The 69417-nt window shown below is 38.4% G+C and overlaps 4 protein-coding genes and 2 long non-coding RNA genes across 7 annotated transcripts; 5 read left to right on the top strand and 1 right to left on the bottom strand.

Annotated features, from left to right (window-relative positions):
- The first annotated feature begins 11568 nt into the window (after positions 1 to 11568).
- LOC133737597 (uncharacterized) lies at positions 11569 to 37270 on the top strand. Its single transcript, XM_062165125.1, has 5 exons — positions 11569 to 11739; positions 12930 to 13035; positions 36032 to 36413; positions 36822 to 36876; positions 36988 to 37270. The coding sequence occupies exons 1-5, from the start codon at positions 11569 to 11571 to the stop codon at positions 37045 to 37047; spliced, it is 774 nt and encodes a 257-aa protein (XP_062021109.1). The 3' UTR covers positions 37048 to 37270.
- A 4340-nt stretch (positions 37271 to 41610) lies between these two features.
- Positions 41611 to 44797, top strand: LOC133735127 (uncharacterized). Its single transcript, XR_009858758.1, has 3 exons — positions 41611 to 41664; positions 42338 to 42413; positions 43396 to 44797. It is a non-coding gene; the product is annotated as an uncharacterized LOC133735127 (long non-coding RNA).
- Positions 44798 to 49012: 4215 nt separating this feature from the next.
- LOC133736062 (uncharacterized) lies at positions 49013 to 51061 on the top strand. The gene is made up of 3 exons (XR_009859394.1): positions 49013 to 49066; positions 49740 to 49815; positions 50796 to 51061. It is a non-coding gene; the product is annotated as an uncharacterized LOC133736062 (long non-coding RNA).
- A 256-nt stretch (positions 51062 to 51317) lies between these two features.
- Positions 51318 to 54131, top strand: LOC133737595 (DNA topoisomerase 6 subunit A-like). Its single transcript, XM_062165124.1, has 4 exons — positions 51318 to 51427; positions 52625 to 52685; positions 52819 to 52885; positions 53083 to 54131. Exons 1-4 carry the CDS (start codon positions 51318 to 51320, stop codon positions 54129 to 54131), a joined length of 1287 nt encoding a protein of 428 aa, XP_062021108.1.
- A 2422-nt stretch (positions 54132 to 56553) lies between these two features.
- On the bottom strand, positions 56554 to 61286 carry LOC133740198 (nucleosome assembly protein 1;2-like). Its single transcript, XM_062168118.1, has 16 exons — positions 61141 to 61286; positions 60945 to 61037; positions 60724 to 60798; positions 60446 to 60636; positions 60157 to 60298; positions 60044 to 60087; positions 59785 to 59835; positions 59591 to 59699; positions 59397 to 59459; positions 58955 to 59047; positions 58014 to 58094; positions 57842 to 57902; positions 57688 to 57749; positions 57410 to 57597; positions 57116 to 57301; positions 56554 to 56964 (listed from the first exon to the last, which is right to left on the bottom strand). The coding sequence occupies exons 1-16, from the start codon at positions 61279 to 61281 to the stop codon at positions 56829 to 56831; spliced, it is 1716 nt and encodes a 571-aa protein (XP_062024102.1). The 5' UTR covers positions 61282 to 61286; the 3' UTR covers positions 56554 to 56828.
- Positions 61287 to 61642: 356 nt separating this feature from the next.
- LOC133740199 (uncharacterized) lies at positions 61643 to 63200 on the top strand. Of its 2 annotated transcripts, none has more exons than XM_062168119.1 (4): positions 61643 to 61768; positions 62412 to 62479; positions 62565 to 62745; positions 62910 to 63200. In XM_062168119.1, the coding sequence occupies exons 1-4, from the start codon at positions 61658 to 61660 to the stop codon at positions 62997 to 62999; spliced, it is 450 nt and encodes a 149-aa protein (XP_062024103.1). In that variant the 5' UTR covers positions 61643 to 61657; the 3' UTR covers positions 63000 to 63200. The 2 variants fall into 2 exon arrangements, with proteins under 2 accessions (XP_062024103.1, XP_062024104.1); XM_062168120.1 differs by having other exon boundaries at positions 61679 to 61755.
- The last annotated feature ends 6217 nt before the right edge of the window (positions 63201 to 69417 follow it).

The following is a 69417-nucleotide window of genomic DNA, read 5'->3' as shown; positions in this document are numbered from 1 at the left end:
AGCTGGTGTGCACAGAAAACTTCAATTGAACGAATTAGAGGAAATCCGCAATGATGCGTATGAAAGTTCTCGTGTTTACAAGGAAAAAACTAAGGCGTTCCATGATCGCATGATTTCCAGAAAGGATTTTTCTATTGGACAGAAAGTCCTTCTCTTTAATTCTCGCCTTAAACTTTTTCCTGGTAAGTTACGTTCTAGGTGGTTTGGACCCTTTCGTGTTACTAACGTATATTCTCATGGTGCAGTGGAAATTCAGAACTTCAAGACACATGAGAAATTCAAGGTGAATGGTCATCGACTCAAGCCATACTATGAGACGTTCGTGGAGCATGATGTGGAGGACGTACCCCTCCACGACCCGGCTCCTTCTGAGTGATCACCATTGGTACTGTCAGGCTGAGGACATTAAACCAAGCGCTATTTGGGAGGCAACCCAGTGATGGAAGACTTGGGGGCAGCTTTGAGCTTTGCTACAACCAGATTTGCTCTTTTCAATCCATCCTCTTTGTTTTCTTGTTCTATATTTGCTTTGTGTTTGTGTGTTTTGTGGATGTTTCTTTGTTCCATGCTTTATTCTCTTCATTGCATGCTTCGTATTTATCTAACCTTGAGGACAATGTTAAGAATAAGTGTGGGGGAAGGAAAACATTGTGTTTCTAGTGTGGTTGTTGTTTTAGAGTCATCTTAGAGTCATTGGGTGTTGAAAATATGTTTAAAATGTCAAATTTCGGATTTTTTCCAAGTTACAGGGCAAACGATCGATCGTTTTTGAGCATGAAAAGGGTCAGAAGCAAAAACCGAAACGATCGATCGTTTCAGTTTTAACGATCGATCGTCGACACCAAAAAAAAAAAAAAAAAAAAAAAAAAAAAAAAGAAAAAAAAGAGTCTAGTTTTTAGGGTTAATTTTCTTGTGAGTCTTAGGATGCCTTTCAACTGTCTAAGACGAGCTTATATCTTCTGAAATTTTGGCTAATAGAGGATCACAAGATTGAGATTATGTCAAAAGAATTCGTTGGTTAACTGAGATGTATAGAAAGCATATGTATGTGTAGTAGATGTGGTTCATTGTTAACATGGTACAGAAATTGAGCATGCTAGGACAAGTTGTGATTCATACATAACCTTTGTGAGCTTTTGTGCCTTATATGTGCTTTTCTTTCTGAGCGTTTAAATGAAAAATAAAATCTTATTTTCTTGGCGATGAACTTGCATGACTTCATTATTTATTCATCTTGATTGACTACTTGCCATAGCTCTTTGATGGACTATAGAGATTACTAGAACTCACTTCTATGCCTGTCGAGACTTTTATCACTACGCTTGAACCTCGGAAGGGATAAAGGCACTAGGAATCGCCACCAGAGCCAAATTAACCTGTGTCCCCTTTATGCACACAAGATGTGCAACCCCCTAGTTAACCCCTTTTGAGCCTACATTCAGCCTTTCCTTTCACCAACCACAAAATTCCTTACCTTTTAACCTAGTATAGTTATATCCTTACCCTATCTTAAGGAATTGGTGGAGCAATTACATTTGAGGTTTACTATGTTCAAGGTATTATTTGCAAGCAAATGTGGGGGAAAGTTCTATTGTAAATATCGGTCCAAGGAAGAAGGAAACAATGTTGGCTATCGAAAAAAAAAGAGACAAGAAAAAAAAAATAAATAGCCGAAAAGAAGAAAAAAAAAAAAAAGAAATCAGTAAAGAAGCATCTTCCTTGGATTTGATACATGGTTTTGTTGTATTATGGGAGTGAGTAGAATGAAGCAAAGGCCCAAAAAGATGACATTTGGCCTCGAAAAGAAAAATTACGGACTTGCTTCATGTGTTTCGAGTTTGATTGCCTTGAGGAAATTCATTGTAGTTCTTATATCTCTACATCAATATCTGGTGCTCCACCAAAGTTCCTTAGGACTTTTGTGATATCCTAATCTTTTCTTTCTTGAACTCTATACCCTTGGCCCCATTACAACCTTTAAGTAAGACCTCTTTGATCCTTGGGGACGGCGATTGATCTGTGGAGATTTGTGTGTGGGAGTGAGCATATGGTTTGGGTCCATCCGTGCAAGTAGTTGATGTCCTTCATGAAGTCATAATTGAAAAAAAATTCGTACAAGCCTTTCCTTTCTATTCTTTATGAGCCACAAGTTGGTCTCATACATTTGAGTGAATGAGCTTTTAAGCATTAACCTTGAAATCTGAGAGAAGAAAGAGTGCATACCCTTGTGAGGATGAATCATGATTTGTTCGAAACATGTTGAGCTCCACCACATCACCATTGTTACTCCCATGTCTTACATGTTTATATGTGGACTATATGTTTTGAGTAACTCGTGAATTGCTAATGATTAATTCTTGGTTAAGTGCTAATCTATGTGCCATGAAAGTAGGGGATTGCTGAGACAAAATGTTGGAAGGCTTAGTAGTATGTTATGGCGTCAGTTTTGAGTCTTATTAGTTTGTGGTCTTTAGTCTTTGAGTCTTTGTTTGTTTCGTTTTTGCTAAGGGACTAGCAAACAATAAGTGTGGGGGAATTTGATAGGAGCATATTTATGCTACGTTATTATTATTTATTCCTATGCTTTTCTTTGTTAGTTTACATTATTTTTGGATAATTTATTTATTTTTGTGTTTATTAGGTTTTCCGAAGCAAATAAGGAAAAGAAGGTGTAAAGAAGGAAATTGCGTGGAATTTTGATTCACTAAGGATTCTTGATGGAAGAAGACTTTCCCTTGAAGAAAGGAGTTGGAGATTTACAAGGAAACAAAGTGAAAGAGTCTCAAGGAGGAATAAAAGCCCTTAGAAGTCAGAATTTTAGGGTTACACACGCACACAAGGAGAAGGAACGATTGGAGCAAGGAAGGAGAAGAAGTAAATTCGGAGCCCCAGAAACGATCGATCGTTTCACCAGGAAGATCGATCGTTTCCCCTGTTTTTCCAGTTTTCGATTTTATTCCTTCTTTCCAAAACTCATGTATTTCTTTTGTGTGTTTTCCAAGATGATGAGTAGCTAATTTTCTTATAGTTAGGGGCTGCTTTCAGCCCTAGACATGGTGTAACTATGATGTTGGCGTTTATTTAATAAGTTCTAAGGATTTCGGATATTCATTGGTTTATTGTTTGTTCATTGATCAATTTTGTATGTTTATTGATGGTGCGCAACATTAGTATGCATGCTAGGTTGTAAGGCTATGAGTGTCTTGTATGATCATCATGTCTACTTGCATTCTAGAGTAGCGAATGAATGACTTGAGCCCATTCATATAAACCAACGTCTAGGTATACTAGGACAACACCAGTACCGAAATTGCCTAGCCTTATTCATAATCTTTTAGACCTTAATGACTACTAGGTGAGAGCTGTGCGAGAACATCACTCTAGGTTCCATTCTAGAAGCTAAGTTAAGTTGAAAACATCATTCTCTTAACATACCAAGTAAGAAAGATTGATAGGTTAAGTACAACACATCATTGTCTTAGCTTGAATAAGGATATTCGAATGAATTGAACTTGTTAGTAAACACATGATAGGTGTAATCATGGTCTAGTGGTGAGAAGTAGTTCCTAGCTAGTTTTCTCATATTTTATCAAAACCAAAAACCCTAAGTTGTTTTCTATTTTCGTTAGTTTTCTGTCTGTCGTTTTCTTTATTTTATTTAGTATATCAGTTCAACTCCGATTTACCCCAATTTTTGTATGCGTCTTCGTCTGTGTGTCTAGTTAGTTTTTATTTAATTTCATAATTTTTGGTTGAGTCTAGCTATAGTTTTTATTTTCGTTTTCATTTAGTGTCTGTTTCGTGTTTTCGAGTCAGTTTTGCAATTGTTGAGTCACAATCCTCTGCGGGAGACACCCTCTTTCCTATACTACCATCGATAACTACTGAGATTGCAGGGATTTATTTAGACACCTATTTTGGGTGTGTCATCGAACAGAATTAAAAATTGGAAATAAGATGAGATGGGCTTAAAGCGCGAAATGAAAAGGAATAGAGCGGCAGATTGAAAAAAATTGGCCATGGCTTTTAGGACGTTTTCGAACGTCATGGGCTCAAATATTTTTCATGGCGTTTTCAAAACGTCATTAAAAAACTATTGGTGACGTTTAGGAAAACGCTATAAATTTTAATGGCGTTTCAAAAACGCCGTTAAAGTTTATGAACTTCTATGGCGTTTGCTAAACCACAAGTATAACATTAAAATTTGGTATCAAATAAACAATGACGTTTTAGTAGAAAAACGTCATTGAATATACTTTTCATGACGTTTTTCATAAAATGCCATTAAAAAAATGTCATTAAAAGTACTCTTCCTAGTAGTGAAGCATGACAAGTACCTAGGGCTCCCACTTAGAGTTGGGAAATCCAAAACTGCTATTTTCGCCTATATTAAAGAGAAACTCTCCAAGAAATTAATCAGTTGGAAGTCAAAGATTTTGAACTCTGCTGGTAAAGAAACTCTCATCAAAGCAGTGGCCGGCACAAACTATGCCATTGTACGCAATGAACTGCTACTTGTTGCGTAAGGGATTGTGTGATGATATATACCAACTATGTGCATCTTTCTTTTGGGGTGACACAGAGGAAAAAAAGAAAATCCAGTAGAGAAGTTGGGAAAGGATGTGTTTGACTAAGAATGAAGGAGGTATGAGATTTAAGAATATTTATGCTTATAATTTAGCTATGCTTGCTAAACAATGTTGGAGGCTTGTCACAAATCCAGAGTCTCTAATAGCCAAAATCTTCAAGGCTCGTTACCATCCATATACTTCATTTTGGGCAGCAGAAGTGGGAGACAACCCGTCTTTCTCTTGGAGGAGTTTAATGCAGAGCAAACCTATATTACAAGCTGGAGTTGCTTGGCATGTAGGTAATGGTAGCAGCATCAATATGTGGAAAGACAAATGGATCCCACACTGTGCTCAATATCTCATCCACAAACCCGCTGTTTGCTCTTTGGAAAAGGTTTCTGAGCTAATTGACAGTGCTACCAGACGATGGAATGAATCTATTATCAGGCAAGTATTCCCTTCTACTATTGCTGAGAAAATACTATATATTCCCTTAGCTCGAAGACACAGTGAAGATCGGATGTTCTGGAGACCTGAAAAAAAGAGAGGCTTCTATACGGTTAAATCCGTGTATTGGATAGCAAGAGAACAAGTTCTTGTCTCTGTGCTATCATCCACATCTCATGGAGACCCCTACAAACCACTTTGGAAGCGGATTTGACACACAAAAGTTCCAGGGAAAGTTCAAATATGTGTGTGGAGGGCCTGTAATGATCTTCTCTCCACTAAAGCAGCTTTGACTAGGAAAGGCCTTCAGGGAGACACAAGTTGCCTATTATGCCCAGCACATTTTGAAAACAATGCTCATATATTCTGTATTTTCCCTTTGGCGCAGACTATACTTGCAGCTTCTCCTTTTAATATGCAGAGTACTATACTCCCTCACATGAATTTCAAGGACTGGTGCTTGGAGCAGGCCTTGAATATGCAGCAAGATACTTTCGAAAAGTTATTGATTATTCTTTGGCCCATTTGGAAAAACAGGAATAATATGTTATGGCATGGGACAAACCAACCACAGTCTGACATTGTCTTTGGGGCATCTAGCGTTTTTGGAAGAGTTTAGAACAGAGCTGTAAATTGTGCAGCAGGAAACCAAAGTTAAAAGACAATGGAAGCTGGCTGAAAATGATAAGTGGAAACTCAATGTTGATGGGAGTTTCCTTCCAGGTCAAACCAAAGGTGGACTGGGTGGAGTTTTACGTGATGCTCAAGGCAACTTCAAGGCAGCCTTTGCCCTTCCAATTTGCAATGTAGCTGCAGCCAAGCAAGTTGAATTGATGGCTATTGATCATGGACTGAAATTCTTGCAGTCCTTTCCCAACCAACACGTCGTGGTAGAGACAGATTGCCTTGAAGCCACCATGGACATTGATAACCCGAGGTATGACCCAAGGACTAAAATATCGAATATCGAAGAAATATCAATAGTCCAAAAAATGGAAATTTCGATGGAAATTTCGATCTAAGTAAATTTTTGAAAAAAAATTATGGAAATTTAGAAAGTAACATGGAAATCATTAATGAATTTTCATGAAATGTTTACATGATCAGTTATCTATAGTATTTCAAAAAAAGTGTTTGATAAACTTAATTGTATAATGACTGTAGTAATTTAGATTATAATCAGATACACTGATATGACAAAAAAATAAAATTCTACATGAGAAATCTCAAAATGACTTAAATAGGAGATTGGAGAGTTAATTATCAATTATAATAATATTTTACAATTAAATAGATATGTTAAAATGAATATCGGTCTTCAAACAAACAGGAAAAGAAGTAGAAAATGGTCCATAGAAATACATAGAAAAGCTTCTTTTTTTTTAATAGAGCCAAATGTTTACTAGTTAGCAAATTAGATAATCAGAAGATTTATAAGCATGGCGGGAAAAGACTCAAAGCCTGATACATGACCCTATAAATTTTTAAAGTTTTCCTCTTTAGATGTTATACAGTCTAGTCGAATTGTATAAGGACAAGGTCTAGTTTTCATGAGGTATCAGGTTCGAACCCCAACCTCGTCAAAATTTGGCTTCAATTTTAGTCAAAATACTTTCTGACCAACCCACATATCTCGAAAGATAACAATAATCTCAGAATTTCGGGAGAATATCAGGAATTTCGCTAAAATTTCCAATATTTCTGGAAATATCTTGAAAATTTCTAATATTTCTGGAAATATCGCGAAATTTCAAAAATTTTCTCACGATATTCTCTCAGTAAGTCAAAGATATATCGAGACCCTAAAAAACGGAAATATCGAGGAAATTTCGAGGATATTATCGATTTTTCAGTCAGTGGTATGACCTACTCGAATTTGCGGCCATTATTGATGATACACAGGCGGCCTTAAGGGCTAGAACAAATGTTCAAATCACCTTTGCACCAAGATCGTGCAACACCATGGCTCACAGACTGGCAAGCTTAGCTTTTGAAGACACTTATAGTGCTATTTGGTGTAATGTGCCTCCAGATTGCATTCTGGATGTTCTAAACTCTGATTGTAATCATCAAGGCTAATTTGCCATGAATACAGATAATTCCTCTATTCAAAAAAAAATAAAATAAGACCAATCATTTAGCATGATATGATGTGAATGATAACAAATAATAATTTAGAGTATAATTAATATTGTGGAAGTCGCAATTCATATCACAATTTTGTTGCTTGTGTTCATTTCCAAATAAGTTGCAAAACCATCTCAATCTCCAACATACATATGTGCCTCTTTTTTTTTTTCTGTTTTCCTTTTTATAAACAAAATATATAGCAAATTATCTGTAAGTGTCTTTTTGAAACTTATATTATCAATTAAGTCATCATATGTTTTTATCCATCATAAAGTCATCATATTAATGTTTTTTTTTATTTACGAAAATGCTACTGCATCCAAACAGCTATTGTTATTAATTGAAAAGCTACTACCAACGACTGATCGAAAAAGCTACTGTCAATGAACTAAAAATATATTGCCGTTCTTCAGAAAAGTTATCATTAGTTAGTTGACAATAGCTATTTGAAAGAAAGTAATGACTTTTCTGATGAATGACAGTACTTTTTTAAAAATTGACAATACCTTTAGGGTTTGTCAGAAGTATATTTTTTGTTCGTTGGAAGTAGTTTTTTGACTCGTTGACAATAGCTTTTCAATTAATGACAGTAGCTGTTTTGACTCGGTGGTATTTTTGTAAATAATGACAATTAAAAGTGCAGTGACATTTTTGTAAATATTGATATTTCTTATAGGCTGATTCTATTCAGACCTCCCAATTTGCTATTTAGACCTCTCATAATTTTTGTATAATTTTATTTCCTATTTTACCCTCTAACTAAATGAGAAAAAACAAAGAATCGACTGGTGCAACAAAGCCATAGTAGTTGTGTTCCCATCCCTGTTGTCTTCTCCTCCATTTCAATTCAACTTACCCTTATGTTTCTTGATGAAGAAACATGAAAGAACGATAGACGAAGATACATGAAAGAACAACAAGAAGAAGTTTTTGGGCAACATATCCAAATACCTGAACTTTACCTTCAAGCCTAGCGAGCCTTCCAATTGTGAAGATGTAGAAAAGTCTTCCATTTCTTTCAAGCCGAGGGATCTAATAGAGCACCATTCTTGATGCAATTGAAGTTATATCAATTAAATACAGGCACAATCTATTTATCAACTTAAATTCTAGAAACTGCATATATATATCCTACCAAGCCATGGATACAGATGAACCAGAACCCAATTATGAGAGAGACATCTAACCTATACACCAATTTAACTTTTCTTCTTCTAATTATATATTTGTAGAAGGAAGAAATAACCACCCAAAATGTCATGGTTTTCTTTTCAATTTATATGAATCTGGATTACTGAATCATCAAATTTGCCAAGCCTTTGGTTTGAACCTCAACTCAACCTCATACTTGATCTGCTGGGTCCCAATTCAATCATGAATAAGAATAACATGTATTAATGATCATGCAAGCGAATCCTAGTTACAGAGCATGGGCTGAACAAGAATGAAGATTGAAACTTGTTGATCGATCTTTATGGCTTTTTATTATATGGAAAGAAATTGAGTCATGCATATCTCTGCAATTAAAAAACTTGTTAGAAAAATTGAGTGGGTTGAACAAAAGAAAGGGTGAGAGAGAGAGAGAGAGAGAGAGAGAGAGGAGGAAAAGATTTACTCTGTTCTCCTTAGATTAAACACTGACTCTTTTTTTTTTTTTTTTGAGAAGAAACACGACTCTTTGAGCCGATCATTGTTTTTTTTTTTTGTTATACTGTAGAAAGGGTAAGATAGGAAATAAAATTGTACAAAAATTATGAGAGGTCTAAATAGCAAATTGGGAGGTATGAATAGAATTACCCTTTCTTATATTTTGGTAGCTTTATGAGAAAAAAAAATGGTGCCTTAGAGAGTAATAAGGTTTTTAAAAGTGACTTATTTGTCATTGTATAATTCGAACGTAGAGCTTTTTTTTAATTTTTTTATTTTTATCAAAAGAGGTCAGTAGATTCAGCAAGCAGTACAAAAACGAAACACCTCTAAGGGGTCGATAGAAAGAATCGTTCCTTAGAGAACCCTAATACCTTTTCTGAGAACTAGAATAAGACCCAGGATGCCCCCAGTACACCCACCTTTTAGAAAATCCACGCACCATTATTTCAAACAAAAACCTAGAAACTCCGAAGCAAAGTAAAAAACCCTCAGAGCTACTGGTCTTTGCGACCCAGATCAAAATCAAGCCATATTTGGAGTAGAGGATGATGTGTCACCATCTACTCCGTCTTCATTCATCAGAATAGCCCAACATAAGAGAGCCCAGTCAACCTCAGCCCAGCAAGAGACCCAAGGAGCCCAGAGTCCAACCCACAAAAAGCCTAACAGCCAAATCCGAGCCCAAAAGTCCCAACTATCAGCAAAAATCGAATCCAAGAAATCAAAAGCAACCCACAAGGTCCAAGCTCTACTAAGCCCAGAAGGAAGCTGATGAACCCAGTCAAACCAGGCCCAAATTAGAGAAGCCCTAGCAGACATGGCCCAAATCCAACTGAACCCAGATCCACCAAGAGTTCCTAGGGCAAGCCGTAAGAGCACCACCTCTAACACCGCCAATGACCTGCCGCCGCCAACATCTGCACAACCTCCATCGTCAAAAATGCCACCAGTAAACATGCCACCGTCACCGTCACCGCCTCCAGAGCCAGTGCTCACCGACACAGCCAACCTCAAGCATAGGCATGCTACTTGCATCACAGGCAAAACCAGTGACCCACTGCAACCAAATCCAACGATGCCAGACGAAAGGGAAATCGCTCGCATCCTCCCCACACGAGAAGCTCCTATTTGAGGCCAAATTACCAGCCCTAAGCCAATCTCTCGACCTCCATCACAAACATCGAAAAGTCTGATCCCAACCTGGTCGTTGTAGTCATCAGTCCAGCCACCGCTACCAGGCATACTAACCCTCGCCCTCGTTTCAATTGAACTCCGATCCAAATTCCGATCGGCCGCAAAATCTTGCGCCGGCAGCTTGGGTATTTCACCCCCCATTCTCCATTGTTACTGTTCTTGTTCTGGTTCTATGCTTTGGTTTTATGCTTTGGATCTCTAATCCTGTTCGGCAATCATGGCTTCTTCTTCGTGTTGATGGTGGAGGAAATGATGTTGTTGTGTGGGATTTTATCCCCTTGGTTGTTGTTTATCTTTTGATTAGTGTATTGGAAGTTGGATGGCATCGGTTCACCAATACTGTTTTTCTGGTTATTCAGCTTACGAGTTTACTTCGGCGAACGTTTGTGGCTGGCGGCGCTGTTTGGATGGCAGTAGTTAGGGTTTCAATAGTAGGTTGGGCCTCTTATTGGGCCTATGCTTTAGTTTTAATTGTTGTAAGGATTAGTTTTCTGATACTGGCTCTTTTGGAGCTCAGGAGGAAATTAATTTTCCCTTTTAATTTTCTGTCTGTTTGGGCATGTCCAATAGATTGGTTGTGTGTTTCTACTTTCAGCCCATTGGGCTAGCTGTGGGCCCCGGGGTAGCTTAATTGATCCCTTTGTCAAAAAAAAAAAAAAAAAACTAGTCTGTTATATCAGCACTCAGACAACGACATGTTGTATGAGCCACTAAGAGACCAACAATGGTAGCTAGCTACAACCCCAAACTTCTCCAAATCCCTACTATTACAAAGCCAGACCTCTAGCCTCTAAATTTTGAAATGCTTAATCGACCATTTCCTGAATAAAATTATATTAAAATGTAGCTTATAAGACAGGGTTAAAAATTACAAATGAAAGTTTTAACGATTATGTCTAATATGAGTATTAGAAGTAATCTTTTCTCTTATAAATATTTGTTCAGGGGAACACGAGTTCAAAGGCTAGTATGTAATATATTAAATTTATGATATTATTCACAAATATAAATATTTTCGGATGATAATTCTAACTCCACTTTCAATATTATATTGTGTGGGTCTCGATTCTATCTTTGACTACGTCTGATAGAAACACTGCATCCTTCCTCCCTGTCTGGCGGAGAGAGTTTTGCCTTCGTCAGACGGGTCTTTGTCGGCCCGTGTGGGTCTAGAATGAGCGCTGGGTTCCTCTATCGGCATCTAGTTCGAATCGGGGAGATTGCGATGGCGGTTTGTGAGGTGAGGAAGGGGGAGATCGAGGCGGCGGCCAGAGTGTGGTTTGTCCATTGCTGGCTTGGTTGGCGGATTGGCTTGGTGGTGCGAGGTTGGAGATTGCTGGGTGGTAACCTGCTCGTGGCGGCATGGTCTGGATCTGCTCAAATCATTCCGATCTGGATGGGGTCTATTTGATTTGATCTGGGGACAGAGTTGTGGTGCAGGGGCTGTGCATTTCCAGGGCGTGGTAGGGATGGTGACATGATGTTGGGTGGTGTTGTGGTAATGGCAGCATGACTCCGATCTGCTCGGATCAGTCAGATCTGGATTGGCTCTGTTCGATCTGTCCTGGTGATAAGCATGTTAGACAGGGACAGTGCATTTCCGTGGCGTGGTAGGGAAGACGGAATTGTGATGGTGGCGCTTGTTGGCCCAAAAAGGGAAGATGGAGGGCAGGAGAAATGGCCAGTGATCGGAGTAGGGGAGACGGAGATGCAGTTGGGCTGGGTTTTTGTTGTTGGGCCCTTGTTGGTGGGCCGTTGTTACTAGTACTGTTTAGATCTTGGTTTTTTGTTTTGTTTTGTTGGTAATAAGTCCCTACCAAGTTTTGGTTAGGACGCACTGCATGTTGTGATAGAGACAATCTTGCTTTTGGCCATCTAGCTGGTCGTTCCTGTTCTGGAGTTGGGTCAGCAACGATGGCGAAAATGTCTGGCTGTGGCATAGACAATCATCCTTGGCCTTCTAGTGTGTCGTTCCTGTTTGGTTTCGGGTCAGACGAGATGGCTATTGGGAGCAGTAGTGGATTGACGGTGTTGACATTACGGTGGTGACGGTGTTGGGTTTACTTTAGTCCCAGGTCTGACGGTCCAGCTATTCAATTTGGTCGGGTTCGAAGTCACAACAAGTGTAGGCTTGGTCAATCGAATGCAGGTTGTGTGGACTTTGGCTGGCGAGTTAGTGTTGACAAAGTTGAGTGTCAAAGAGTCACTGCTTCTGCGCTTATTGTCCTTGTCATTTAGTTGTTGTGCAAGTTTTCTTTTAGTCGGAGCCTCTTTGGCTCCTTCAGTCAGTCTTTATAAAGTTCCAATGTGAAGTCTAGTGGCCATTTCTATGTAAGACATGTTGCCCAAAATCATTGTAACCAGTTCATTATTAATGAAGTTTCTTCTTGATAAAATATATATATATATATATATATATATATATAAGAAATATTAACATACCATAGCCTTACCCCAAACTAATGATATTAACTAGAGTATTATCATCTAAGCAATATCCATATCACTTTGATTTGACACTTTTTTATGTTTTGTTAACAGGCTCGCCCACGGTTTCGATCGAATCAAACACATTCTTTTTGGAACTATTGGTTGAAGCAGATTTAAGACGTTGAAAGAGACAATTAGTTCGTGAAAGCAACCCCAATAATCAATCTTTACAATAATTAAATATATATTTCAAAGTGATGAAACTGTTTTTGTATTAGTTAACTTTAGCTAAAAAGAAAAAGGTGAAAGAGGAAATGTTTGTGGGCATTTGATGTTTGGATATGGTGATACACTGATTCGGAAAGAAGAGTTGGTGCCCTTTTCTCTCTGGTGATGAAAAGAGATACCTGATTAAAGCAAAAAAGAGTGAGAAATGCAAAGATAAACAGTTATTTAGATGGCAGAAGAATAATATGTGTTAACTGTAATTTGAGGAAGTTTGTGCAGGGAGCAGTACTGAGGCATATTGCTGAGTTTTCTGCAGGCGTTCTTAAAGTTGGAAGAGAAATGCTTTGGTCTTTAAGAACAAGATTGTTCATCACTTTAAATAGCAGTATAACTATCACTAAATTCATGGTGTAACTTGCATTGGTCTACTTATGGAAAACTGTTAGGTTGGAGGTTGGAGTACTGAATCAAGTATCCCGAAAAACAAAGGATGACTAACTAAAAATGCAAGTAATATTATCCTGAAAATGTGGCTATATATATGTAGTTATATTGCTAGTATAAACTAATGAGAGTTGCAAAATAATGTATTGTTACATAGGATTGGACTATGTTAGGCGATTCAGTCTTTTAGTTGTAATCGACCACCAAAATAAGGCCCACGGCCGTGTCTTAAGAGTTACAAATGCAAATCGTTATCGGCGGTTGAGAGCCTTATTGCAACGATAAATTTTGGTAACAGAAGTCAATGGATCTAAAATATGTAAATAAATTTTTTTAAGGGAGTTGGGTGTCAATCCATTAAAACTAGAAAAAGTTACATAGGAAAATTGCTCACCCAAAGAGGGCTATGACAATAACACAAGGCAACCTAACATGTAACCTGATCATGAAATTAGACCTAGGAAACCCAAAGGTAGTTTCCTGACACTACTTAGGGAAAGCACCGGAACAGAACCAAGTACAAGCCCTAATAATACTCATTGAACCCAGATACCACCCTACGGAATAGAGCACCCCTAGAGAGCAATGCAAAACAAAAACTAAACAAACTAGAGTAAAAAAAAATCCTAAATAGACTGAGCCCAGAACAGGCCCAGCCCCTATCCAGTCCAGCAAGAAGGAAGTCTAGACTGCCTAGCACCCACCATCGACCAGCACCTGGATCAAGCCGTCAGGACTGCCGCCTCCCACCACCATCTGCACCAGCCGGATTCCAGCCACCGTTGACACCCACTGCATGTGCACCCCGCGTTCGATCTAGAGCAAACGCCGCCGCCAGCCAACTGAAGCAAACCCCACCAGAAAACCGTGAGAGACTGCGACACCCCAAGCGGTAAAACCCCCTCCACCACCACGCAAATCCCAACGTGCTCAACCTTGCCTGCATCACCCTCTCACTAGCTGCAACAAAGGCAATCCAGATCGGATATCCAGTCGCCAAGCCATCGCACGTAGGCACTTATTCTCCCCCACGCTCACCTCCCACCCCGAAAAGGAAGCAGATCAACATGGAAATCAAGAAGACCAGTTCGATGACGACGTCGGAATGACGTGCCGTCGGACGGAGCAAAAGTGGTGGTGGCGGCAACCCTAGGGTACCAGTGCTTTCTCTTCAAAGGAAGAGAAAAAAAAAGAGTTAATTACATATAAGTGCAACTTTGAATGTTTTTTTAGCCATAAGGCCACCAACTAATTTTTTTCCCTCATAAGGCCACTAGATTAAAAATGGTGTTATATTTTGGATATAAAAACTAATATATTTACATAAATGCCACTAGAGTAAAAAGTCAACACCATTCTCTCTCTCCTCTCCGGCGAGGTCTCCGGTCAACTCCGGCCGACCTCCGGTCAACTCCAGTCGATCTCCGGCCAACTTCGGCGGGTCTCCGGTCGACTTCCGGCGAGTCTCCGGCCAACTTTCGGCGACCACAAAAGCTACTGTCACTAATACCAAAAGCTACTGTGGCTAGCAACAAAAGCTACTTTGATGAGATTTCCGGCGACCTCCGGCGAGGTCACAAAAGCTACTATCATTAGCAATTAAAGCTACTGTCACTAGCAACAAAAGCTACGCTGGTGAGATTTCCGGCGAGGTCACAAAAGCTACTATCACCAGCAACAAAAGCTATTGTCACAAACAAAAACTATGCTGGTGAGATTTCCAATGAGGTCAGAAAAGCTACTGTCACCAGCAATAAAAACTACTGTTACCACAAAAAAAGCTACTGTCACTAACCACAAAAGCTACTGATAGCAACAAGAACTAGTGTCACTAGCAACAAAAGCTACTCTTGTGAGATTTCCGGCAACCTCCGGCGAGGTCACAAAAAGCTACTGTTACCAGCAATAAAAGCTACTATCACTAACAAAAGCTACACTCCTCAAAACCAAAATCTACTATCCCCACCAACAAAAGCTACTGTTACAAATACCAAAAGCTACTGTCATCAACAATAAAAACTACTCTCACCATCACCAAAAGCTACTCTCATAAATGCCAAAAGCTATAACCAAGCAGAACAAAAACTACTTATAGAGATTGAGAAAGCTATCCAGTGACTAACAAAGCTATGAAAATGTAAAGGATACAACCAAAATAAAAATGCTACTACAATCGAGAAAATAAAACATATTCAATGGTATAAAAAGTACACAGGGTTCAATAATGATATAACTATGTAAAAAGCAACTTCCATAGTTGTCAAAAGCCACTACCATAGTTATGAAAATCTATTACAATAGTTGTATAATGCTACTGTCATTTTTCAATGGTGACGCTCTAAACCTATAGGCATAATTTTGCCACCTTCAGCACGAGACTTCATTTCAATATTTCTTGGTTGGCCAAATAATCTCTTGGTCAATGGAGGCTTCAATATCCAAATTCACATGATTTTTGAAATCTACTACTACAAATGCAAAGGGGAAGAACTCTGCAAAAATAAAGATACAACAAAATATTAATATTTGAAATGAAAACTAAAAGCAGCAATGTACCGCTGCGCCACAAATGTAGCACTCCTTATCAACTAGATAATTATAAATAAGCAATCTAAAAAGCTCATGTCATAGGTACTGAAAGCTACTACAACACACGTACAAAGCTACTGGACTAGTAATAAAAAGCTACTGACATAGGTACGGAAAACTAATGGACCAGTAATAAAAAGCTACTAACATAGGTATATAAATCTACTATAGCACATGTACAAAGCTGCTGGACCAGTAATAAAAAGATACTGACATAAATATTTATTATAGATATTCCATAACAAAACAACATGAGGACATATATATAAGGTTCACTGAGCAGGGGACAATTCTACACTCCTACTCTCACAAGCAAGTCAGATCACCAAAAGGCCATTTATGTTCAAGGACAAATGAGCACAAGGTCTGCAAACGCAAAAGAAAATGGCATGCCAAGGCTCTTGTAATGTTTTCGAGCATCCAAAACATAATATTGATTATAGATATTCCATAACAAAACAACATGAGGATAGGCAGACCATCTAGTTAAGGCTAAAGTACACAATTCATTCTTAAAAAACTGAATCAAATGTCATGAAAAGAGGGGCCAAGAATGTAGTTTTGATGGTCATAATGTCATTGCATATGATAATCTTCCCAAGCATGTAATCTAGCATAATTTACGTCAAAACTACACTTAAACTAATACTTCTTACTTCACTCCATTTCAGCATGTAAAAAGGATGTGGAAAACATTTGAAATATGCATTTTGGTCTATTCTTCAGTATTCAATAATCAATCATAGGAAGCACATATACATATCTGTAATTACCAAATGCAGTCAGACTGTATATTCCTTTGAAACATGCAGAAACTATATGGTCTCAACACACAAATCTACCAACAGAGAAAGCTAATCACTACATGTCCATAAATCAACCACAAAATCCAGTGACAAAAGCCAACAATGCATCAAATCAGGCCCAGGGAAATCGATTACAAGAACAAAATTGAAAGTAGAAACAGCGATTGAAAAGATGAAATGCAAATCGAAGAGAAGAGCTGGATATCTAGGATTAGAGGTGCCGTACAGTATACCTGGTGGTGGTTGAGATCGAATGTGAAGAGAAAGCCACCGGTTAGGGATTTCGATTCGAGATGAAGAGGTCGCGGGCCTTGTCGTCGTTGCCGGAGAAGAAGCCTCATTTAAGGTTCCAATGCAGGTCAGGTGGATGGCCTCGTCGAAGAGCCGGAGACCATAACAACTTTGTTGTGTAGATCGCGCCATGCCTCCAAGTCGTCACCGATGAGCTTGTGAGGTATGTAACGACATCGTTTCGATCCGTGCTGGTCACGCCATGCCTCTAGGTCGTCGCCGGCGAGCTCATGAGGTCTGCAACGACATCGATTTGGTTTGTGAGGGAGAGTTGCGCCATGCCTCCAGGTGTCGTCGCCGGCGAGCTCAGGAGTCTGCAACGGCATCTCGGTTAGAGAGAGAGAGAGAGGATTTTATTTATTTATTTTGAAACTAGAGAGATAATATTTGAGAGGTCAGAAATTGTGGAAGGGCACAATTGTCATAGACAAAATAATTTGAAGATAAAAGTGGCCTTATGTGTACAATAAAATTTAGGTGGCCTTATGACTAATTAAAGTTTCAAAGTGACACTTATGAGTAATTTTCTAAAAAAAAAACGTAAATCATAATAGCTCATGTTTTATTCTGAATATAATAATAATAATCTTATATAATTAAGCCAATCTTTGAGAGAATGGTTAAATTTTTGAACTACCATATATGCCCTCACATAATATAGATATTAATAAATAAATTATTTCTATATGAGGATAAGATAGTCAATTGACTATATCATATTTCAAAAGATTACAATACCTCCCATGAAAAAAAGGAGAAACTTCCTCAAAATCAGGAGAGAAACTGCTGCAACTTTTTTTAATTTAAAAAAATAAAAATAAAAGCCAATTGACATGTGCTCCGCACATGTTAAGGGGCTACTAATAATAATAAGGGGACGTGACCACTTACCCAATTTTAGGCTAAAAATTGCTCACTTGCTCCACTAAGAGTTTTTTAACCCCATTTACCCAATCTAACATCTATTGACAGTATTGCCCTCATACTCTCTCTCTCTCTCTCTCTCTCTCGACTCCCCTCAGCCTCTCTCTCATCCCAGACACTCTCTCTCAATGGACCGAGTGAATCACACCCAAGCCCTAGCCGGAATCCGAATCAGACTCACCGGCCACCGCCGTCGGCGATCTGGTTCGCGCCGAGTTCTTGTTCCTCCGAGTCTGCGACCTCCGCTCGCTCCTCAAGTTCCTTCGATCCGTCGCGGAGTCCAACTCCATCATCAACCTCTCTGTTCCAAACCCAATCGATTCTGGAGCTTCAAGGTCTGGCGATATCGCACCTGCAATTTCACAGTTCCAGTCGATCCGAGAGCAATTGCTGATGTCTTCGTCACCAGTCGAGCCGATCGCAATCGCCGGTGTCATCTGTCCCCCCAATAAAGAAAAAATATTATTGCCACCCTATTATATGTCTATTGGGGGGCAATAATCACTGCGCTGTTTATTAAAGCACACTAATCTGTCAATGATAGAAACTGGTGATTTTTGGGGTGGTCTATTGGGGGGCAATAGACATATTATTGCCCCCCAATAATTTCTTAACTGTGGTTAATTAATCACTGAAATTAGAGTTTTGATAAGTCTTATGTTGTCTTGAGTTTATTAAAGTACAATAATCTGTCAATGATAGAAACTGGTGATTTTTGGGGTGGTCTATTGGGAGGCAATAGACAGATTATTGCCCCCCCCCTATAATGTCTTAACTGTGGTTCATTTATTACAGGTCCTTTCAACAAATTGCTACTAGATTCATTAACCAAAATAATTAGGGTTATTGGGGGGTCATACAAAGTTTATTGCCCCCTAATAATTTTTTTTATAGATGGTCAGAAGTAACTCAGTTTGGTTTTAAATTAGTTTACAAAAGTACAGGTATTCAAATTCAATACTTGGTGAATTTAAGTCCCCAAATAATCAGGTTATGAGCGCCCATTTTGCCACAACGACCACAACGAATTGGCTTTTTTTTCACACTTTCCACTTGACTTGAACCGCTTCACCCTAGGCCTCCCGGGTGGCCTCTTCGCAAGATTGGGGGGTCATACAAAGTTTATTGCCCCCCAATAATTTTTTTATAGATGGTCAGAAGTAACTCAGTTTGGTTTTAAATTAGTTTACAAAAGTACAAGTATTCAAATTCAATACTTGGTGAATTTAAGTCCCCAAATAATCAGGTTATGAGCGCCCATTTTGCCACAACGACCACAACGAATTGGCTTTTTTTTCACACTCTCCACTTGACTTGAACCGCTTCACCCTAGGCCTCCCGGGTGGCCTCTTCGCAAGATTGGGGGGTCATACAAAGTTTATTGCCCCCCAATAATTTTTTTATAGATGGTCAGAAGTAACTCAGTTTGGTTTTAAATTAGTTTACAAAAGTACAGGTATTCAAATTCAATACTTGGTGAATTTAAGTCCCCAAATAATCAGGTTATGAGCGCCCATTTTGCCACAACGACCACAACGAATTGGCTTTTTTTTCACACTCTCCACTTGACTTGAACCGCTTCACCCTAGGCCCCCCAATAATATAGTTAGAACTACCAACAGATTATTCCTTCACACAAATTGCTCTGAACAAAAAGTAAAAGATCAGTAAACAACAATTATAGAGACTTTATAACAATTAAGACACATTATTGCCCCCCAATAGGCAGATTATTGCTCCCCAATAATATGGCCAGAACTACAAAAAAAAACACTTCAGAAATAGTAACAAATTGCTCTGAACACAACTAATATTTCGTTAGAACTAGAAAATATGAAATCTAACTGTTTCACAACAAACAGAATCAACAAATACGAAACGAAACGAAGATCAAAGTAAAAAAAACCAGTTCAAACTTAACACGAAGCTCAAATTCACCAAAATCAGTTCGAAGTTAACAAAGCAATTCAAAACTAACACAATGTACACAAAAAGACCTAGAAATTCGAATCAAACAAATTAAACCGAGCTAAAATAAAAAATTTAGAGATCGATGAAGAAAAGAATCAAACCGCGATGAAGGAGGAACACTGTGGGAGTGGTCAAATTCTGCTGGACCCGCAATTAAGGCAATTAACTCCGTAGTTAGTATGACGTTAAATTTCAGTCATGAATGCGGCGATTATTACGACAATAACTACGCACAATGATTACAATTATAAGTGCGCAATGAATGACTGGCGTAAGTACGCAATGATTAACCATTATTAGTGCATCAATAATTATCATCATAAGTACATAAATAAATGCATCCATAAAAGCAGAAATAATGGCGGCTTGTCCTCTAAGTAAGTCCCTGCATATATAAAGGCCGCCCGACGTCAAGGTAAATCATCGAATTCCAATTCACTCTACTCCACTACTAAGAAACATACTGACTTGGGCATCGGAGAGTTTTCTGCAGGTACCCCCCCTCCTCCTCGAGCCGTCGGTCAAACTTCGAGTCAACGCTTGAAGGAAGCTTCTAGATCATTCCCGGTCAGCTCCCGCTCCAGTCCGCATTCATTGGTGAGTCAAACTCCTCTACGGAATTTTCCTCACCAACAAGTGGCGCCGTCTGTGGGAACCAATTTTCCCTAAAAAGTGATGGTGGGAGCTGCACCATTAGAAATCTCATTTCTGTCACTAAGGACTCGGAGTGATGGAATACAAGCCCCGAAGTGACAAAAGTTTGGGTAACATAGACTAGTGTTCTTTCCTTTAGTAATCATATTCTGATTTTTTCCTTTTATATTTGAAATATATTTGTGGTCAATGTTGTTGAAATGTATGTGTAAGGCTGGTGGCCAGAGTAAATACCCAAGGCCGGTGGCCAAGGAGAATAAAATGTTGTTGATCAGATTCAAAGGGAAATGGGGGCAATTCCATGTCTCATGCTAAAAGTGAATCTTCGCCTTGAGGAAAGAATCGAGGCGGCTAGGGCCCGAGGAAAGAATCGAGGTGGCCAGGGCCCGAGGAAAGATTCAGGGCAGCCAGGGCCCGAGGAAAGATTCAGGGCAGCCAGGGCCCGAGGAAAGATTCGGGGCGGCCAGGGCCTAAGGAAAGAATCAGGGCGGCCAGGACTCGAGGAAAGAATCGGGACGGCCAGGGCTCGAGGAAATATTCAAGGCAAGATTCAAAACAGCCAGAGAATGGGCAAGATTCAAAACAGGCAGAGAATGGAAATTTCCTCTTAGGACGAGTGTCCAAAGAGAAAATTTGGGGGCATTGTGGGAGTGGTCAAATTCTGCTGGACCCGCAATTAAGGCAATTAACTCCGTAGTTAGTATGACGTTAAATTTCAGTCATGAATGCGGCGATTATTACGACAATAACTACGCACAATGATTACGATTATAAGTGCGCAATGAATGACTGGCGTAAGTACGCAATGATTAACCATTATTAGTGCATCAATAATTATCATCATAAGTACATAAATAAATGCATCCATAAAAGCAGAAATAATGGCGGCTTGTCCTCTAAGTAAGTCCCTGCATATATAAAGGCCGCCCGACGTCAAGGTAAATCATCGAATTCCAATTCACTCTACTCCACTACTAAGAAACATACTGACTTAGGCATCGGAGAGTTTTCTGCAGTACCCCCCCCCCCTCCTCCTCGAGCCGACGGTCAAACTTCGAGTCAACGCTCGAGGGAAGCTTCTCAATCGTTCCCGGTCAGCTCCCGCTCCAGTCCGCATTCATTGGTGAGTCAAACTCCTCTACGGAATTTTTCTGCACCAACAAACACAAACAAGAGCTCGATATCGGTCTATGGTGATAATCACAACATAGCTCCTCTCTCTATCTAGAAATCGCAGAGCTCCTCTCTTCGGAAATCACACAGTTTCTCTCTCTTCTCGAAATCGCAGAGCTCCTCTCTCTCTCTCTCTCTCGAATTTGCAGAGCTCCTCTCACTCTAGAAATTGCACAGCTCCTCTCTCTCTCTAAAATGGCAGAGCTTCTCTCTCTATAGTCGGGGAGTTTCTCTCTCTAAGTCTCTAAGTCTCTTTCTGTTTCAATTTTCAGCTTTGACAATTAAAAAAGGGCAAAACAGTCCAAAAATATGAAGAAAACAGGTCCAACTCTTAGAGTTTTGGGTAAGTGGGGTTTAAAAATAAAAACTGTTGTGTAAGTGGGCAATCTCTTAGAGTGTTTGGGTAAATGGGGTTAATTAACCCCAAAATTGGGTAAATGATCATTTCCCCTAATAATAAATCAAATGTTAGTTGGCTAAATAAGCACACGTTCTTATTAGACTTTTTCTTTTATTAAAATTAAATTTTGATAATTTGACGTAGTATATACGGTGAAAACCTTTCTCAAGAAGTAGTTGAAATGTTGTCAATCGAGTTCATATTTAGCGTTAGGAGATTAGTGTCCCGATTCTTTTGTTCTCATGTTTGGTGGAAGGAGGATACAAAATCACATGTATAGAGTGGAAGGGTACGTAAACAGACAAATTAGACTAATGCTAAATCTTTGCGAGTGTTTCGTTTTCATTACTCAAAATTTTGGGACAATTAGTTGCCTATTGGGCTACTGAGTTAATTAGGTGCTATTGACTTACTGAGTTAATTAGTTACCCATAAATTCCAGATTGATTAATTTGTGGATATGCTGCAATCACAGTCAGAGGAATACGGGAAGTTTCCTCTACTTTCCTCTATAATGCAACATTGCTCTAATTTAATTGATATTGGTGGAAGCATACATCCACGTTTACTAAATAGAAACAATAGGAATAATCCATCCAAGATATTCCTTTCCAAAACAGCTAGCTGCTTTCTGTTTGGTTAAAACATACAGGAAGATGGACTGTTTGTTTTCTCCAAAAAAAAAAGAAAAAAAGAAGATGGACTGTTTGTATCAACCTAGTACCATCTAATCGTCGATGCTTATAGAACATTTTCGATCTTCTGCACATTGTCAACATTCCTGTTTAGAACGAACACTGCTAGCTTCTGGGGTGGGATGGGAAAGTCAAAACAATAGCCTGCCTTGGTTGCAAGAGCAAGATAGTCTGCGTCGCTTTTGGATGTTTCAGTGCTTAAAACAGCAAAAATTGGAGTCGGATATGGTGATCTCGAGCAAGTGAGGAGAAATGGAGAATCATGAAGTAGATGTACCCATGAATGATATCGAATCAAGGACAATTATCCCTAAGCTTTTTATCGGTGCTTGAACTCACTTGTGCACAAAACGTGTTATATATGATCCAATTAATGAACCTGCATGCATGTCTTATACAAGAAAAGCGTCACAAGAAATCAATGGAGTAGTTGAAGGCAAGAAGCATTTATAGGTATGAATTCAAATGATTGATAAAATTAAACTCTTAGAGGCAAATTAATCACTAATTGGCATAATAGTGTCCAAAGATTTATTTAGGACTGCCTCCAAAGTAGTCCAGAAAGTTAGTACTAGCTAGTGCACATCAGAACGTACTACTTCAAATTCAATACAGGTACTGAGGGATGTTGGTTTTGCTAAAATTAAGAGCCAGGCTAGGTTAATATATAGTACTGCTGATTGACTTAAAGCCAAAAATAAAATAGATAATAAAACTGATGTCGATTATATGATACAAAATTGAAGGCATTACTACACTCTAGCTTGTGTTTGCTACCCTGATCGATTTCAGTTAAAATATCTTTGTATCATTTCACTTCAGCTGCCCCATAGGAACAGCAGCAAGGAAAAGTCATTATTTTCATGGTTTAGCAGGTTACTGCAAGTATGTTATATATACTCTGCTTGGATTTTGTAGGGACCTTAGAATTTATGGTTGCAAGAGCAAGGATGTTGACCAGGTCAAGTAGGGGAGCTCTTGGTTACTCCAGAGGACGTAGTTGCAAAACAAGCGTTTTGTGATGATCGATGAAATATCTTTTGGAGGCTGTTTATGTTCATCGTTATAATTGTTGTTGTCTTGTTAATGATATATTACAACAATTTATGTGGCTTAGTTAATACTAGTCGCCAAGCCCGCGTGATGCTGCGGGTTTGTTTTATTTCTAAAGCTCTATGCGTAATAAAGTAGTAAATATAATTCAAGAAATGTCGACATACTTTCATGCTGGATATGTAATGTAACTAAAGCTATTATTATTTTACAGATTGCAAAAACTGGTGTTCTAATCAAACTTGTGTATTTAAATATTCCAAAATAGACGAAGATTACTCGGCTAACTAATGTGAGTCCAACTGAAGCACAATAATTTAGAACAACATACAGATTATAAACCACGTACTGAATCAAGTGTCAAATAATATTTCCTATTATTAATTCTAGTATAACTTCCTTTTTCTTTTTTATTCTCTGGGTGCTGAATCAAGTACTTGCTTTTGTTATATAAACAGTAAAACAATTAGGTCTCCACAAAACTCAGACTGTTTCTTGGTCTTGAGTTTGCAAAGTTTTTCTTCTTGTCCAGCAGCGCCCATGGGCGGCGGTGGCTCGCCTCACTGGCTTGTGGCTGCTGCCGAACGGGAAACAGAATACTAGAGGCCTGGGTGCTTCTGGGAGAGAGGTTCTGGCTTGGATTTGAACTGTATGGTTGTGGCGACTTGCTCCAGACAAAGTCTTGGGCTCGGTGGGCAGCGGTACAACGCGGGTCGAGCGACGTCGAGGCACCTCCATGATGGGTGACGGTGATGGTGGAACTGAACGGTGGCGGCGGTGGCTGGTTTGGACTGCATCAGACTGGTTTTGGTTTCGGCGTGGCTTGCTCGGACTTCGCTGGAGTGAGGCAGCGGGATTTGGGTGGGGCATTGAGGCGGAGAGGTCTGGCTGTAGGTGGCAGCGGCGGGGGCTGGCGTTTGGTTTTTTGCGGCGGCGGAAATCGGCTTCGGGTTGAGGCAGTTGACCATTTTGACGCTGAGGATGGTCTGGGCTGGGGTCAAGCCATCCTTTGTTTGGGCCGGTGTTGGGCTTCTTGCTTGGGGCTGTTTGGTCTGCTATGTTGGGCTAGTTTTTTTGACCTAGGCCCAACTCTATGTTAGTAGCTTTATTTACTTTCAATAATTCCCTAAGTTTTTAGGGACCATAGCTTCGGTACTTTGCCTACAGAATGATCGTTGGTTCTACACATCTAGGTGCAAAGTTCTTTGGTGTACCACAATTGCGCGCATTGGCACCGGGAACTTTGTCTGCTATATTTCTTAGTTTAGAATTATGTTATTCTGCTAGGCTTCTGAAAATGAGCGGAATTGTTTCAAGTGTAATGGCACCTATTCTCCCTATGTACTGTGCCATTCTAGCCTGTGTTACTATGAATGAAATCATTATACTTCAAAAAAAAAAAGTACTTGCTTTTGTTCTATTTATAAGTATATGTTTCTGTTCCTATTTTGTTTTGTCTCATAGAGGGGTGTGTTTGGTACAAGTACAGCTGGCTTTTGCTTATTTTTGAAAATAAATGGTTGCAAAGCAAAGCAGCTGAGTGTTTGGTAAAATGATTTTTTATAATTGCTGTGAGTGCTAAAAGCAGTTACAAAGTGTTTAATTAGTAAACTCAAAACTAAAAGTGCTTTTAGTTTGTTGAATGACCTATTTGGACTTGAAAGAATTTTTTGCCTCAAATGTTTGTAATATAATGTAGTTCATGTTATGGTTAGTTTAATTCTTTATCATGTCTATATAAATTAGGGCGCGGATCCGTGGCATCACAAATTATAGTTAAAATCATACTTCAATTACCAACCATTAGATTAAAAGACTATCAATGGATGATATTAAATTAAAATTTTTCATTTAATTTTTTTTTTCTCTCTCATTGAATTAATTTAATCATAACTAAAACTCATTAATTAAAGAAAAATAAAGAAAGACAATCTTCAAAGGAATTCTTTCCTCTTCTTTAACGTTATCTCTCTCGATGGTATAATCAATTGAACACAAGAACATCCTCCAATGCCATTCACTTTCAGAGTCATCTCTGTGTTGTGTTCAAATTCTCTTAATTGCATATAAAGAGTGATAATCCAATTATCCAATACAAACCCAATTTCCCAGATTCAAGAGAAGTTTTCTTCTCTATCTAATATTAGGTCTTTCTTTTTTTGAATAATCTAATATTAGGTCTATAGCTCCACCAATCGATCGATCCCCAAAAATGTATTTTCTTCTAAGTAATATCACTCTGCCAAAGGAAAATTCAGAGTCACTGTGAGTTGTAGTTCAATCGTTTTGCCTAAGTAACACTCATCTCCAGGCTCCAGTTCGCGGGACAACGTTCTTTTATTTGATGAGAAATGCTAGCAACCTTTTCCTTTCTACATTTTCCATTCATTGAATGACATGTGTATTCCACTATCTAAAAAATTCAAATAATTAATACAATTAAAAGACAAGTTTTCACTTCCCCTCTTGACCCTTATTTAATTTCACATGCATTTAATTAAGTAATTAATTTCAGTTTCTCAACTTTTTTTTTCTTTTGTGAATCCTTTTTATTTACAATTTATATTACTCTTGTGGCCTTACGTACGTATTTATATTAGAAATACGTACATATATATATAAGAACATATTTCAAATTTTTGTCAAAAAAATAAATAAAACAGAATTGAAACTAAAAAAAATAGTCAAACGTTTGCTTTTCTTATATACATATATCAAAGAGAATATATATATATATATAAAAACAGAGAGAGAAAATTTATATAAGAGGAGTTTTAAATACACACCTCTATTTTCTTAATCTCTAAAACCATGAAATATCCTATTATTCGACTATATTAAGATTATTATTTAATATGAGTATTATATATTAGTATATTGAGATTTCATAATTTTCTTTTACAAATTTTCTTATATTTTTTGCTGGAAATTTTGGCCTATTCCAACTCCATTACGACATCAATCAATTGGAATTAATTTGAAAATATAAAATTTCACACATTTGCAAGTCCTTTAAAATTTAAACTTTCAATATTGTCTGCAAAATTTACACTTTAATGCACTACATGTTCAATATGTTTACGCAAGATGAAAACTAAAAACTGATAGGAAAAAAAAATCAAATGCTTTGCTGTAAGACCTTGGAAATTTGTTATTAATTCCTAAATGTTTCCTGGGATTAATAAAGTGTTCGTTTGTATGATTTTGTGGTTCGAGGGTGGAGTGGAATTATTTTCGGACGAATAATTATCGAAGTGCACGTTTTAGGGGGTTACGAAGTTTGACTTTTTATAGGTTTAGATTCTGTGAGAACTTCCTTCACGAAAGTTGTAGAACGCGTCGATACGAGTTTGGGGACATGCGGAACGCGGAAATGGGAGTTCGTATGAAGAAGTTATCGCATTCGGAAAAAGTTTCCATTTTGGTTAAATAGGAAAAAAATCAGAAAAATCAAAAGTTTCCGAAATGGGAAACTTTTTCTCTCTCTTCGGTCCCGACCCCAGTTCGTCCCCTCACCTTCGCCGGCCGATTTCTTCCTCCTCTGGCCACCTTTTTCTTCGATTCCAAAAGAAATCCTGCTCTCCTCAGTCCCCTCTACACGTTTGTGGTGGTGATTCATCGTCGGAAGCACCGTAGACGGCGATACACGGCCGGGAAGTTTGGCGGCAGCGATGCTTCGAACCCAGATCGGAGATCACGTTTCCGGCCACCATAGCCGGTGATTATTGGGGGCTTTTGAAGCCCAGAGGACGTATATGCTTCCCTCCAAGCGACTTGCAACGATACAACCTGTGTAGCTCGAATTTGGAAGATTGGGAATCTAGGGTTCTTCGAATTTCTGAACTTGCGAGGTAAATTCCGGCCAAATGGCTTTGATTATGACTTTGTGCTAGTTATGAAAGTTTCAATTGGAGTTGAGATGAAGAACTTTAGTGTTGGAAGTTTTGTCAAATTTTGACTTTGGGCCGGTGGCGGTGCCGCCACTGTGGTGGTGTTTTCCGGCGGCTTCCGGCCACCCCAAGGACAGTTTCTGTTCCTGATTTCGATTTACTCGTCGATACGAGCATTTCAATATATAGTTTGTAATTTTTGGAAATCGTATGAGCATGTTATGAATTTTCAAAGTTTAGCGTTTTCGGTTCGATTGATGTTCGATCCGTGAGGATTTAGCCGTCCGATCGACTTGTAGTTTTGATTTGTTGATCGTAGAAGTGTTTTGAAGACGTTGGATGGTCTCGGATGAGGATCCGACTGTTGGATGGTCTCGGATGAGGATCCGACTGTTGGATCGTCGTATAATTGTGTTTTGTGAATTGTGTGCTTTGTGTTGTATTGAGTGTGGCCTTGATGTGATTAGGTGATTGACGGAATTGTGTGAGCGGAGTATGGATGATTTTGTGCTTGTCTTGGTTTGTGTGAAGACGCAACAGGATTTGGAGGTGAGTAAATCTCACGGTGTTTCGGTCGATAAATTAGTTATGTTTAATTTAGTAGATTTAATTGTTAGCATGCAAAATCATATTTATCAAAATAAATTATTTGTTTTAAAATATATGAACTTGATCGACAACGGTTCATGGGTAAGTTAAAACATGGTTTTGATATAAAATGATTTTCGAGAAGTATAATTTATAAAACTATAGTTGGTATTAGTGGTCATTCCTGCGTGAATGATTACATATATATATATATATATATATATATATATATATGTTTACGTGGAATATATATATTGGATGGTGTGACATTGGTGAAGTAATGATGGTGATTTGATTGAATTATTATTGCGAGCATTTACTCTTTCCGGGATTACAATTCATCATGTGAGTGATTGATGTAATTGTATGAGTGTAGCGGTATACAATTCATCATGTGAGTGATTGATGTAATTGTGTGAGTGTAGCAGTATACAATTCATCATGTGAGTGATTGATGTAATTGTATTAAAAGAGTATTTGGAGTTGATGGGTGATCATCTACTTTAGTCAAAGTCGATGGGTGAACATCGATTATCGACTTTAGTTTGGAGTTGATGGGTGATCATTGACTTTAGTGTGAGATGTTAGACTTCTTCATTGATTTTCCTTTTCCTTCTAATTGTTGAATTTTAAGTAATCTCCTGAACTAAGTTATATGCAGGGATTACTGTGTTTTGAATTGTTTGTTTTAATGTGATCTCCTGAACTAAATTATATGCAGGGATTACCGCTTTTTGAATTGTTTGTTTAATGTAAATTCCTGAACTAAACTCCATGCAGGGATTTATATGATTTCTATTATTTGTTTTTAATGTGATCTCCTGAACTAAGTTTCCATGCAGAGATGATTACTGATTTTACTTAATTCAATTGTAAGTGCGGTTGTGGTTTGAGACTTGTAGTGAGTTGTGAATGAGTTGTGAGGTCATCGTTTTGACAAATGCTTTATGTTGAGGGGAAGTGAGTGTGATTTGTCGTTGAGATGATATGATATGAACTTAATGTTTGGTTGTGTTTTGTGAAATTAAATAATGTTGCTTTAATTCACCTCACGAGTTGAGAATTATAAGCATGCGTGACGTGAGTCACTTTAATTGAGTTTACTCATACGGGCTTAAAAAGCTTACCGGGTTTGTTTTGTTCAATCCCGGTGCACTATTCTATGGTGTAGGGGTTTTTGTGCAGGTTAGAATATCGATTAATCGTCGTCGAAGCTGAGGTGTACGTTGGGTAGCGTGGACGTCGAATGGTACTCTTAGTTTTAAGTCTTCCGATGTGTAGTGAGTTGTGGTGGGTGTGTTTACTTATTGAATTGTCATTCAGTTTAATTTGTAAACTATCTGTCATGTAATATGTGACTCTAAAGAACGAGTCAGTATTGACATTGTGAGCTCAGTTTGTTTAGTTGCTTAATTTAAATGAAAAAGTTTCTATGTGTTTTTCTTGTGATTGTTAAGTTATCGCGTTTCGGATTTGAATTTATTTATTCAAAATTCGGGGCGTGACAGTTTGGTATCAGAGCGTAAGGTACATATTTGGTGACAGTCAGTACTACTCGTGTGATGACCCGTCTGCAGCGGATCCCCATCATATACTCTTCGGTATTGACATAGTCATTGGGTATGTGGAGTGTTAGGTGTTGTCTAAAGCGTTAAGTCGTCAGAGCATAGGTCGGCTCTGTAAGTGAAGTGTAGGAGCTTGGTGTAACTTCTTTGAGTTGTAGTCTTTTGAGGAATGGGAACCTCTGGATTAAACTCTAGTGTAGTGGTAGAGGATGGTTTTCATGGAAAATCGTATCCTTTTGTGCGGAGTAGTCGTTTGGTTGTTGGGGTCATGGCGTTTGACCTATGCTTGTATGTAAAGTCGGTACAAGTATTTGATCGAGTGTAGTTGTGCCTTCCTAAGTTGGATTGGCAGAGGTATTGGGTGGAAGGTGCTTATCAGGGGATAACCATCTTGTTTAATTGCGTGCTGTCTTAGTGGAGCTTTTTTAGCATACTATTATGTGTTTAAGGTGACACCGAGGTATCTATGCTGACCTTGTGTGTGGTTTGAGTTCTTGATATGGTGTTGAGAATGATTGTGGAGTGCTGCGTCTCTGATTTTTGTTGTGGTAGAGATTTCGGCAATGCTGATTGTGTTTGTGGAATGCTTTGTGATGACTTATGTGTAGGTTAGCTGAGGCTAGACCTTACTGTGATTTTGGTTATGAGATGGTAGGAATTGATGAGTGATTGTACATGCCTTATCTTGATGGTGGTCGAGACCTTGGTGTAGTTGTGATTTGGTGAAACAGATTCCTTGTGATTTGGAATGGTTTCACTGTGGCAAATATATGTGTTGATTGAGTGATTTGAGATGATGTTGTTGTTTTCAATTCTTGTAATGCTGGGGTTGTATGATTGGCGAAGTGATGCAGATACTATTGTGAGGACAGGATTCTGGACTGTTGTTTTGTCTGTGTGATGTGCTGCAATTGCAGAGTTTTGATTCATGAAATGATTGATTTACCATCAAGTGGGGTGGTAAGGCCATCTCCAACCCAAAGGGCTAAAAATGGCCCTGGGGCTAAATTTTAGCCCTAAATTATGTACTATTCATTAATCTGACATCAACCGTCTCCAACCGGTCAAGGCTAAATTATAGCCCTAAAATATATTTTAACATTTTGGATTGGTTATATATATGTGTGTGTGTGTGTGCTTATTTTTTAAAGTATTGACTTATAGTAATTGAAATAATTTATATGATAAAAAATATTTTTTTAAATATTTTAAAATAAAATATTTGTTTGAAAAAATACTCACTTGATCTTCAAGATTGCCTCCACATGCGCCGAAGGGGTTTGTCTTGGGCCTAGGAAGCCATTGGGTTCCCCTTGACAAAGTCAAAAAAAAAAAAAAAGATTGCCTCCACTTTGGTTCCTCCTCTTGGCACGTTTGATGCAAGAGTGCCATTTGTTCATTTGAGGAAAAATGTGTTTTTGCCACCGAGATTTGCAACTCTCCCACGTCCTTTGTACCAAAATAGTATTTTGGATCTCCATGAATTTTTGTTGGACTTGGACCCAAAGACCATCTTCCGATTGACTTGTACCATTGACGGAATTTTGGGATACTTTCACGAAAGCAACGGTGAGTGCTTCATCTTCCAACGGTGACCAATTCACACTTCTTTTCGACGAACTAGCCATTTTCGATAAAAGTAAAATAAATGAGAGATTAAGAATAGGGAGAAAATAAAAGATTTAGAATAGAAAGATATATATGAGGAAGTAGAAGGAAGATGTGAAAAAGAATGTTGAAGTCATATGTATTTATAGTGTAAAAGTTAAAAAAAAAAAAAAAAAAAAAAAAAAACCAACGGCTAGCTGACGTCAGCAACTAGCCGTTGCTGACGTCATGCTCCCGTCAGCATCAACTGCAGCCCGTGGGCCACCACCAATCTGATCCATTTTTTTAAAGGGGCAAAGTGCTACTCAAAGTGCTATATTTAGCACTACAACCTCACCTTTGGCCCTCTATTTTGGCCTTTTGGCCCTTAGGTTGTTGGGTTGGAGTCTAAATGGGCTAAAATTTAGCCCTTTAGCACTTTAAGATCATGGGTTGGAGATGGCCTAAAGTGTCGTAGTGTGGTGATGCTCGGTATTGTACCGGTATCAGTGTGTTTGATCATGGTACAGTTGGAAGGGATGTTGATGCGACCATTGTTGGAATCGGCTTGTATTCTAGCGGGATTACAGAGCAACTTGGATCAAGGGAAAGCAACTTGCTCAATATCTTGTGGAGGCTTCATGGGGAGAACATTACTTGCAGGGGAGCGTGGACTAGATTTGAGAATGAGTTAGCCTTACCTGATTGTTGGGTAGTGTGCTTAAATTTCGAGACGAAATTTCTTTAAGGAGGGTAGAATGTAAGACCTCGGAAATTTGTTATTAATTCCTAAATGTTTCCTGGGATTAATAAAGTGTTCGTTTGTACGATTTTGTGGTTCGAGGGTGGAGTGAAATTATTTTCGGACGAATAATTATTCGAAGTGAACGTTTTAGGGGGTTACGAAGTTTGACTTTTTATCCATTTAGATTCTGTGAGAACTTCCTTCACGAAAGTTGTAGAACGCGTCGATACGAGTTCGGGGACATGCGGAACGCGGAAATCGGAGTTCGTATGAAGAAGTTATCGCATTTGGAAAAAGTTTCCATTTTGGTTAAATAGAAAAAAAATCAGAAAAATCAAAAGTTTCCGAAATGGGAAATTTTTTCTCTCTCTTCGGTCCCGACCCCGGTTCGTCCCCTCACCTTCGCCGGCCGATTTCTTCCTCCTCCGGCCACCTTTTGCTTCGATTCCAAAGGGAATCCTGCTCTACTCAGTCCCCTCTACACGTTTGTGGTGGTTATTCGTCGTGGGAAGCAACGTAGACGGCGCTACAAGGCCGGGAAGTTTGGCGGCAGCGATGCTTCGAACCCAGATCGGTGATCACGTTTCCAGCCACCATAGCCGGTGATTCTTGGGGGATTTTGAAGCCCAGAGGACGTAGATGCTTCCCTCCAAGCGGCTTGCAACGATTCAACCTGTGGAGCTCGAATTTGGAAGATGGGGAATCTAGGGTTCTTCGAATTTCTGAACTTGTGAGGTAAATTCCGGCCAAATGGCTTTGATTATGACTTTGTGCTAGTTATGAAAGTTTCAATTGGAGTTGAGATGAAGAACTTTGGTGTTGGAAGTTTTGTCAAATTTTGACTTTGGGCCGATGGCGGTGCCGCCACTGTGGTGGTGTTTTCCGGCGGCTTCCGGCCACCCCAGGGACAGTTTCTGTTCCTGATTTCAATCTACTCGTCGATACGAGCATTTCGATATATAGTTTGTAATTTTTGGAAATCGTATGAGCATGTTATGAATTTTCAAAGTTTAGGGTTTTCGGTTCTATCGATGTTCGATCCGAGAGGATTTGGCTGTCCGATCGACTTGTAGTTTTGATTTGTTGATCGTAGAAGTGTTCTAAAGACGTTGGATGGTCTCGGATGAGTAGCCGACTGTTGGATCGTCGTATAATTGTGTTTTGTGAATTGTGTGCTTTGTGTTGTATTGAGTGTGGCCTTGATGTGATTAGGTGATTGACAGAATTGTGTGAGCGGAGTATGGATGATTTTGTGCTTGTCTTGGTTTGTGTGAAGACGCAGCAGGATTTGGAGGTGAGTAAATCTCACGGTGTTTCGGTCGATAAATTAGTTATGTTTAATTTAGTAGATTTAATTGTTAGTATGCAAAATCATATTTATCAAAATAAGTTATTTGTTTTAAAATATATGAACTTGATCGACAACGGTTCATGGGTAAGTTAAAACATGGTTTTGATATAAAATGATTTTCGAGAAGTATAATTTATAAAACTATAGTTGGTATTAGTGGTCATTCCTGCGTGAATGATTACGTATATATATATTTACGTGGAATATATAAATTGGATGGTGTGACATTGGTGAAGTAATAATGGTGATTTGATTGAATTATTATTGCGAGCATTTACTCTTTTCGGGATTACAATTCATCATGTGAGTGATTGATGTAATTGTATGAGTGTAGCGGTATACAATTCATCATGTGAGTGATTGATGTAATTGTATTAAAAGATTATTTGGAGTTGATGGGTGATCATCTACTTTAGTCAAAGTCGATGGGTGAACATCGATTATCGACTTTAGTTCGGAGTTGATGGGTGATCATTGACTTTAGTGTGAGATGTTGGACTTCTTCATTGATTTTCCTTTTCCTTCTAATTGTTGAATTTTAAGTAATCTCCTGAACTAAGTTATATGCAGGGATTACTGTGTTTTGAATTTTTTGTTTTAATGTGATCTCCTGAACTAAATTATATGCAGGGATTACCGCTTTTTGAATTGTTTGTTTAATGTAAATTCCTGAACTAAACTCCATGCAGGGATTTATATGATTTCTATTGTTTGTTTTTAATGTGATCTCCTGAACTAAGTTTCCATGCAGAGATGATTACTGATTTTACTTAATTCAATTGTAAGTGCGGTTGTGGTTTGAGACTTGTAGTGAGTTGTGAATGAGTTGTGAGGTCATCGTTTTGACAAATGCTTTATGTTGAGGGGAAGTGAGTGTGATTTGTCGTTGAGATGATATGATATGATATGAAGTTAATGTTTGGTTGTGTTTTGTGAAATTAAATAATGTTGCTTTAATTCATCTCACGAGTTGAGAAATTATAAGCATGCGTGACGTGAGTCACTTTAATTGAGTTTACTCATACTGGCTTAAAAAGCTTACCGGGTTTGTTTTGTTCAATCCCGGTGCACTATTCTATGGTGTAGGGGTTTTTGTGCAGGTTAGAATATCGATTAATCGTTGTCGAAGCTGAGGTGTACGTTGGGTAGCGTGGACGTCGAATGGTACTCTTAGTTTTAAGTCTTCCGCTGTGTAGTGAGTTGTGGTGGGTGTGTTTACTTATTGAATTGTCATTCAGTTTAATTTGTGAACTATCTGTAATGTAATATGTGACTCTAAAGAACGAGTCGGTATTGACATTGTGAGCTCAGTTTGTTTAGTTGCTTAATTTAAATGAAAAAAATTCTATGTGTTTTTCTTGTGATTGTTAAGTTATCGCGTTTCGGATTTGAATTTATTTATTCAAAATTAGGGGCGTGACATTTGCTTTCTTACTCTACTCACTCTCACAACTTACTGGCTACCACCTCCAAAACGACGGTGGATCTGAATGAGATAGCTCTCGAGATCACGTTGAATTGTATTCAATACAAGATGAAGAATACATATCTCAACTAAAGATTGTTGAACGAGGTCTTTAAATTCATGTCCATATATAGTCGAAATTCAGCTGATGAAGTGCGGAGAAGAAAGATGTATTGCAACGTATAAGATTTAGAAAAAGAGATATAGAAATGCGCGATTCAATTTTTTTTTTCTTCTAATACATAGATGTCTATTTTGGTCATTTAACTTACTTATAAAATCTAATTTGAAATATAAAATAATAGGGATGTGTATTAAGTAGTTAGGGGTGTGTATTTAAAATTTCTCTTTATATAATCATCTAATCTAACATGTATTTTAACGAAAAGGAAAAAAAAAAACGTTTGCAGCTGCCATGTCAATGAGCTTCACCATTTTGTTTTTTTTTTCTTTTTTTTTTGTGGGTTTTATATAAAAAAAGATGTCAAAAAAACAAAAAAAAACTCAGTATTATGGAAGATGACCAAATAAATGAAAGAAAAATTTTGGTTGAAAAACTTAGGAAATATAAGAAATGAAAAAAACGTTAGAAAAAAAATTAGAAAAACAAAAGAGTCAAGAGTTTTTTTTTTCTTCATATTAATAGAGAGCATTTAATAAGGTCAAACATAAATAAAGGGTAAAACATGGAATGAAATTAGTTGGTTTTTCAAGATAGTAAATGTATAGATTGTAATCTCCACATGGCACAAGATAAGTGGGGAAGGTAGAAAGGAAAAGGTTGGAGGAAAGGTTGCTAATATTCCTCTTATTTGATTCAATTAAGAGAAATTAAGTTGACGTTGAAATTTGTCGCGGCCGTTTACAACCATTGAAGGAAAATAATTGGAAGATTTGTTTCGTTAATTGTATTCCAAATTAGAATAGCATTTATTGATTTTTATTATGTCATAATAAATAGATTTGATTAATTAATTAAAAACGAAAGAAAAGAAAAAAAAAAAAAATAATAGATAATGATTTATTCTTTATGACTCATCGTCTCATCTCATCCAATCCATTGATAGTCTTTTAATCTAATAGTTGGTAATTTAAGTATAATTATAACCAATGTATTAAAAAGCGCGCCTCAGGCGCGTCTTAAGGCTTAGAAAGCGCGAGGCGCTGTAGAAAATGAGTGTGTTTTGCAGGTGAGGCGCAGACGCGGACAAGGCGGCGATGCAGGAGGAAAAGGCGGCCAAAGCGCGCCTTAAGGCGTCTAAAGCGAAAGCCTGAGATTTTTTTGTTTTGTTTTTTTTTTCACCAAAAACGACGTCGTTTTGGTGTTTTGAGAGTTAAAATTCCTTCAAGTCTCGAGCTGAAGTCATTTTCGATTCCTTCAGCCTCCTCCATCAAAACTCCGACTCTTTCACTTCCAAATCCCAATTCCCAGGCAACAAATTTGATAAAATCATCAAGAGCCCATGAGTTTTCTCAAGGATTTGGCTCTAAAGGAGGTTTTTTTTTCACACTTGGAGCAAGAGATTTTCTCACTTGGAGAGTTGGAATCAGATTTGCAGCAAAGGATTTAAGGTATGAATTTGATTTCCTCAATCTTGCTGATGAATCTGATTTGCAGCAAATGTTCTGTTTTCTTGTTCAATTAATCACTTTGGTGCAACTGGGAATGTGAGATTATGATAATAGCATAAATGAATGGAAATCATGTATGATAGCAATCGGTGCAGTGATAGCAATTGATACTAAATGAGGGAAAGAACATGAGTATTGGCAAGGTTTGCAGAATATGCAGACCATAGTGTTGGGGATTATCATGTGCTTTGGTCATATTACTCACATATGACAGCAATCTGGGATTATCATGTGTTTCTGGTAATCATTTTGTAATCAAAACAAAGGAGTGGTGTTTCATTATGGCCAAAGTTGCTGGCTTTACCTCTAGCAGAATTGCTTTCTCAATTAAGTTTCTACTTATTGCAGTAATGTTCCTTGTATGGCAGATCAAACACCTTCAAGTATAGTGAGGCTGGCTAGAGTACTAATCAATAATTAGCTTCTGGTATAGCTTCTGTTATTATCTTATAGAGAAATTGACAGTTATGTTTGTGTTGTGACGTGACGGTTATGTTTGTTTTGTGAGTTTCAGGGGCACATGATGTGGCTGCATAGACAAGACTCCTTCAAGGAGAAGATTGAGGGATCTTAGTGAAGCCAGTAACAATGATGCTGATAATCAGCTTTTAAGCTTTGAGCCATTACCATCAGAATTGTATGTAAACAATTCCCAACTTCTGTTTTTTTCAGTCTGTGTGATTGGTTTCTGAGTTTCATTGTGTAATTGGGAGGGAGTAGTCTGATTTTGGTTGTCAAATTTTAGTTTTTGGTTACAATACATGTTCTATATATAAGACTAGTTATATACATAAATACAACTAATTTATACGTAAGGCTTACGCCTTACGCCTCAAGGCGAACGCCTTCTTGAGGCTCTCCCGAAAACGCCTCGGCTACGCCTCAGACTTTTAAAACATTGATTATAACTATAATTTGTGATGCCACGGATCCCCGCCCCCTATAAATTATTCATAACAATCTTTATCATAGCACATAACCCATAATCAAGGAATGGTTGGTAAACCACTGCAAGTGGCCTAGTGGTTCACTTACAGTGGTTCTTGCTTAGTTGGGTGTGCTCCCCAACCTAGGTTAGAACCTCGAATCTGTCAAAGTGGTCAGGTACTGTGCTGCAATGCACAGTTGGAGCATTTCACATGCGCCGAAGGGGTTTATCTTGGGCCTAGGAAGCCTTTGGGTTCTCCTTGACAAAGTCAAAAAAAAAAAAATGAATGCTTGGTAAACTATTGAAACAACAAAAAGCTTAATAAATTCCAGTCACAAGGGAGTAGTTTTCAAGAGTAATTTGTCTTTGTTCTCATAACACTCTGAAGGTTTTGCCAAAAAGCTTAATATATATAATTCAAGTCACAAGGGAGTATAGCTCTAATTCCTACGCATCTTCATCATCATTCCTCTTGCGAGCAATGCGAACCCTGTGTCACCTGCCATCATCAATCAGCACCTCTGCAACAACTCCGTCCCCATAGCTAGTTTACACTAGTTCCACATGAAAATCCTACAAATCATCACCATCTACACCAGTCTCCCAAATGAATAATTCTCAATGCTTTAGAAGACAATGACTGGACAACGCTATAATTTAGTACAAAGAAAAAAACAAATATTCTAGTAGATAATAGTTATATAATTTCAAGCTTATATTTACAGTAATCCTTGAGCAAGTGATCAGCTCTATAGCAAGTCCCAGATGCCTCATCCTTAAACATAAGATCGGTGAATTTCGTTTAAAAAAAAAAAAAGATCGGTGAATTTATCCACATGACCAGATGCTTTCAAAACAACCTCAGGTGTAACACAATGGCAGTCAACTTCTAACATGTTCTATTCAAGCACAATAGTAAGGGTAAATTTTACAGAGACATAAAGATAACTGATACAAGTAGAAGCAAATACCCAAGGTATGAATAATCTACAACTGAAATTTGAAAAAAAAGGCATCTGATCCATATCTAGTTCTATTTGTTGTTCAATTGTTTCAATTTGTTCTCCCTATCTTTTCAAAAACAGGACTAGAACCGAATACAGAAATCTCTATCAAAGTAGCATGAATACATTTGAATGCATTTTGCTTCTAATAAAATTTTCTGTTTTCATCTATTCTCAATCCATTGTGAAACATGAACTTATTCTTTATTTGAATGCATACAAATTGAGTATTAGCAGATAGAACATTTTAATCACTTCAGTATGAACAATGAAACACTGAAAACCATGTCTGTCCCTAAAATAATATCATATAATCAATGTGCTTTATGAGATCCATGAAACACTAATATCTGAGGTTATGTTCCAGTTAAAATTTGAACAAAGACAATGATGTATCAAGATAAGTGTTCTGAACAGGCAAGTTTAAGAATCATACAGATCCACCTCCTCTCTCTTGTACTTTGTCACTCTTTATTCTCATGTGGCCACCCACACGCACACAATCAAAACGAACAATCATCAGCAAAGTCATTGTAGGGAGAAAGTAATTCCAAAAGCTAATTAGTCTGCTGCATTCCGAGAAAAGCTAAATTGCAGCATCTACATTCATCCCAAACAAGTGACATACAGTCTGATACATCCAAGTGACTATACCTAATGCAACTAAATATTTCTACATTAATAGCCACATTATCCTTCAATCAACACATTGATTCAATGTTCTGAGAAAACAAAATTAACTTTCCAGCTCAACAATTGTACCATCAGTCCATCACATAACAAAGCGTAGCACAAAAAATGAAAAATGCCAGAGAACAAACACTCAATTCCTATATTAATCACCAGAATATTCCGACTCATCTGTTATGAACCTGTGAGCTCCCTAGCTACTTGTGGTGTCGAAAGATACTAAAATTATAGAGGTGTTGGCTCACAAATTATCACTAACAGAAAGCTCAGTATATGAAATGAAATCAAAATTGAAGATACATATCTCACATGCTTCACCACCACAATCAGGTCCTAAATGCTGACATTGAAACCGAAAACCCACCCAATTTCTTGTCCACAACAATCAAAACACAAATTCGACTACAATCAATCCATCACAAGCAACAAACACAGAGTCATAATATCAACCAAACAATCCACAAAAGAACCCAAATTGCTCACCTCCCCACCATACACGGCATCGAAAGTAAACAAAACCATATGCTGATCAGGGAGAGAACTCAGAGAATGAAGGCCGTACCTTTTTTTTTTCTGCAGGAGACGGGCGAGTGGTGTTGAAGCAGACACAATCGGTGTTCATCTTGGGCGTTTGTGATGCGAATGATCCAGAGAGAGAGAGAGAGAGAAAGAGAGAGCGTGAAGAAGAGAAGAGGGCTGTGTGTAATTCCTCTAACGAAGGGAGGGTAGGAGTCAGTATTTTGAAACATTCATTTAACTAAAGTGGCGCCTCCCTGCTTCTGCTTCTAAAAGGAGGCCTGCAGTGGCTTCTGCTTTTCCAAAGAAAAAGCCCTTGCTTCTGGAAAAAGCAGGCTTGGGGGCAATTTACCAAACACCAACTCTTCCGTTGCTTATAAGTGGAATGCAGCCTAGGTAGCTCAATTTTCATAGTTCTTCTAGAAGTACACCAACAATATCCAAGGCATAAACTTTCCTGCAAATGCAAATCATGATCATTGCATGGGTGTGATATCGAAGGTAAAGTATGGTTCTTCAGACTAATGATCATTGAAGTAAAAACATTGACGGTAAGAGACTAAATTACGGCAAGTGACATTATCAGAACAATCACATTTGATGAAGGGGTTGCATGTAATCACCATTGTCGAATGCGGTGGCGTCAATGGCAGCTCCACAACATGGGTCTCCATTGCTTCACATTGGCCTCAATACCCCACTGCTCAAAGATTGAATTCAAAGTTTTCACTGCACCATCAATTGTAAGGAATTAATATGTCACCAACATAAAATGGGCTTCTTTTTCCTGAATTGGGAAAACATATTTGTGCCTTAATGATTCAGTAACTGAATAGGTTGAATACCTGAATTAACTTTCTTTGTTTAACAGGTATCAAAATTCAACCCTGCAGATGAACCATTTGCAAGTGCCACAGAACCAATGGAAAAGTCCCTCAGTCAACTCAAACTATAAAATCTTCTGTGACAACATCAAATTTGTTCTCATAGAGGTTCAATTCAAAAAGGGTCAAAAAAGCAAAGAAATTTAGAAATTGACACCTGCATCTTATTATCAAAATGCATGCCTAACCTTTAGAGGATTATTATTAAATACCTAGCTTCTTGAATTTTGACTGCTTGCATTATAATATACATGTAATACCCCGAAAAATCCAAATTAAATTCCGTGGATTTTTTAGAAATGATTGCACGATAGTGGGAGCGAGTACGAGGCTCGGAGAAGTTGTGGAATTAGTTCGAACGATTAATTTTCGAAAACGAACGTTATTTAGGGGCTCGCGAAAATTGACTTTTTATACGTTCAAAATTTGGGAAAACTTCCTTCATGAAAGTTGTAGAGCTCGTCGACACGATCGCGTGCATATGCGGAACGCAAAAATCGAAGTTCGTATGAATTAGTTATGATTTTTTGAAAATGTTTCCAAATTAGTATAAAGCTTCCATTTTCGGAAATTTCCGAAAATATTTTCAGAATTTCCAAAAATGGAAGCTCGGAGCTGCAGCCCCTCCCCCGACCGGAAATCGCCTTCGATTTTCTTCCGGCTATTTCTTCCTCCTCCGGCCACCGATCCTCACCAAACTTCTTCCATTGGCTTCGTATGGTCCTTGCGCACCTGTCTGTGGCAGCCTTGCACGGCGGCACGGCCCCTAGCGGCGGCGGCGGCCCGGTTTCGATTTAAGCTCGATTTTGGTCAACGCCGGTTTTCTCCTAGCTCCGGCCACCAAAACTTCCGATCCTTGGCTCCATGAACTCCCCTCAACCTGCTGATCATCATACTACGAGGATTGCACCTAGAGTGACCGGTTTCACGTTCGTCGGAGCTCGGTAAGTTTTCAATCCGAAACGAAAATCTTTCGATCGGTATATCTCGAGCTGTAGTGCATCGTTTTGATTGATTCTTGAACCAGTGAGTTCTCCTTGATGTTCTTAACAACTCTCTAGAAGGGATCGAAGCCTGAAATTGAAGTTTTGACGTCGAAATCAAGCCTTGCCGGGTTCTGCAAATTTCGCCGGATTCTGGAAATTTTCCGGCCACCTCGACTGTTTTAGGTAATTTCAACCACTTCCGGTCATTTTCAGCTTACATGATAGTTATGAAGGTTGTTAAGCATGATGAGAGGAAGAGGAGCAGCCCGGCCCCGACACCATTGGCGGTGGTCGGCGGCGGCTCTGCCCTAACTCCGGCGTCCCTTTTCCGGCCACCTACGGGGGTCAAAAATATAGTTTCTGTGCATTTTTAGATTCTATATTTCAATACGATCATTTCGATATATTATATGCAATTTTTGGATATCGTATGATTAAGTTATGAATTTTTAAGTTTCGATCGATTTCGATCGTTAGATTTGTGATCTGTGAAGTTAGGACCGTCAGATGGACTTGTAGTTTTGATATGATGATCTTATGACTGTTCCAGTGGCTTTGTGTGGTCATGGGCGAAGATCCGACCGTTGGATCTTCGTATAAATGCAAAACAGTGATTAGGGAGGCGATTCGTGAGAATCCGTCCGTCGGATTTTCGTATAAATTTGTGAAGATGTTAGTAAGGACGATTCAGGAAGATCCGACCGTTGGATCTTCGTGATGATTTTTGGAGGGTGATCCTAAAGGCGATCCGTGAGGATCCGACCGTTGGATCATCATTTAATTTCGATCCGACCGTTGGATTGTTGGTTGAGTATGTTTTTGAGTTGTTGGCTAAGTTAAGGTCATGTTTGATTAGGTGATTGACGGTCTTCCTTGGGTGAGCGGTTTTGGTGTGTATTGTGTTGAATTGAAGACGCAGCGGGAATATCGAGGTGAGTAAAATCGCACATGGTTCCTTCATGAACCGAAATTTAGTGATTTATATTGAACTATAAAGGTGTGGAAAATTGTTTTAAGAAAATAAAGATTTGTTTTGAAATAATATGAACTTGATCGACTACGGTTCATAGGGCTACTACTCACAGGTAAGGAAAATGAATTTAAGTATAAAAATGAATTTCTTGTTTTTATTGCATGTGAACTATAGATGGTATTAGTAGTCACTCTTGTGTAGGTGATTACGTATATATATATATATATATATATATATATATTTACGTGAAATATATATTGAAAGTTATGACATTGTGTGATGTATTGAGTTGTTCGTGATAAAGAGTAGTTGAGTAAAGTGCGATAGTTGAAATGTGTAGACAAATTATATGTTAGTGTCAAGTGTTCTCATCGTGTGTCGATGATGGTGCCAAGTATTCTCATCGTGTGTCGATGATTGTGGCAAGTGTTCTCATCGTGTGTCGATGAAAGTGCCTAGTATTTTCATCGTGTGTCGATGATTGTGGCAAGTGTTCTCATCGTGTGTCGATGATAGTGGCAGGTGTCTTCATCGTGTGTCGATGATTATGACACGTATTATCGTAAGATTGAACCTTGGCCAAGGTGACAGGTTACGATTCAGTTAGAGCTCTAGTCTGTCTGCCATCATACTGTTTGAGGGATAACCTCAAGTTTTTATGTGTCTTTGAGTATGACATGCTGCGTGGAGGGGTTTTTATAACTATCATATACCCTTGAGTATATATTGGAAAGGGAAAGTTTAGTTGTTTGGATGGTCATGGTGAGATGTGAGTTGATTGATGTTTGAAGTGACGTTGTGCACTTCAATTTTTATACTAAGAATCACTTAAATTGATTTGTTCTTTAAAGTCGTGCAATTCCTTGTTTACTCATACGGGCTGTCAAAAGCTTACCGGGTTTGTGTTGTTGCAATCCCGGTACACTATTCAAATTGTGTAGCGGGTAATCCTACAGGTCAGGAGAATCAGGACGGTGATCGTGCGGGTTAGAGAATTTGTTTTAGTTTACAGCAATTGTAATTGTGAGGTGAGTTATGCTCATTTGAGCCTTACATTATAATTTGGTGAGAGTGTGCTGTAATAAACAAATTTGAGATTTGGTTTATGTAATATCGAGCGATGTGAGGTGTGGTTGTTTTGAGAAAAAATTCAGGTTGTATTTATGTGAGTTGTATTAATTCATGTTTCGGATTTGAATTTGTTATTCAAAATTCGGGGCGTGACAGTTTGGTATCAGAGCGTAAGGTACATATTTGGTGATAATCAGTACTCCCCGAGTGATGGCCCGTCTGCAGCGGATCCCCATCATATACTCTTCGGTACTGGTATAATCATTGGGTATGTCTTAGTATGGGGTCTAGACAGCGTGTATGTCTGTAGGACGGTAGAGTTGTCTTCTAAGTTCGTATTAGAATAAGTTTAGTTTCCGCAGGTTGTAATCTTCGAGGAATAGAGACCTCTAGATTTAACTCTGATGAGTCGGTGAGATTTGTTTTATGGAAGTGAGGTCCTTTTGGATGTTGAAGTGTTTGGTTGAAGGCATGATGTTGACCTATGCACGTACCTAGTGTGGATACGAGTATGAATTGTTATAAATTTTGTCTTCTTAAGTTGGACGTACAGATGTTTGGATGGGATGTACGTATCAAGGATTAAATATCTTGTTTTGTAATGAGATGTCCTTGTGGAGTTTGTTAGTAGGGTTGAGGTTAGGGAAGAAATTATTGTGGTTACTTCTTCCTTGTGCTTGTAAGTTGTTAAGCAGGGTTTAAGGTGCGAGACAAGAATTTTATTTTGTGCTCGAGGGTTAGAGATGAGAGACCATTGTTTTGGGTTGTCGTTGAGTACTATAATTCCTTCAGAATCAGGATTGTTGGTAGAATTGGAATTAGTAGTAGTTTTGGTGATTCGGAATTTGAATTGAGTTCGCGAGATGTGTCTTATATACGTGGTTGATGTTGCTTGCATCATTTGGAACGATACGTTACGATTCACAAGGAAAACTGGATTTGAAATTTATTCATTTGAACACCATGGGTTGATGACCTGACCGTGACTTGTGAATATAGTTTTGTTCAAGTGAATGAAATTGAATTTTGTGGCCTTTGTGTGGTGAACTAGTTTTCTTAAGTTTTGGATCATAGTATGGAGATGGACTGCAGTGAATTTGAAGTTGTTGTGTGTTTTAAGTTTAAGTAGGCGGGACACTTAAAGTTTTGCAATGGAGTTGATTTTGGTGTAATTAATTGGGAGAGTTAGAATCAGTTCTTGTGAATGATGTTGGGTGAGAGTGTGTGCCTTTGGTGATTGATTTTAGGTGATATAGTTAAACGCAATTTCGGATATTGATTTTAGTGACTTTGTTAGGTATCCATAGTGGTTCAAGTGAATTACTATGTGATATGGAGTTTGATTCGATTTCTAAATCGCTAAATGTTAGGGATTGAATTGTGGTGAGTTTTTGTTGAAGCAATTGATAGATGGAATTATCGAGATTCTATAAGAGTTGTAAGAGTAACTCTAAAGACGTGGGTTTTTCCTAGCTAACTCAGGATGTGTTTAGCTTTATAAATCCCTAATCCTATCGATGAAATTGTTTGTGTTTGGTTTGACTCAGAGGATACTAGCTAGACCTCGATGCGACTTAATTGATTGTTGGATTCTTTTTTGAGTGATTGTTTTTATTGCATCATTATGAAAGATGTGTGCAGTAGAGTTGTTTATGGTTTTGAAAATAGTATTGGGTGACCAAGGTTCGATCCTTGGTGTTGTTGTTGGTTAAACAAAAAGAAAAGAAAACATGCACACCATCTTATTGATTTAATATTACAAAAAGGAAATTGGAACTACGCTATACTAAGCCTAATCAGTAGCTCCGGATGGGTTGAGGCTGAGCTCAAGAGAAACTGGAGATCCACGGTTGTAACCGCCTGAGCCACCGAAATAGTAATCATATGCGCTACCTTCCTCAGAAGTAGTCTTCGGGTTACCATAGACGTCCTCGCCGTGCACGGGGAACAGAAGAAGAGTTTCAAACTCCTGGCGAACTCCTCCTCGTTGTTCCATGGAAGATTGTCCTCCTGTTGTGCCAAAAGAGTTGTACTGGTATTAGTATTGAAGGGTGAGGAAGATTATGAAACAAAATTTAAGTAAATAAATCCTTCATTACCAGTAGAAGCAGTGGAACCAAAATTGAGATCAATGGATCCACCAGCACCAGTAGAACTAGTGGACCCAAAATTGATGTCAATGGATCCACCAGCTGGCCCAAAATTGATGTCGATGGATCCACCAGCACCAGTAGAACCAGTGGACCCAAAATTGAGATCAATGGATCCACCAGTACCAGGAGAACTAGTTCCCATGGGCACTTGAGCAGCCTGATTGCACCTCTTCATCTGCTTCTCTCGAGCCCTGACATTCTGGAACCAAAAATAAATGTTCTTGCCCTCAACATGTCCATACTGGTTCAGCTGGAGACAGATCTCGTGAATGTGCTCTGTAGTTGGGCACTTAACTCCCTTGTCGTAGTAAAGATCCTTGAGGATCCTTATTTGATCTGGAGTAGGAACCCACCTGGCACGGCTTCGCCAGAAACCTGTGTTGGCACTACTCCCGGCTGCTTGGTTGTTTCCTCCATCCTCGATTTGTTGCTGGGTTTGTAGCTCCATCAGTTGCAGAGTTCGTGGTTCCATGGTGATGGGTTGAGGGGATGTGAAGATCGAAGAGTAAAGTTGTCGAGTGTTTGAAGGAGTTGTTGTTAAAGGGATTAAGGATGATGATGGTGGGTTGGAGATTTGAAAGTTCAGAGGAAAGATGGGATTGAATCAACTAGATGGGAGAGAAGATCAGAAGAGAAGGATTGAATCGAAGAAGAAATGTTTTGAGTTTTGAAAGAAGAGGAAAGCTGAAGAGTTGGGAGAGAGGGGCTGGAACTCAGGAGAGATTTTCGTTTCTTTTATTGTGAACAGTTGCGCCCTCAGAATGCACCTATTTATAGAGCGAGGTGAGCAGATCTCCACCGTTGGATGGACGATTCCTGTGATTCATTCTACGCGTTGGATTAAAGTCGCCCTGAAACCCGGAAAAGTTGTTGGCGCGTGGAGAGCGTGTAAGGGGACCGAGGGAATCTCGAGGCGCTGTGGCAGACAGCTGTAGCCGAAAGCAGATTTGACTGCCGTAAATCACGGAAGGGATAAGCCGTGACACAAGTGGGCCGTACTTGGGCCTGTCTCGGATCAAGGCATCACTGTAGCTGTGGGTGGAGGCCTGATGGGCCGAGTTTCAGAAACAGTTTTGGACATGATGGGCCGAGTTTCTGAAACAGTTTTGGATGAGTTGGGCCGGATTTCTGTAACAGTTTTGGATACGTTGGGCTGGGTTTCTGCAACAGTCTTGGATGTTTTGGACCGAATTGTTGAAACAGTTGGTTTAAATAAAAGGATTGGTATGGATAATAACGTGAGCAGCCGTGCTGGAGTGGTTGAGTGTAAAGTTCGTGTACAAGAGGTCTGAGGTTCGAACCTTGCCTCGTTTATTTTTATTATGTTCGTTTATGACATAATAAGTATAAAATTTGTACACATTATATTAAGCACAGCTTGTGCCCCAGTGGTTAGGGGCAAGTTTTGTGAGCAGCAGGTCAAGGGTTCGAAACCTTGCATCCCATTGTATTTATTTTTATGTTGCTTTTGACATAATAAATATAACTCGTGGGTTTATATTAATGAAAGCAGCTCTTGCTTCAGTGGTTGGGAGCAAAACCTTCGTGTTCGAGGTCGGGAGTTCGAACCTTACCTCTTACAAATATTTTTGGATCTCGTATATGCTTGATATACGGACGTATATACGGTATGTACGGTATACATACGTATATATGGTCTGTACGGTATGCATACGTATATACAGTTGTACGATATGCATACGTATATACGGTCTGTACGGTATGCATACATATATACGGTATACCTACGGTATGTACAATTTCATACCGTAGCCGAGCTGGAAGTCGGTGGGCCGATTGGTAGGCCCAAATGGTAAGCCCAATTGTTCGGCCGATTGGTAGGCCCAAATGTTAAGCCCAATTGTTCGGCCCGAATGGTAGGCCCAAATGTTAAACCCAAATTGGTTCGGGCCGGTTCGAAATGTGAATGGTTCGGTTTCTTCGGCCCAATTGGCCAGCCCTAATGCTTAGCCCAAGGATTGAGCAAGCCCAAGTCATCATCACTGGGTGACATGTTTTGTTGGAGTGCTTTTGAGAATGATTTGTTTTGAGTGATGCATCTCTATTGTTGTGTAGAATAGTGCATGCTTAAGTTTTATTATAGAGATTTACCGTGATGCTAATGGAGTAGCGAAACGCTTTGTGGGAGTCTTTACTGTGCTTGTATGCCAGTACAGGGTGATGATCTATGAGATAATCTCTGTGAAGATCTAAGTGATGATCTATGTGATGATCCACGTGATGATTTTGTGTAATTGATGTGGAGTGATGTTGAGCAGTTGTTTTGTGAATTTACATCGTGATGAAAGGATTTAGTGGCTATAGGAATGTATTTTTATACAAAGGGCTGTGGCTTTGTAGATTACTACAGTTTTGGGAAAGATGGAGATTCGATGGTTAGGTTAACCGTAATCGAGAGCAATTAACTTGCACTTAAATTTCGGGACGAAATTTCTTTAAGGAGGGTAGATTGTAATACCCCGAAAAATCCAAATTAAATTCCGTGGATTTTTTAGAAATGATTTCACGATAGTGGGAGCGAGTACGAGGCTCGGAGAAGTTGTGGAATTAGTTCGAACGATTAATTTTCGAAAACGAACGTTATTTAGGGGCTCGCGAAAATTGACTTTTTATACGTTCAAAATTTGGGAAAACTTCCTTCATAACAGTTGTAGAGCTCGTCGACACGATCGCGTGCATATGCGGAACGCAAAAATCGAAGTTCGTATGAATTAGTTATGATTTTTTGAAAATGTTTCCAAATTAGTATAAAGCTTCCATTTTCGGAAATTTCCGAAAATATTTTCAGAATTTCCAAAAATGGAAGCTCGGAGCTGCAGCCCCTCCCCCGACCGGAAATCGCCTTCGATTTTCTTCCGGCTATTTCTTCCTCCTCCGGCCACCGATCCTCACCAAACTTCTTCCATTGGCTTCGTATGGTCCTTGCGCACCTGTCTGTGGCAGCCTTGCACGGCGGCACGGCCCCTAGCGGCGGCGGCGGCCCGGTTTCGATTTAAGCTCGATTTTGGTCAACGCCGGTTTTCTCCTAGCTCCGGCCACCAAAACTTCCGATCCTTGGCTCCATGAACTCCCCTCAACCTGCTGATCATCATACTACGAGGATTGCACCTAGAGTGACCGGTTTCACGTTCGTCGGAGCTCGGTAAGTTTTCAATCCGAAACGAAAATCTTTCGATCGGTATATCTCGAGCTGTAGTGCATCGTTTTGATTGATTCTTGAACCAGTGAGTTCTCCTTGATGTTCTTAACAACTCTCTAGAAGGGATCGAAGCCTGAAATTGAAGTTTTGACGTCGAAATCAAGCCTTGCCGGGTTCTGCAAATTTCGCCGGATTCTGGAAATTTTCCGGCCACCTCGACTGTTTTAGGTAATTTCAACCACTTCCGGTCATTTTCAGCTTACATGATAGTTATGAAGGTTGTTAAGCATGATGAGAGGAAGAGGAGCAGCCCGGCCCCGACACCATTGGCGGTGGTCGGCGGCGGCTCTGCCCTAACTCCGGCGTCCCTTTTCCGGCCACCTACGGGGGTCAAAAATATAGTTTCTGTGCATTTTTAGATTCTATATTTCAATACGATCATTTCGATATATTATATGCAATTTTTGGATATCGTATGATTAAGTTATGAATTTTTAAGTTTCGATCGATTTCGATCGTTAGATTTGTGATCTGTGAAGTTAGGACCGTCAGATGGACTTGTAGTTTTGATATGATGATCTTATGACTGTTCCAGTGGCTTTGTGTGGTCATGGGCGAAGATCCGACCGTTGGATCTTCGTATAAATGCAAAACAGTGATTAGGGAGGCGATTCGTGAGAATCCGTCCGTCGGATTTTCGTATAAATTTGTGAAGATGTTAGTAAGGACGATTCAGGAAGATCCGACCGTTGGATCTTCGTGATGATTTTTGGAGGGTGATCCTAAAGGCGATCCGTGAGGATCCGACCGTTGGATCATCATTTAATTTCGATCCGACCGTTGGATTGTTGGTTGAGTATGTTTTTGAGTTGTTGGCTAAGTTAAGGTCATGTTTGATTAGGTGATTGACGGTCTTCCTTGGGTGAGCGGTTTTGGTGTGTATTGTGTTGAATTGAAGACGCAGCGGGAATATCGAGGTGAGTAAAATCGCACATGGTTCCTTCATGAACCGAAATTTAGTGATTTATATTGAACTATAAAGGTGTGGAAAATTGTTTTAAGAAAATAAAGATTTGTTTTGAAATAATATGAACTTGATCGACTACGGTTCATAGGGCTACTACTCACAGGTAAGGAAAATGAATTTAAGTATAAAAATGAATTTCTTGTTTTTATTGCATGTGAACTATAGATGGTATTAGTAGTCACTCTTGTGTAGGTGATTACGTATATATATATATATATATATATATATATTTACGTGAAATATATATTGAAAGTTATGACATTGTGTGATGTATTGAGTTGTTCGTGATAAAGAGTAGTTGAGTAAAGTGCGATAGTTGAAATGTGTAGACAAATTATATGTTAGTGTCAAGTGTTCTCATCGTGTGTCGATGATGGTGCCAAGTATTCTCATCGTGTGTCGATGATTGTGGCAAGTGTTCTCATCGTGTGTCGATGAAAGTGCCTAGTATTTTCATCGTGTGTCGATGATTGTGGCAAGTGTTCTCATCGTGTGTCGATGATAGTGGCAGGTGTCTTCATCGTGTGTCGATGATTATGACACGTATTATCGTAAGATTGAACCTTGGCCAAGGTGACAGGTTACGATTCAGTTAGAGCTCTAGTCTGTCTGCCATCATACTGTTTGAGGGATAACCTCAAGTTTTTATGTGTCTTTGAGTATGACATGCTGCGTGGAGGGGTTTTTATAACTATCATATACCCTTGAGTATATATTGGAAAGGGAAAGTTTAGTTGTTTGGATGGTCATGGTGAGATGTGAGTTGATTGATGTTTGAAGTGACGTTGTGCACTTCAAGTTTTATACTAAGAATCACTTAAATTGATTTGTTCTTTAAAGTCGTGCAATTCCTTGTTTACTCATACGGGCTGTCAAAAGCTTACCGGGTTTGTGTTGTTGCAATCCCGGTACACTATTCAAATTGTGTAGCGGGTAATCCTACAGGTCAGGAGAATCAGGACGGTGATCGTGCGGGTTAGAGAATTTGTTTTAGTTTACAGCAATTGTAATTGTGAGGTGAGTTATGCTCATTTGAGCCTTACAATATAATTTGGTGAGAGTGTGCTGTAATAAACAAATTTGAGATTTGGTTTATGTAATATCGAGCGATGTGAGGTGTGGTTGTTTTGAGAAAAAATTCAGGTTGTATTTATGTGAGTTGTATTAATTCATGTTTCGGATTTGAATTTGTTATTCAAAATTCGGGACGTGACAATACACTCATTGCAGCCCTTAGACTTTTCATTAACCTAATATGAGCCTACAGATACATTAAAAGCCTGCTTGCATTATAAGATAAATTTATGTAATGACTCTAATACATTAAAAGAAAACACAAACACACTTCAATTTATAATGCCATACTTCTATATTCTATAAGCCTAGATCATGATCCAATTGACTTAATGTGATACATCAACATTTATACGCTAAAGAGTTTCTGAATACAAAATGTCCAAAGTTTCTAAGAATACAAACCCCATAGTGGTAATGAAACTGGTTATGAAGGAGCCATCAGAGAATCGTAAAAGCAGGCAACTCTTTCCAACACCTGAATTTAGGTAATACTGTCAAAAACCAAAAGCTTCATAGATGAGAATAAGCATATCTCCTAGGAAAAAAAAAAAATTGGAAGTACTTAATTCCTGATACTTCACAATTACGCCAAAACCAAACTTCATATGATCTCAGATAATTTTCAAAATGAACCCTCTCATAGCATTAAACCCCCTTTGATGCCAAAACCATGACCTCTGACGCTCATACTTAATCCACCTAAATATATGCCTTTTCCTGAAACCAAAAAACTCTATATCTTGTACACAATTCTTTCACCAATCAAACAAAGAAAAATCAACCAAACCCAACTTCAAAAAGGAACGTCACACCAAGAACAGAGTACCCTTTGTTCCGTTTCTGGATAATTAAACAAATACCAAGAAAGTCTGTTCAATTGTAATCCAAAGCAAACAAAGATTTAAAATTCATAGACAGTGTGAAACTAAAAATTGAAACTGAATATAAATTCAGAGAAAGACAATCAAAACGCATAAACTAAAATCTAAGAAAGAAAATTCAAATTACCACAGTATCGGCGATAAAATTCGGCGGAGCCCGACGGAAATCAGTTGTAAAATCCATGACTGTGTATTGCTTTGCGACCTGGTCTCTCAGCCTTCCCCGGATTCCCTCAATAGCTCCACCATCCTCGCAATTCCCAGATTGACAAAATGGGAAATTGATTGATTTGAAACCAACAACCAAAATCGATAACCTTACTGACACCCTACCTAGCTCAATGGCAGAGTTGTAAACAACTCATAAGGAAATTTGCTACCAAGAGAATCTCTTTTAACCGAGGGATGAAAAGGGAAAGTAATGAGAGTTAGAGAAAAGGGAAAAGGAGCATATTGGTTCCAAACGGGAAAACCAAAATGTAAATCCTAATTGATCAAGGCTAAGCTGGCCCTTTTTTCTCCTAGGTCAATGAGGAACTGAGGATAGCTGCCCCGACTTACTCGTCACTATAAAAGAACAGGCTAGGTGCTTCGATCTCTATTATAATTTGAATACCTCACACCTCACTCAAGGTTTTACAGCCACGAGTCCAACAAAATAAAATGGCTGATGACTTTGTTAGAAAATAATTAGGAAATTGCTATATTGTGAATCAGTATATCTATAAGAAATCACTGTAATTCAAAACAAATACGATATAAGAAAACTGAAGTATGAAATCTTAGAAAAACCTTTGACAGATCGAGGCTAGAATTTGATTCTATAGCCTTAAGACAAATCGCCCCTCACTGGTGCTTGAAGGTTTGTAATGGCGAATGCCTCCCAGGATACAACGATCTTTCTTCTTGCGGAGAAAGCACTTTAATCAGCAAGAAACGGCGAACCAATGTAGTGTTTGAACCTTCTCTGTTTTTAACTCTAATATGAAATGCAGAAATTATTTGAATACTGGATGAATTTTCTGATGCAAAAGTTGGATTCAAAGTGGTGGGATTGGTTCTGTATATATAGGAGTCTGATGCATCTATTTGAAAGGTCATACCTTTCTACACTACAACTTCCACGTTGTGTTTAGTTTGAAAGGTTATAACCTTTGGCTAAGATGATCAGTTACTTCTTTCATATATATCAAAATTGGTAATTTGAATTTTCATTCAAATGAATTTAATCTAATTTAAATTAATTAAATTTCCAACAGACTTTACTGAAAAGTTTCAAAACCTAAACATAAGGGGGGATGAGAAAGCTGCTACAAGAGCTGATAATAAAACCGACAACATAAAACATAAGTTCGAACGTCTAAAACAAGAAGTTGAGTCAACAATTACAACGGCGAAGTCTCCGCATCCCTTGAAAGAAGAAGTCTTGCCTGCCAACGAAATCATCCAACTCATCCGAGGCATCGAGGGCCTGTCCATCTTTAGAGGACAACCACTTGCAGATTTTCCAAGCATCGAGGCCACACACAAATCAACTAATGAGATACTGGAGGAGGTTTTGGATATGTTGAAAAAGTTTGTAGATTCAGAAAATTATGCAATCGAAGTGCCATCAAGAGGCAAACAAAATCAGGAGTTCGACGAAGAAAGTGAATCTATGAAGCTCATGCCTACCAGTACTTTTTTACGTAAACTGACAGACAAACCCAACGATATATTTACAGTGACTATTTCTGTTCTCTTAGAAATATTTAAGTTGTGCAACGCAAACATACATGCAAACATAAGAGATATTTATTATACCAATACGACACTATACAAAAATCAGCAAAGAATTAGCTCTGTTATTGATGACTTATGTTGCATACTTCGTTGTCATCGTTACTGTCTACACTTGTTCGCTACTGACAAAGGAGTCGTTTTGGGTAACATGAAGTACATATATAATGGCAAGGAAGTTGATTGTTCGAGTGACGAGTTTGGACAACCGATCCCGGCAAGGACCGACTTGCTTACTAGTATGAGCACTGACGACGAGGATTTGGCATTCATCATAGTAGTGGAGAAACACAGCGTGTTTATGCGGTTGGCTCAAGATTTATTTTGGAAGAAATTTAAATGTATCATGATCACCGCCAGTGGAATGCAAGATGTGGGCTCTAGGTATTTTCTAAGAATGGCAGAGACGACGTTCAAGAGACCCGTGTATGCTCTTTTTGATTCAAATCCATATGGGGCTAGAATTCTATGTACTTATCGTTATGGGTCAGACAACATGTCATATGATAGTAAGAGTTTGGCCACCTGATAGCTAAATTAAAAGCTATTGATTTTCCTTATTCTCCTGCAAGTATGTCAATTGTAATATAGGGAAATAAGGGTCTCCCGCAGAGGATTAAGTTAAATTAATTGCTTCAATGAAAGTCACAAAAAATGTGACTGCAGTTCCTACTGAACAGCAGTCGAAAAACAATCTAAAATCCTAACCAAAACAACCCAGAAAAATATGAAAATTTACAGAGACGTACTAGACACACAAGGCGTCCAGCACACAAAATTTGGGAATTTTTGGAGTTCGTTTACTATGAGAATAAAATACGTGAAAACAGAGAACAGAAAGAAAAACGAAACTGAACAGATTTAAGATTGGTTGATATCAAGATGATGAAACTAGCTAGGAAGGAAGTATCCACCTCCAACAATCACACACAACACACTTTGTCCAATTTACTTCCAATTAACTTAGTTGAAGACGCTCAGATTGGCTCGGTACGCTTGAACACAACCTATTACCCTTTCTTACTTTGTACGCTAGGCAGGAAGTGCTCTACACCTAGACTATTCCCAAGCAATGCAACCTAAAGGTACGTTTATTAGATTAAACATGCAGAGATCATTAAGTTTGAAAAGAGTTTGAGCAATCACTAGACATCGCAAATAACTTAGAGCCTTGCTAAACCTAGGGTTTTGTCTACTTGATAGTGAAAACCACCAATTACTTCTCTAGACAATTTGAGGAATCCAACTATTGATCCAGGCATCAAATAATCAAAGTATTAGAACCCTAGCATGCATACTAAGTAGGCCTCCAAAGCATACAAACATAGAACTCATCAATGAGAAATCGGTAAACAAAACCTCAACTTTATTAATTGGAAAACAAATTGAATGTCAGAGCATGTTGTGGATCATGTCTAGGGGCTTCAACTGCCCCCTAGCTACTGGAAATTTAGTTACACATAATGGAAATCAAAAACACAGTTGAGTTCATGGAGAAAGAAGACAACAAAAACCAAGAAATAGGAAAAAGCTGATCGGCGATCGATCGTCGGCAGGCAGCGATCGATCGTTTTCGGTGATGGTTGTAATTCTTCTTCTTTTTCAGCTCTTGTGCGTCTCTCCTCTTCCGTATGTGTGATGATAGGTTTCTTGAACGTCCAAGGAGAGATTTTATTCAGTTTGTAACTCTTTTTTTTCTTTCCTTTTGGGACTCTAATTCCTTGGCTTCCACGGAAGGCTCCTTTATTAATGTTCTGATTGATTTTGGATTCATTGACATCCTTCTATCCAATAAGAGCAGCCAAGAGAATTAATTGCTGAATATCTTTTTCTTCATGTTGCCGTATGCTTCCTTGACTCATCAAGATTCCACACTTCTCCATTATTTGCACATATCTCATTCCTTTTGCTCATATTTCTTTCCTTGCTTTGGCAAACCTAATAAACATAAAAATAACTAAATTAACCAGAAAATAAGATAAACTAACAAAGTAAATATGGGAATTACCAACATTATTATCGCATAATTATGCTCCGATCACCACCCCGGGCATAATCTGGTTGGGTGTAAGGACAAAAGACTTGGAAACTTACGAAATACCTCAAGATGACAAGTATAGGGTAAAGATGACTGAAACAGATTACAATGAGTGCCGGTGTTTGTTAAAAGCAAAATATTTGGTGAACAGTGTAGAATGGCGGAACGAGCTGGAAGCTATGTTGGAAGTTGGCACGAAAACTGAAATCGAGGCATTGTATGTCCATGGTTACAAATTTTTGGCCGAGGTCTATTTACCACATAAATTGCAGAGGCACGGGATGGCTTTGCAGAGCATTGAATAAGAAGGCTTTTATTCGTGATGATTTTAGCTATTGTTGTTTTTTTTTCTCTCTCTCTTTTTATTTCATTTTGTAACAGAAGAGGTCCCTGGAGAAACTCTTGGTTCATAATTAAGAACAAAGAAAATTGTTAGGTGATTTTATTATGATATGATATTTGCATTTTGTCTCTATTTTTCACTTTATTAAGATATATTGAATATCATCTTTTGCCTTTTCCCAGTTAATTTTGATTTAAGCATAGGTGTTATTCCGAGTGCTTAAAGCAGCTTTTGATCAAGCTAGGCACCTAGTTACATACTTTCACTTATCCATGTCAATCCCCAATTTTATGACCTCAGACGCTACCCAATAAAAGTTTTTTTTTTTTTTTTCTTTCTTCAAATCACTGAATCCAACCTTCAATCTTAGGAAGATATGAACTTGCTTTCTTTTGTTCAAACTATAAAAGCATTTTCATCAGTAAGTTGATTGAAAAAGGTCATAAAAGCAGAATCGACTTCAACATATCCTTTAGGATTTATGGTGGGCCATTGCTCATTTGTTCCCCAGAGATTTCTTTTTCAATGGAAGACATCTCACAAGTTCCTGCATACTTATGGTTGCATCTTCTTTGGCCAGTATTCATCTTCAAGGTCTTATGAGATGTCTTCCAAAGACAAAATCTTGCCTTTCCATAGAAAAGGCGTCAATAATTGCTCCATAAAAAAATTAAAAGAAACAAGCTTCAAGGAAATAATCATTGCACAAATTCCATGTCCCTAAGAAGGAAATCAGTCAATAGTAGAGTTTGACGACTCCATATCTAGCTAATGACATAACTTCGAACCTGTAGAAACTATTTTCGTGCGCATTTCCTTTTTTCTTTTTCTTTTTGTCTTTTCATCTATTCATCATCTTCATCATCATCGTCATCTTCATCATCATCATCCTCAGTGTCACTGTATTCATCCCTACTTCTCCAAGCCTCCCCCGTAAACCAAGAAACAGCATAGGGGATGATCATGTCTCGAATTGTTGACCTACAAAAAGCCAAATAACAAGACAGAAGAAATTAGTCAACCAGTACGTCCATCACAAAGCTAAGAAAATTAAAATCCAGAAAACTTGAAATACATAGCGAATAACAACTTCAGAAATCTGTTAGGGGTGAGAGATAAGTAGTGAGCTCACCCAATTTCATAATCTATTTTCATTTGGTTTCTAACAGCATCAATATCTTCAAGGACTTGAGGCGTACTGAAAAAGTTGAAGAAACTTTTACGATATTCAGTTCCTTTGGGAAAAGATCCTTTCTTACTATTCTTCTTAATGGGGGTCTTTGTCAAGCAACGACCTGGATACCATTCAATTTCCGTCCTACAAAGCACATGGCCAACAAAATCATAGTCTAGAACATATAAACAACCATGCACAAGTCTTCATTCTAACAAAACTGTAAAAGAGGAGAATAGACCTAGTGCTTACCCTATTGCTTTTGCTAGAATGGGTACACCTTCATCAACCATATGATATGTCTTGGTCAAAACCGGGTTCATAAAAAAGTTATTAGGTTCAAAATAGAAGTCGAGTTTAAATCCCTTATTGTCACCATCTATCTTGGACCCCTTGATGTCTCTAAGATATGCAAGAGCTTCTGTGTCACGCCCAATAATCTGGTTGAAAAGATAAGAGAGAAAACAATTGACTAATGCAGTAATTCGTATAACTAGCAAAGTTGAGAAGCATTCTGCAGAAACAATTACCTCTCGTGTTAGCAAGTTATTTTTTGAAAAAGCATGGAGCCAGAATCCAGGCACTCCATTTGCTGCAAATATGAAAAACAATAATAAAGCACAATTTATCATAATAAATAGTATTTTTTAATAAGCGAAGGTTGTGAGAATTATCAGCATGTACCTCTAGAGCGTATGAAAGCAACTAAATCTGGTTCAGTAACAGCTTTTACACAAGTGCATTTCTGGGAAATGTAAATTGCAATTTAGTTTTAATGATGAAGTAAAAAAAAAAAAATCCTAATCATTTAGAACTAATGCACCCAGAGACACATGTTGCCAATAAGAACACTAACACAGGTTGCAGGCTCCTGCTTTGTGGCAGCTTCATCAGAATCTCCTTCAGGTCCAGCATCACCGTTTACAATACTGCATCGCTGCGAATCCATAATTACAACTCACTTTTTAAATCGAAGAATGGCAAAGAAAAATAACCTGATCATCAATAGTTGCATACCAGTACTAGAATGCAGTCAAAGACAAGTTCTCAAGAGACCGAGACCAGGTGCTAGTTTGGCATTTTCTAGTCAATACACACACGCACACAGACACACAGAGAGACAAACTTTTGGTGGCATTTGTTTATAATCAACCGCGGAAGAAAATAGTTGCACTTTGCAAAGATACTCTTTTTTTTAAAGTTTCGTGCCCAAAACATAGTTTGAGTGAACTTTAATACAGAAATAATGTGACAGAGTACAGTGACATAAATGGACATGGTTCAGTTGTGTTAGCCCTTCAAGTATACACTATATATGACTCCAAAATCATATTTTGTTGTAATAAATCATACATCCGAATGGGCATAGAAGAACAACAGAAAGAAAAAGAGAGATGAAAAAAAAAAAGGAATCAGGAACATCCAACTGAATTTGATACACCCGCATAGAGATTCAAAAAAATAACTGATCTGAAAGAACTTAGGAGAGTATGACCATAGAAATTAAATACGCACATTCCCATATAAAGATACAAAGCATGAGCCTCCTAGCATATGAATGCACATGCACTCACAGATCAATTGGCAAGCAGGGATAATCGCTGAGAGATCGATGTAGGTTTTAAATTTCCAGTTTGGGTGATAGTTTCTACAACCTAAACTCATCAACCAGTGTCAAAATGGGTGAAAAAAGTGACATCTGATTGATCCGCATAAGACTCTAAAATTCTAAAAGACAAATAGCGAAGGTTTTTTAATACACATATGTATAATTATATAGACCAGCATGCATGATACCTTGTTGTAGAGAGCTTCATACAATTCTTCATACTTGGCTCTAAGTGCTCCTCTCTTTTTGAAAAACTCATCCTCCAGTTTATCAAGTTTCTTCTGCAAGTTCAAAAATCAAGTCTCATGTATTAAACAAATTGAAATATTTAACTACTTCGTCAAATAGTTTTTATAACTCAATAACAATCACTGCATTAGTGGCATTCCTGTCGGTATCTAGTATTAAACAGTTCGAAATAATACCAAATATATTGAGTTGAATAAAAATAACAGCTATTTAGCAACCAACCAACAGAGTTGTAAATACTAAAGTCTGAACTACCAAAATTTGAGCCAAGATACTGACTTAAAGTAACATATAAACCACAAATCAACAATAACAGAGTTCCAAATAATGAAGCATTAAGAACATAAAAAATTTGACCAATCAAGATAGTGATAATCATGCCTGGATATTTCCAAGGCCCCTGAGGATCACGGAGTCCTGCCCATCTAAAATCTGCATCTTATCCTGCGCAAATACCAAAACCCCCAACTAATCAAGCACATAAACTGCAAATAGGGGAATGGAAAGCTAATGGTGATAAGCCAACAACAGTGAAATGTCAGTCTTTTTTTTTAATAGGTGATTAGGTTACTAACATTGAAAGCGCTCACTAGCACTGCCTGGTCGTTGAGAATTCCTCCTGAGGCAAGATTGGTTATTCTGATAGGTGAACTACCGAGGAGAGAGGTGGCAGAAGTTGGTCCACTATAAAATAAATACAATAAAAATTGAGAGAGAGAGAAGATGATGAGCCTATTAAATATTAGAGGAGAATAAAAGTTCTCTGTACTTATTTGCAAACCATGACACAGCATGGGGAATGACCTCTCGAATGGCTGACCTATAAAGAACAATGTCAAGAACATAAGAAAGGAAAAAAAAAAAACAAGGAATACCTCAGTATAAAGTTCCAAACATCAAACAAAAACAGAAATCAGGAATTTAAAGAACATGTATCATCTGGAACAATCATACTAGTATGACTCGGAATCATCCTCCTAATAAGTTCAGAAACCTGTCAAAGTATAAAAGATAAATTATGAGCTCACCCAATTTCATAATCTTGTTCCATAAGGTTTTGGATTTCCTTGGCCTGTTGAGCAAGAGTATAAATAAGAAACCACAAAGAGTCAAATACAAAAAGTAAAGAAGAGAATCTTACCGTTTTTCCATCTATAACTTTGGGGACTTGGGGTGGACTGAAAAAGTTGAAGAAACTTCCCCAATTGTTAGTGCCCTCGTAAAGCCTCTTCTCATTGAGATTTGGTGTCAAAAGTGTTCTACTATACCATTCTATCTCAGTCCTACAAAGCACAAGTTTCAACCAAGTTATTGTTAAGTAGATAGTTAGATACAAACAACCATGAGGTTGCCTTTCTGCTCATAACATAATTATAACTTAAGAAACTAGATTACTTAACATATGTAGGCAAGGGAGAGATGAAACTTACCCTATTGCTTTTCTTAAAATGGGTAAATCTTCATCAATCATGTCATAAGTTTTTGTTAAGACAGGATTTTGAAAAAAAGGATTGCTGTCAAAGAAGAAATCAAGCTTGAAACCAAACCCCCTTTGGCTATCTGTTTTAGACCACTTGATGTCTCTAAGAAACTTAAGAGCTCGTTCATCGTTCTCAGTAATCTAATTCAAAGGAGAAGAGAAGTCAATAATTTCTCATATAACGAGATTGATATAAAGATTAGAATGGTTATGCAAAAAAACCATCACCTTGGCACGTAGCACTTTGTTGTTGGTCAAAGCTTTGAGCCAAAAATAAGGAACAGTATTCACGATATCAAAAATCTGCAAAATTGATTATTCCAATTGAAAATTTATGTATCTATATTACGTACAACCACTAATTAATGGACCAACATTGAGAACAAATACTGAAATTTCTCTACATACACATAGCAAGAAAATCAACAACATACACACAAAGTAAGTACCTGATTGTGCAGAGGTAGACAAGATTGTTGAAACTGGGCTTCAAGTGCTGCCCTGTCCTTGAAATACTGTCTCTCCAGTGTGTCATGCTCGAACTGCACATTGTGAAAAGAAAAGTCATTCACAGTCACACTCACACTCACATGTACTAAAAAGAATTTGAAAGAATACAAATGAAGTCGATATATCATCTCATGCCTGCAACAATCTGAGTTTCTCAATACGGTTTCTAAACACGGGCTTTGGCATGGGGTCATATATTCGTTCCGCGGGGCCTTTCTGGTTCAGGTTGCCGCCAAAGGGCACACCTTCGAAGGTCTCGATGGCGCCGATGCTCATTTTGATTCTTAAGCACACAGGTAGATGAAGCTAAAACCCTAGAGGCCTTGAAGATGAGAAGAAAAGATACCCTACGAACACTAATTTCGAATCAAACAGACAAGAATTCGTATAATTAACCCTAAAACGCGTCGGGGATGACGAGATGGGGTCAAAAAGATAGAGAAACGCAGAGAGAGCGAGAGAGAGGCCTACGACTATAAACAATTTCGGGTTTCCAATAAGGAATGTGGATTTAAGGTTTCCAAAAAAAAAAAAAATAGGAAAGATCAATGATGAAAGACCCATTTATTCCAACTACTTTTTTCGTTTTACCTCCTTTAGCTTTATGTGAGTTTGATCAAAACCATAACCAAATTGCTCACTTTCATCGATCATGTTTTGGAATCAAGAGCAAGTCAATGGAATTATAATCCCTAGATTCAGAATGTTGTGTGCCATGAAGAGAAACATCAGGTCTCAATCGCAATTTAGGTACCGCGCCAATGTATGCCCTCTCTCTCTCTCTCTCTCTCTCATTTTTCAATTTTCTGTTTTTCCCATTGCTGAAACTTTTAGGTCAATCTTATTTGAGAACAGATAAAAGAAAATTTAGGAAAGGCTACCAAAACCCTTTTTTGTTTGAGGAACCCCTTTCCGACTCCCTGTACATGTAATAGACAATGATATTTAATAGCAAGGTCAATGTAGTAGTTGATAATAGCCATTGATCGATCATTCATGTCAATTCCAGCTTGTGGTTTCAATTAAATCGGTCATTGAAACCAGATGTGAAACTGTATTTTTGTTTATTCCAAAACCAAATTGAAGATGATCACTCGGTCGTTGTATTCCTTAGACAACACAAACCCAGAGTTTTCTTTTGAGAAGAAAGAACTACTGACTGAGTAATCCAAGCCTTCCTGTTCGCTAACACATTGAAGAAAGACCAACACCCATAAAATAGCAGAGACAGAATCCCACAGAGGAGAACGCCTATAGTATTATTAGGGTTGATTTACGAATTTGGAAGATTTTGATGCATTTCTCGTAAAATGTGTTGGAATTTTAGTCTTATTTTCAGAATTGTCAAGCGTGTAAGTGATTTTTGGTTATTACTTAAATATCTTTTCTGTTCATCATCTTTTCAGTCTATCATGGTGGACCACGAGGGACTAGCTGAATATAAGAAGAAGAAGAAGGAGAATGATATACCACGGTAAAATTACACTACCAGTCATCTCTATTCTGAATACTTCTTGAATTATCATTATTATTATCCTGACGCATTAGTTCATCTGCAGCATTGCCAAGGCTAAAGCTAGAGATATATATAATGGAATAAAGCTTATTGCAGAACACAGAGCATTGGAGGACCCATCAGAGCATTCAGAAAAGTGGAAGCGTATATCAAAGAATTTGTCAGATGGTGTGCTTACAAAAAAAAGTCTCAGGGCTGCACTTATAAAAGAATATCAAGCTCAGGTGAGATGCGTTTGATCACTTATTATGCCAATGTTAATTTTGAAAGCTAATCTTGTAAGCCACATTAGGAACATTAATTGGTCTTGATTGTTGAGGAATAGGAGTTTCAGTTATGCACGAAATCTGTTGTTAAAAGTTGTTCATATTGATTTTCTTCTGCGTAGGAACAACCCTCAACGGAAGTCCACTCTACCCAAGGTGATGGTGGATATTCTCTGGATTTCCTCTTGGGGAGTGTCTCACACAATAATTAAGATGCAAATGTTGGAGGAAGAAATGAATAGAATTCTAGGTCTCACTATTTCCTCACTTTTTGACATTTGTACTTCGACAGAGCCTTTGTGAGGCACCTGAGGGTTCTCAGCAGCAGATTGGGGCACGTTTGGCTTCACAATCTTCTCAGACGTAGAACCTTACTTTCTATTCACATTCTACTTATACTCAAAGAAAATTATGTGCTAAACTAGGAAAATATTTTGGCTTTTATTGGTTTCTCGGTGATTATGATAAGAAAAAAGAGAAAAATTCAGCTACCGTCCCCAAACTATTCTGCCAAGGCCAATTTGATACCCGAACTCTCAAAAGTATCAATGTGATACCCAAAGACCTAAATTAGCATCAACGTGATACTTCCGTCAAAAAAATCTAACAGTTCCGTCTGTTTGCTGACGTGGCAAACAAGTCAGAAAAGAAAGAGAGAGAAAAGACCAAAATGACCCTGATGTTAAATCTCATCACCAATTTTTTTTTTAAATCTTCTTCTGGGTCTGCTTCTTCTTCGAGCTCGGTGGTTGAGTGAACGACCAACACCAGCAAAGGCTCACACTCTCTCTCGCTCTCTCTCACTCTCTCTCTCTCTGCCGAAACCAGCAACCAAAACAGAGCATTCCTTCTCCAAGATGGTTCTCGCTCCACAGGACATCAATTGACCCCAGACCACGTCCCACGCCTTCGCCTATTCCTTGCGCAGCTGTCGGTGGTAGCCTTTCGCCGGCTCTTGAGCCGTACACGGCGGTGGAACACGAGGCCGGTTTGAGCTCGTTTTGGTTCCAAGCTTGATATCTCAAGCTACCGGCCATCAATCCTCACCAAACTTCATCCTCGAGCTCGCCTCAACCTCCAGAAGCTCCCAGAAGTGCCCTTTCACGGAAGATCTGCGCGTGGTGGCGGCTGGAAGCCAGACCCGATCAAAATCGAAACCGAGCTATCGACCCGGATATCTCGAGCTACAGACCACCATTTCTTGTGATTCTTGAACTGAGGGGATCACCTTGAGTTTCTGAACAAATCTCCAGAAGGAATCGAAGCCATTGGTGGAAGTTTTTACGTCGAACTCAAGCTCGCCGGATTCTGGAATTTTTCCGGCCACCGAAACTTTCGATCCAGATATCTCTAGCTGTAGACCATCGTTTCCTGTGATTCTTGAACCATTGAGTTCACCTTGAAGTTCTGAACAATTATCCAGAAGGGATCGAAGCGTATAGTTGAAGTTTTGAAGTCGAATTCAAGCCTCGCCGGTTTCTGCAATTCTTCGCCGGTTTCTGGAAAATTTCCGGCCACCTCGACTGTTTTAGGTAATTTCGACCACTTCCGGTCATTTCCAGCTTACATGATAGTTATGAAAGTTCTTAAATCTTCTTCTGGGTCTGCTTCTTCTTCGAGCTCGGTGGTTGGATGCTGAGAAATTGAAGAGGATGGGTTGGGTTGGCGGCGGCGGCGGTAGAGGGTGATAGGAGAAGCGGAGTTCGGCAGGGATATGGAGTTGGGGTTGGCGGTGAGGTCGAGGCAGGAGATGAGGGACTTGAGGGAGGGGTCGCGGTCGATGAAGGCGGGGAGAAGGAGAGGAGAGGATATCGGTGGGGTTAGTGATGGTTTGGGTGGTGGAGAAGGAGAGGAGAGAGAGGAGGTGGAGAGAGAAGAAGAAGAGTCAGGTTGAAGAAGAAGAAGAAGAAGAAAAAGAAATGAATTAAAAAAAAAGAGGGTAAAAAGTCTATTTTGCCCTTTTTTTTTTGCTCACGTGCTTGCCACGTCAGCAAACAAACGGAGTCGTTGGATTTTTTTGACGGAAGTATCACGTTGATGCCAATATAAGTCTTTAGGTATCACATTGATACTTTTGAGAGTTTGGGTATCAAATTGGCATTGGCAGAATAGTTTGGGGACGGTACCTGAATTTTTCTCAAGAAAAAAGTAGTTAGGGCCGGGTGTGTTTTCTTTTTCTTTATAATGCAAAGGGTTGCACAGTATGGCAGTAATTTTTTCTGTTTTCTTTTAGGGTTTAGGCTTTCTGTTTTCTGTCATATACAGAAAATGTTTTACCTATAATAAAAACAGAGTAGTGTCATTTTTTTTTTTCCATATAACAAAGCTTGAAGAATCTACTAAAGAAAGCGTGAATTGCTATAGGAACCCATAACCTCTCTCGAAAATGGAGAAAATGAGAGAAGGTGCAGTTAAGTAGGATTGGGATTGGATAATAACCCAAAAATGCTCTACAAGCAGCCTTACTAACTCTTTTGGATTAACACCTAGGCGTAAAGCAAAAATAGCTGGGACCATTTGATCAAGAGAGCATTGCAACAGAGAAGAGACTATGAACGGAAGTTAGTGTAAAGCGGCTTACTTAAGACCCCCTTACTCCCTATTCTCTCTTAAAAGCTTTATAAAGCTCGGGGTTGGTTAAGAACTATTGACTGTAAACCATAGCAGTTACAGTCACTCAATGGAAATGTTCACCTTGGAATGAAGATGGATGAGCAGGCACTTGAGCCTGGAACTGATGAAATTCGGGGAAAACAGGGAACCGGTCACTATACCCAGGAGGCGAGACATGACCGCGACTTAAGATTCAAGTACCGTTGAAAAGACTAAAGGAACAGGGGGGAATGACTACGTGTAATAAAGCACAGGCTAAGGCTAATACGAGCCCACCAGAAGAAGCAAGACTCTTAAAATGTCTTCAGGATCGAAAGGAGTAACCATCTTTCTGTTCTATCATCTTCACCTGAAGGCCACGTACCATCAATAGTACATTGCAGTCCTGTGAATCATAAATCTAGTAAGGTGAGTCCTTTTTGAGTTTGCAATGGATTCAAAGACCTAGATAATAGCCAAGTGGCCTCACCATGGACTTGACAAGTGGATACAGATGCAATTTTTGTATGAAGGTTTGCTCAAGCAATTATGAGGATGATCGATGCTACTTGTGGTGGAGCACTGATGGAGAAGACTGCTCAAGAAGCTTTTGAACTATTTGTTACATTGAGTGCTAATTAATTCTCAGCAATGAGACTACACAGTAGGAGATAAAGGTACATCAAACGTTATCAGCTGCAACAGAGTGCAGGCAGGTAGTGCAGAACTCGTAAATCACACCTCCCTATATGTTACAAATACCATAGAACAGAAGAGTCCAACACATTTTAAGATTGTTGTCCAAATTTTTGTTCATGTGTTGACACAAGAAAATTGCTAAAATAGTTTGTATGTGGACGAGGAAATCCACTAATGTGAACTTAGTATTACCTCTATGTGCAAGAGTGAAAATACAATTTTGACACAGAAATCTAAAGAATCAATTGTTGAATTGCTGAATTAGGTTGTGTACTAGCGAAAAATGTAAAAATTCTCAAATTTCAAATTTGAGGAGGTCAACTCTAATCATCTCTATGTTTCTCTCTAATGAGTAATGAAATCATTTATTTTTCAAAGAAAAAAAAAAATCACTAGTTGGAACTGAGCAGTAGATATAGAGTGCAAAATGTCGCATTGTAATGCGAGAAAATAGGACATGAACAAATAGAGTGCTTTTTATTGTTGTGCTAATATTGACACTATCTTGTCATATACGTTTAGAACTTGCACTCAATTTTTTTATAGATAAAACTGAAAAGTGAAATGCAAGCCTAAAATACTTGGATTGTCAAAATTAATTTTCTTATTTTTATTCAAGTATTCCAAAAAAAAAAGAGTATTTGCATAAGGAGGAGGTAAGAATAGTGTTCTCTCAAATCTTTGACCTGTTTGTACTCATCATTCATTCAATGCGCGCAGCTGCCATGCCACACATTGACACAAGTTCAAGTGGTACAATATACGACCGACTAACCAACAGAATATATAGTGAACTGCCATTGCCCCCCATTGTGAACTATGCGTGAAAGCCCAGTATAGTGCATGAAAGTGGGACGAAGGTTCCTAACTTCATACTCTTCCAATCTCCACCAAAATATATTACATATCTCAGGCAGCCACCTAGCTAGCCACTCTTCTCATCAATCTTTTAGAGAGACTTGACCTCTCTCTTTCTCTCGCTCACAGACACAAGGACATATACGTACTACTCAGACGGCGGAGGTGGAGGGGATCAAGATGATGAAGGCTGTGGATCGTCGCAATTAGCAGTGTCGAGAAGGGCTGCAGTAGGAAGGAGGCGTCGTGTTCCTCCTGTTAGAGTAGCCATCAAACGCAAGATTTTTGCCCTTATATACAAAAGATTGAAGCTAGCAAGCCAACATGTCCTTCCGAATTCCCTGCTTGTGATAAACTACTGCAGCTGCAACTACAGCTAAATTTGTAAAGGTACAGAATGCAAATGCAAGTTTCAGGTCAACAAGGTCAACTGAATCAATGCTCAAGAACTACAGTTCAAATTAATCAAGGGTCAGATCATCACCAGCTCTCCCAACACTCAGATGAGAAATGCAGCACACGTGTCACACATCAGAGTAATGATCAAGAAGAGGAGATTAGTTGTGCTAATAGCTTTCTGTTAGACACGTGTCAAGAATCCTATGGTTCAGTTAGCAATTAGTTAGACTAATTGATCTGTCATGCATGTGCGTTAGTATATAAGCCTTAGTTGGCGTGTAATGAAATTAGCTAAGCATGTTGTAACAAACTTGCAGAGAAAATATCAAGTCTGTTACTCTCTCTCTCCTTTTTTCCCTTCTTCTTTGTTGTTAGCTTTCTAGGGTTTACACAGAAAGTCCATTGCCATCTCTTTGCTTCCTTAGTCTTTCATATCAATCACACCATGATTTTCAGCATGGTATCAGAGTGCATGGTGTGATTGATATGAAAGACTAAGGAAGCAAAGAGATGGCTATGGAGTTTCTGGTCTAGAAAGCTAACAACGAAGAAGAAGGGAAAAAAGGAGAGAGAGAGAGAGAGAGAGCTACAGTGTCACTACAATTGTAATTTTCTTCATCTTTTCTCTCTAAATCTTTCTTCCTTCTTCATCTTCTTCCTCCTTTAGATTCATACCTAAATTTCCAACATGGTATCAGAGCCCATGGCGGCTTGACAAGTGCTCGTCTCGCTTCTTTCCGCTGCAATTAATTTTTTCTCTTTGTTAAATTACCAAAAGAAATTCCCAAATTACTAGATCAAGAACCCTAGAAATTGCATCTTCTTCATCTTTTCTATACAATTATCAATCACCAAGGTTACTTCGAATATTTCATTGTTGTTGTCTGATTAATTACCAAGATCGAGATTGATTACCAAGATCGAGATCATGTACATCAAAATCAAGAATCAAGTTTTTCAGTTTGCTGTACAATTATAAGCCAAAACCACAAGTTTGATCTATGTTCATAGTTGTTCCTCATCATTTTTGAGTTCGTAGCAAGTTCGTCTTCGATTATGGTTCATCCCGTAGCAATTGTTCCTCAAGATTCAACTTTTAAGTATTACAGATTCATAGGCATAAGTCTTCAAGATTCAGAATTTTGTTCCTCTTCAATACTCTGAAATCTTTTCAAGAAATTACATCTGTTGCTCTTCAAGATCTGAAATGGCAACCTCAAATCAACTTTGTAATGCAGTCTCTGTTCGTCTTGATGATGCAAATTACCCCACTTGGCATTTTATAATGCAGCACTACCTTCGTGGTCATGGATTGTAGATGGTTCTTATCCATGCCTTCCACAATTTCAGAGGGCCGATTATGATTCTCCCTCTGTTGATGACACTAGAGCTGATGAAAAGTGGCTGCAACAAGATAGTGATACGCTAAAAGTAAGCTCGCAATTTAACCCTGCAAAATGTAGTTGTCAGTATAGAATAAGTAGGGATCGTTCTAACCGGGGATTGAGGGTACACATGTAATTGCAAAAAAAAAAAACTAATAAAAGTAGAAAGTATTATTTACAAAAATAAAACAAAAAATAGAAATATATACAAGTTAACATAAAGAGGGGGGATTTTAGGATTATAAAATTGAAAATTAAAATAAATAAAATAAAGAAAATGTAAAAACACATATACGAGGGTGGAACACAAGGAACAAAGATCAAAACCACAATCATATGAATGAAATCCAATTACAATTCCTATAGTTGATTATCTATGTCATGAGAAAGAAGTTGACCATGTGAAACGTTAATAAGCAAACGATTTCCCATATTTTACTTTCCTTGAATATTTAATCTAAGTGAAAGCACCTAAATTAAACCTATTGAACATGCAATCATAGTCTAGAAAGCTAGCTACTCAAGAACATATTCAATGCATGAAGAACAAAGAAAGGATGTCAACCAAAGTGCACAACCTAGTATGAGAAAGCTCATCTATTTGCAATCCTCCTTAATTGATTTCGACTTTTGTCCAAAGCCTTTACTACTTATGATTTAGGGTCACAAAACTATTAGGTGAATTGTTTACCTAAAT

This window comes from Rosa rugosa, chromosome 3, assembly GCF_958449725.1.
Source record: "Rosa rugosa chromosome 3, drRosRugo1.1, whole genome shotgun sequence".
NCBI lineage: Eukaryota > Viridiplantae > Streptophyta > Magnoliopsida > Rosales > Rosaceae > Rosa > Rosa rugosa.
Note: the sequence above shows the minus strand (reverse complement) of the source record. Positions and strands in the feature narration are given on the sequence as shown.

Excerpts from the sequence above, each read along its gene's own strand:
- LOC133737597 (XM_062165125.1), top strand. The coding sequence starts at position 11,569 with ATGTTAGACAGGGACAGTGCATTTCCGTGGCGTGGTAGGGAAGACGGA. Across the intron at positions 36,414-36,821 it reads TTTGCAGCAAAGGATTTAAG|TAATGTTCCTTGTATGGCAG; the intron begins GTATGAATTTGA and ends TACTTATTGCAG. Across the intron at positions 36,877-36,987 it reads GTATAGTGAGGCTGGCTAGA|GGGCACATGATGTGGCTGCA; the intron begins GTACTAATCAAT and ends TGTGAGTTTCAG.
- LOC133737595 (XM_062165124.1), top strand. The coding sequence starts at position 51,318 with ATGTCCAAAGTTTCTAAGAATACAAACCCCATAGTGGTAATGAAACTG. Across the intron at positions 51,428-52,624 it reads TTTCCAACACCTGAATTTAG|ATCGAGGCTAGAATTTGATT; the intron begins GTAATACTGTCA and ends AACCTTTGACAG. Across the intron at positions 52,686-52,818 it reads CCCCTCACTGGTGCTTGAAG|AAATTATTTGAATACTGGAT; the intron begins GTTTGTAATGGC and ends TATGAAATGCAG.
- LOC133740198 (XM_062168118.1), bottom strand. The coding sequence starts at position 61,281 with ATGAGCATCGGCGCCATCGAGACCTTCGAAGGTGTGCCCTTTGGCGGC. Across the intron at positions 61,038-61,140 it reads AGAAACTCAGATTGTTGCAG|TTCGAGCATGACACACTGGA; the intron begins GCATGAGATGAT and ends CACAATGTGCAG. Across the intron at positions 60,637-60,723 it reads ACAAAGTGCTACGTGCCAAG|ATTACTGAGAACGATGAACG; the intron begins GTGATGGTTTTT and ends CCTTTGAATTAG.
- LOC133740199 (XM_062168119.1), top strand. The coding sequence starts at position 61,658 with ATGTTTTGGAATCAAGAGCAAGTCAATGGAATTATAATCCCTAGATTC. Across the intron at positions 62,480-62,564 it reads AAGGAGAATGATATACCACG|CATTGCCAAGGCTAAAGCTA; the intron begins GTAAAATTACAC and ends GTTCATCTGCAG. Across the intron at positions 62,746-62,909 it reads TAAAAGAATATCAAGCTCAG|GAACAACCCTCAACGGAAGT; the intron begins GTGAGATGCGTT and ends TCTTCTGCGTAG.